Source organism: Triticum urartu, chromosome 5A (genome assembly GCF_056163025.1).
Source record: "Triticum urartu cultivar PI428250 chromosome 5A, HENAU_Tu73, whole genome shotgun sequence".
Lineage (NCBI taxonomy): Eukaryota > Viridiplantae > Streptophyta > Magnoliopsida > Poales > Poaceae > Triticum > Triticum urartu.
In genome coordinates, this window is record NC_141877.1 from 391479777 (window position 1) to 391551865 (window position 72089).

The window sequence follows — 72089 nt, forward strand, 5'->3', positions numbered from 1 at the left end:
CGTAGCTTTCGCTTTGGATAGCTTTTTGTGCGGCGACTGCCGCCATATTTGTCTGCGGTGTTGTGTACTTTGCTCCATCTGATTCTGAGTGCATCTTCCGCAGTTTTGAGCTTCCGCTTCTGCTTTTTCAGGCTAGGCGCGGTGGCGATGAGCCTTTCGTGGAGGTTCTTCTGCTCCATGAGCCTATCCGGCGTAAGGTCGTCCGGACTGTTGTTTTCGCCGGGGACGGGGTGTTCGATTTGTTTATCCGAGTTGCCCTGTTCGGACGGCTGCTCGAAGGCATGTTTGTCGTCCGCCGGCTCGTCCTGCTCTATGCCTGGGTCTGTATGGCTGCTGTCTCTATCGAGGCGGGGCTTGGAGCGGCGCTTACGTCGCCGCTTTGATTGCTTTTCGAGTGAACGATCCCTCGTTGCATCCCTGTGTTCCTCGTCGTCGCTTCCTTTGGGTGTGTCCACCATGTATACATAATGAGACGAGGTGGTTGTCCAGTGCCTTATAGGCGTTGGTTCATGTTCATCTCCTACATCGTCGTCCATACCATTGATGTCTTCGGATTCGAAGTCGAGCACGTCGTTTAAATTATTGACAGTGGCTACGAAGTGGGTGGTGGGTGGGCATCGAATTTCTTCGTCGTCCACATCCCAATCCTGCCGGTCATACTCCGGCCAGGACTCTCCTGACAAAGAGAGAGACCCGAGTGAATTCAGGATGTCGCCGAAGGGCGAGTGTTGAAAGATGTCTGCGGCGGTGAACTCCATGATCGGCGCCCAATCGGATTCGATTGGTAGGGGCGCGGAGGGCTCGGAGCCCGGAGAGGAGTCCGTCACCTTGGAGTCACGGGCTTCGCAGAGGACAAGGCTGGTGTTCAGCTTGATCTCCATAGAGATTGCAGCCCTCGAGGCGGTGTCTAACCACCCATCCTCGATTGGTGTGATCGGCTCCGAGCTAGGGGTCGGAGCGGACACAGGTGCGGCCTCCAGGGCACTGTTCGGCGGCAGAGCTAAATCATGCCCATCGTGACAGTGCGGCGCGCTCGGCTGTGGCTCGAATCCGTCGAAGATCAAGTCTCCGCGGATGTCGGCCGTGTAGTTCAAACTTCCAAATCTGACCTGATGGCCAGGGGCGTAGCTTTCGATCTGCTCCAGATGACCAAGCGAATTGGCCCGCAGTGCAAAGCCGCCGAATACGAAGATCTGTCCGGGGAGAAAAGTCTTACCCTGGATCGCATCGCTGTTGATGATCGGAGAAGCCATCGGGCCTAAAAGTGACGACACAGAGGAACTCTCAATGAAAGCACCAATGTCAGTGTCAAAACCGGCGGATCTCGGGTAGGGGGTCCCGAACTGTGCGTCTAGGCGGATGGTAACAGGAGACCGGGGACACGATGTTTTTACCCAGGTTCGGGCCCTCTCGATGGAGGTAAAACCCTACGCCCTGCTTCATTAATATTGATGATATGGGTAGTACAAGAGTAGATCTACCACGAGATCAGAGAGGCTAAACCCTAGAAGCTAGCCTATGGTATGATTGTTGTTCGTCCTACGGACTAAAACCCTCCGGTTTATATAGACACCGGAGAGGGCTAGGGTTACACAGAGTCGGTTACAATGGTAGGAGATCTACATATCCATATCGCCAAGCTTGCCTTCCACGCCAAGGAAAGTCCCTTCCGGACACGGGACGAAGTCTGCAATCTTGTATCTTCATAGTCCAGGAGTCCGGCCGAAGGTATAGTCCGGCTATCCGGACACCCCCTAATCCAGGACTCCCTCACCTATGTTCGCCTCGGCGTCTCATGGCTCACAGTTTTGAAAAGATCTGGTCAAGGTCAGGGACGTGTTCCGTCAACATGTTAAATTTGAGGTCAATAACGGTGCGTCAGCTCGCTTTTGGTTGGATTGGTGGTGTGGAGATGCCCCCCACGTGACCTCCTTTTCCGGTTTTGTTCTCGTATTGTCCTTATCCTGATATCTCAATCTCTGAGCTCTCTCGCAACAACTAGGACTTGGGTTTTCGGAGATCCCCTTCTCCTGAAGAGTTGGGGGACTGACATCGTCTTGCTGCTCTGTTCCCTGCTCTCCCGGAGGAGGCGGACTCTGTCTCCTGGCCTCACACTGCGTCTGGGAAGTTTTTGGTCAAGTCTCTGCACGCTAGGCTTATTTCTGGTAACCCCTCCTCCAAGTTTAAGCATATCTGGGCAGCTAGGATCCCTTCGAAGATCAAAATTTTCCTCTGCCAGGCCTTTAGGGGCCGGCTTCCTTCCGCCGATCAGATTCAGAAGCGAAACGGTCCTGGCTCTGCCTACTGTGCGTTGTGCTCTAACCTTGAAGACACTAATCTTATTTTCTTCCACTGTGTCTTGGCCAACCTGGTTTGGGGGTGTGTCCGTTCTTGGATGAACACCTCCTGCCCCCCCTCCCCGGTTCCTTCTCTAACGTCCGTTTGTTGACGGCCAACTTATAGGGTCAGTCCAGGAGGCTATTTTGGATTGGATTGGTTGCGCTCTGCTGGGCGCTTTGGACTACTAGAAACAAATTCACTATTGAGGGTGTTTTTTCTAATAAACCTGCTGACGTCCTATTTAAAATGTGTATTTTCCTGCAGTAGTGGAAATTATTGATTAAATCGGCGGACCATGACGGTATGGAGGGGCTGATCAACAAAGTGCAGGCGTTTGCAAACCTGATGTCTTCTCCGTCCACTGGCGCTTCGTCGTAGCTGTTGGGCCTTTTGTGTGCGTAGGTGGTGGCCTGCGTGCCCCTTTTGCTTCTGTCGGGTCTGCGTGCCGTTGAACTGATGTCCTCTTGTTCTGTTTGCCCTGTGTTGGGTGGTTCGTTGACTTTGGTTGGTCTATGTGGGCTCTTTTGGTTGTTGCTACCACTCCATATGACTTTATTTATAAAGTTGGACGCATGTTTTTTCTCTAAAAACAGATCGGAACCATTGTGCACCCAGCTTCAAAGCTGCTCAATGCTAAGTCCGTCCAACAACGGTAACACACAACATGAATTTGTTCCAAAAGACAGGGCGATGTCGCTGCCATTTCTGCCGGCAATCTGATGAAGCTGCTCGAAAATGCTCAACGTTTAAACTATTACATTTTGCTCACTGTAAAATCTACAGTATATATAAGTGCATTGGTACAGCATGGACGTATGATAGTACTTTTTTTTTGCGGTTGATAGTACATTCATACTAGTGAATGCATCACACCCACACAGAATAAAAGAAGAATGCATTACTAATAGGATTTTCATATGATGGAACAAATGAATGAATGCACCGAACCAATGTTACTAAACTTCCACACGTTTGATCGATCGTGATCGGTTAGTGGCCGCCGCCCTTGGTGCTGACGCAGCGCCTGATCTCCTCCGGGAGCTCGCCGACGCGCTCGATGCCCTCTGTTTCTGCATTATCTTATGTATTCACTGAGCGACTGCTGGTTTTGATTGGCTTCATACTATCTTCCATCCTGATCCATATTGCCTAGTTGCTATTAGCCTTTGTGCTTTCACTTCATTGAATACTTGACTATGGCTTGCCTAGTGTAGTCTACCTTCCGCTGTATGGTAATAGGTTTAATTCTATTGTTTGTCTTCGAAACTTCCATGTTTTGAAGACTTTCATAAAAATCGCCTATTCACCCCCCCCCTCTAGTCGATCACTAGCACTTTCAATAAGCCTTGCAAGTAATATGACTAATGAGTTAGTTACGTGATGATGCATTACGGAACGAGTAAAGAGACTTGCTGGTGACGAGATTGAACTAGGTATGATGACACCGACGATCGAATCTCGAGCAAGTAACATACCAATGACAAAGGGAACAATGTATGTTGTTATGCGGTTTGACCGATAAAGATCTTCGTAGAATATGTAGGAACCAATATGAGCATCCAGGTTCCGCTATTGTTTATTGACCGGAGATTAGTCTCGGTCATGTCTACATAGTTCTCGAACCCGTAGGGCCCGCACGCTTAATGTTCGATGATGATTTGTATTATGAGTTATGTGATTTGATGTACCAAAGATTGTTCGGAGTCCCGGATGAGATCACGGACATGACAAGGAGTCTCGAAATGGTCGTGAAATAAAGATTGATATGTTGGACCATGTTATTCGGATACCGGATAGTTTCGGATAAAACCGGAGTGCCGGAGGGGTTACCAGAACCCCCCGGGGAAGTAATGGGCCTTAGTGGGCCTTAGGGGGGAGAGAGGGCAGTAGCGAGGAGGTGCCCCCCTCCCCAAGGGGAGTCCGAATAGGACTAGGGAAGGGGGCGCGGCCCCTCTTTCCCTCTCCCTCTCCCTCTCATTCCTTCTTCTCCTACTTGGACTAGGAAAGGGGGGACCGATTCCTACTTGGAGTAGGATTCCCCCCCTTGGGCGCGCCCCTTGTGGCCGGCCGGCCTCCTCCTCCCCTCCTTTATATATGGGGGAGGGGGCACCCCATAGACACACAAGTTGATCTTTAGCCGTGTGCGGTGCCCCCTCTATAGTTTTACACCTCGGTCATATTGTCGTAGTGCTTAGGCGAAGCCCTGCATCAGTAACTTCATCATCACCGTCAACACGCCGTCGTGCTAACGGAACTCACCCTCGGCCTCAGCTGGATCAAGAGTACGAGGGACGTCACCGAGCTGAACGTGTGCAGATCGCGGAGGTGCCGTGCGTTCGGTACTTGATCGGTTGGATCGTGAAGACGTTCGACTACATCAACCGCGTTACTAAACGCTTCCGCTTTCGGTCTACGATGGTACGTGGACACACTCTCCCCTCTCGTTGCTATGCTTCTCCTAGATAGATCTTGTGTGATCGTAGGCAAAATTTTGAAATACTACGTTCCCCAACAGCTTTATCGTGTATGCTCGACCGGGCGGCCTTGGCTGGACACATCTCCCCTGTCATTTCCCACCTCCTTCCCCAAGGCATCACTCACCTCTAGTATGCGGATGACACGATCATTCTAGTGGAGTTGAATGACTGATGTATCGCTAATCTCAAGTTTATCCTTCTATGTTTCGAAGCCTTGTCGGGGATAAAATCAACTTCTGTAAAAGCAAGGTGATTGTTACGGGAGTTGACGAGGCCGAAGCGCTGCGGGTTTCCCACCTGCTTAACTGCTCTCTGGGAGCTTTTCCCTTCAAATACCTAGGGCTCCCTATCTCTCCTTGTCATTTATGTACCAATGAATTCAAACCTTTGGTGTCTAAGGTGGGCAACTAGTCTTATCATGGCGTGGTAGATATAACACCTTTGCTGGCAAAGTGTCTCTTATCAATTCTTGCCTTTCCTGGCTTCCTATGTTCACTATGTTTTTTTTAACTTTCTAAAGGTTCTCATGCGGTTTTTGACAAACATAGATGGGCATTTTGCTGGAACTCTGCGGATAACAAACGTAAATACCAATTTGTTTAATGGGATACCATTTGCAAACCAAAAAGCCTTGGGGGGCTTGGGATTCTGAACACCTAGGTGATGAATAGCTGCTTCACCATTAAATGGTGGTGGAGGATTATGACCGCCACTCCCAGCATGCTCTGGTTCAATATTCTCAAAGCTAGGTACTTCCCAGCTGGTAGCCCTATGTTCGCCTCGGCGTCTCGTGGCTCACAGTTTTAAAAAGATCTGGTCAAGGTCAGGGATGTGTTCCGTCAACATGTTAAATTCGAGGTCAATAACGGTGTGTCAACTCGCTTTTGGTTGGATTGGTGGTCTGGAGACGCCCCCCTCGCGACCTCCTTTTTGGTTTTGTCCTCGTATTGTCCTTATCCTAAGTTCTCAATCTCTGAGCTCTCTCGCAACAACTGGGACTTGGGTTTTTGGAGATCCCTTTCTCCTGAAGAGTTGGGGGACTGGCATCGTCTTGCTGCTTTGTTCCTTGTTCTCTCGGGAGAGGCGGACTCTGTCTCCTGGCCTCACACTGCGTCTGGGAATTTTTCAGTCAAGTCTCTGTATGCTAGGCTTATTTCTGGTAACCTCTCCTCCAAGTTTAAGCATATCTGGGCGGCTAGGATCCCCCGAAGATCAAAATTTTCCTCTGGCAGGCCTTTCGGGGCCGGCTTCCTTCCGTTGATCAGATTCAGAAGTGGAACGGTCCTGGCTCTGCCTACCACTGTGCTCTAACCTTGAAGACACTAATCATATTTTCTCCACTGTGTCTTGGCCAAGCTGGTTTAGGGGTGTGTCCGTTCTTGGTTGAACACCTCCTAGGCCCCCGGTTCCTTCTCCGACGTCCGTTTGTTGACGACCAACTTACAGGGTCGGTTCAGGAGACTATTTTGGATTGGATTGGGCGCCCTCTGCTGGGCGCTTTGGACTACTAGAAACAAATTCACCATTGAGGGTGTTTTTCCTAATAAACCCGCCGACGTCCTGTTTAAAATGTGTATTTTCCTGCAGCATTGGAAATTATTGATTAAATGGGCGGACCCTGATAGTATGGAGGGGCTCATCAACAAAGTGCGGGCGTCTGCAAACCTGATGTCTTCTCCGTCCGCTGGCGCTTCATCGTAGCTGTTGGGCCTTTTGTGTGCGTAGGTGGTGGCCTGTGTGCCCCTTTTGCTTTTGTCGGGTCTGCGTGCCGTTGAATTGATGTCTTCTTGTTCTGTTTGCCCTGTGTTCAGTGGTTCGTTGACTTTGGTTGGTCTGTGTGAGCTCCGTTGGTTGTTGCTGCCACTCCGTATGAGTTTATTTATAAAATCGGACGCATGTCTTTTCTCTAAAAAAAAGATCAAAACCCTTGTGCACCTAGCTTCAAAGCTGCTCGATGCTAAGAGCATAATTCTTTTGATGTCAATTCTGGGCATTGCCAATATTTGGCAACATCAAAAGTTGCCAAAATTTGACAATTTTTTGTGAGACTGACAAAAAAAGCTTGTAGCCAACCAATCACTAGTCAATATTTGGCATTTACCAAATATTGGCGTGTTAACTTTTGGCATCAAACCAATTATGCTCTAAGTCCGTGCAACAACGATAACACACAACATAATCTATTCCAAAAGACAGTAATGTCGCTGCCATTTCTGCCGGAAATCTGATGAAGCTGCTCGAAAATGCTCAACGTTTCGAGGAATCCGACGGGAGAGAAAAACTATTTGCATTTTGCTCACCGTAAAATCTACAGCATATATAAGTGCATTGATACAACATGTACGTATGATAGTACTTTTTTTGCGGTTGATAGTACATTCATACTAGTGAATGCATCACACCCACACAGAATAAAAGAAAAAAATAAGAAGAAGAATGCATTACTAATAGGATTTTCATATGATGGAACAAATGAATGAATGCACGGAACCAATGTAGCTGAACTTCGACACGTTTGAAAGTGATCGGTTAGTGGCCGCCGCCCTTGGTGCTGACGCAGCGCCTGATCTCCTCCGGGAGGTCGCCGACGCGCTCGATGCCCTCCTCGAAGGCGACCCCCATGCCCATGAAGAAGTGCGCCTCGATGTGGCAGTGGAAGGCCCACACGCCGGGGTTGTCGGCCCGGAACCGCAGCGCCGTCCAGCCGAAGGGGTGCACCGCCACCGTGTTCTTCATCACGGGGTCCCTCAGGTTGTAGGTGGCCGGGTGCACCGCCGGGTCGAACCGCCCCACGCCGTACCCGAGCGTCCAGAAGTCGTGGCCGTGGAGGTGCCACGGGTGGGTCTCGCTGTTGTTGGGCGCCAGCATGTTGGCGTTCTGCAGCACCACGTCCACCACCGACCCGAACGCCAGCCGGTACAGCCCGTCGCTGGTGGTGGCGTTGGGGTTGGCCTGCACGCCGTACACGTCGTACCCGGTGTGGTTGTACGTCTCCGGCGGCGGGCGCTGGTCGAAGGCGCCCAGCAGGCCGTGCTTCAGGGCCACCAGGTAGGGCGTGTGCGGCAGCGTGAAGGAGACGTTGTTGATGGCCCACTTGATCCGCCCGTCGATCTTGTTCTGCGAGTTGAGGAGGAGGATGGTCCGGTCGGCGCGCGGCGGCGGCGGGTGCGCGTGCTCCGGGTGCGCCACCGTGGCGAGGCTCTGGTTGATGCGGTAGGCGCTGTCGTTCCACGCCGGGCCGGCGGGGGGCGCCGTGGGCGGCGGCGCGCGCGGGCTGCTGCGGCCGCCGTAGTAGCTGAGCACGGCGGTGCCGGTGGGCGTGCCGGGCTTGCGGCTCACCACGTTGGAGGCGAGCCAGTAGTTGCGGTTGGGGTCCTGGTCGGCCTTGATGAGCACGGAGTAGGTCTCGCCGGAGTAGATGTTGAGGTTCTTCACCACGAACGGCTTCACGTAGTGCCCGTCCGTCTCCACCACCGTCATCTCGTGGCCCTGCATGCATGCGGTTACGTTCGTTAGCCAACAGTATATCCATTATTTTCGCAGCCTTAATTTGCATGGAGATTAATTATGGATCTGTTTAGAAATCAGTCGACTGCGAAGTCTCAATCAGGTGACGTCATATATGTTAAATTAGGCCTGTTTTATCTTGTGGGCCGCTGGCTTGTATTTTTCCTCCTGCGGGCTTATGTTCTGGGTCATAAAAGGCATGGTGGGCTTCACCCACGTGGTCACGGTCAACATCTTCCTCCTCAACTACAGCGTACAAACGAATGTCGTTCAACCAAGGCCTGTATAATATGATCGATACACACAAAGACTGCTGTATAATATAGATCGATCAGCTGCTCAATCAATTAACTCTAAATACCGCAACAAAAAAATCAGTTACCCCTAAAAAAAGCTGCTCACTCAATTGCACTGGCTTGGGGGTACAATGTCGCTCATCGTCCATTCCTCCTCTTCGTGTCATCTTTCTTCTCTTTTTATTTTTCCTTTTTATCATTTCATTCAAATAAAATTTTATACTTTAAAAGACAAAAATCAATCTTTCAAATAACAAAGAAATAGAAACAAACAAATGAAATTATTAAGTTGATATGCATGAGAGGAAACTTGATCTTCATTTGATTTGAATAGCCAAAATAAATAATAAAATAATAAAAATTTCCGTTTTTCCGAAAAAATAAATGAAGGTCTCCATGAGGAAAAAAGCTCGTAAATCTTATTTTGTTGCCACCCCTGTCTCCATAAGAAATGAAGTTATTGTACATACGCAACTATCCCCCGTCTCCCACCGCCCTCTGACAAAAACAAAGTCCAATTGCAAGCATGTTGCAAGACGTTTAGTTCTAGTCGGAGGACGACACTTGCAGTTGAATGTCTAGTGTACATATTCAACCCCCGACCCACTTCTCCCACCGCCCTCCAAAAAAACAAAGTCCAGTTGCAGGCATGTTGGAAGACATGCAGTTGCGGTCAGGGGTGACACATGCAGTTGCATGCCTAGTATACACATGCAACTGTCTCCCTCTCTCGTCGTCCTTCGACAAATAAAGTCTAGTTGCATGCGTATTGGAAGACATGCAATTGCAGTCCGGGCCGATGCTTGCAATTGCATGTGTAGTGTACGCATGCAACGGCCCCCACCTCTCGCACCCCCCTCTAACAAAGCAAGTTCAGTTGCATTCGTGTTGGGAGACATGCAACTGCAGTCGAGGGTTACACTTGCAGTTGCATGCCTAGTGTACACATGCAACTCTCCCCTCTCCCATCCCCCTTCGGCAAAACAAAGCCCAATTACACCTGTGTTGGAATACATGCAATTGCAGTCTGTGCTGATGCTTGCAATTGCATGTGTAGTGTACACATGCAAATGCCCTCCCCCGCCTCTCCCACCCCTCCAACAAAACAAAGTTCAGTTGCATTCGTTTTGGGAGATATGCAATTGTAGTCGGGGCGACACTTGTCGTTGCATGCCTAGTATACACACGCAACGCCCCCCCCCCCTCGCCTGCCGCCCTCCTACAAAACAAAGTCTAGTTGCATCCGCGTTGGAAGACATGCAATTCCAGTCTAGGTTGATGGTTGCAAATGCATGCCTAATATACACATGCAACAATTCCCCCTCCCGCCACCCCTTCGACAAAACAAAGTCAAGTTGCATCCGTGTTAGAAGACATGCAATTGCATGTGTAGTGTACACATGCAATTGCCCCCACCTCTCCCAGCCCCTCTAACAAAAACAAAGTTCAGTTGCATTCGTGTTGGGAGGCATGCAATTTTGCGAGCAGGATATGGTTGCAATTCGTGTTGGAAGACAATTGCAACCATGCAACGTGCAAAGATATGTCCAAAAAAATGCTAAAAACACAAAAATGTAACCCCCTACTTTTTTTGCGAGCAAAATTAAAGTGCTAGTTGAATAAGAACACAAAAGAACAAAAAAACACCTAGATCTAAACTACGAAGAATTTCTGCTAGTTATATCTGCTACTGGAAAACTCTATTTGATCCATACTACTGGAATTGAAAAAAATACTCCCATATCTATGGGTATCAGTGAATGAATGAAAATATACAAAAGAGAAAAAAAAGACCAAACAAAAGGGGTGAAGGAGATAACTTAATTCATCGCTCGTGGAAAAGGAGCACATGCATCTGCCGGCCCCTCTCCGTCTTCCGATCCGTGTAAACAATGTCGCAGCCCAACAAAAAAAATAACGACAAAAAATGGCAGCTAAACACCTGCCACAGCCCACCGCCCAAGCTAAGCACCCGACACCAAAAAAAGGCCCAAAATAGACAAACAAATGAAAGCAGGCCGGCCGCACGCCCTACACAGGCCAATCGAGACAAAACAAACCCCATGCGCGAATCCTGACGCAAGAAACAATCCAACGGTTAACATGTCGACTTAGACTTCCCGAAGTCTAAGTTGACTGAGATTTAGCAGCACCGATTAACTATGCTATCGAAAATACAAGCGCGCAAATAGGCAAAAACGTTGTTTACGCAAATGGGTAAAGTGTGACAAAAAGGATTAGCTAGCGAATCTCCATTCTCCATTGCAATGGCATATATATATGGGGTGAGTTTTGGACGATCTCGACGTATGGCAGCAATTTCCTTGGCGTTTCCTATGTTTGCTAGCGTATTTGCTCATGATTTCCCTGTCACACCTTGTTCCTCGAAATGTCATGACGGTGAGACACCTTTATTAGGTTAAGTATACATACATGTTGCCTTCGCCCTTGCGCTTTCACATCGTCGTCAACTTGTTAATTCCGTTTCAAAGATTGGAGAGCGGCATGGCAGGGCAGAAGATAAATGTTGGGTTTGTTGAGCAGTACTGTTCCCAACGCTGGACTGGAACATTGTGCTGTGCGCGATATAGACGTGGCCGCTAGCTAGCTTTCATCCAAATCAACCAGCTAACATTATACTAGTATAATTATCTGTGGAACCTAACATATATAATTAAATAGTTGAATGATATGTGTACTCCAACCAACCCCTCCAATCAACGATTTCTAAGTGATCGGGATCAATCGATCGATCATTTGAACCCCAGCTCTGACGTGTATGTGGAATGAGAATAGATAAACACCACAGGGCTAAGAAGCGTGCGTAGGCATGTGTACGTTACTGGGAAATGATCTTAATCCTATCTGTATCTTCCTCACGCTAACGAGTGGATTATGTTGTTAAACTGAACCTACGTGATACGCGCAACAAGATAGGCCTTCCTACGTGATATGCGTAACAAGATATAGGTCATTGACTAGCCAGGAGTCTGCATGTGTTGCTTGTCGCGGGTACATACCGTACTACTACACAAGTTGCATGTTAGCTATACTACTCAAATGTATAATTCTTCTGTCCCATATTGTAAGAGTGCTTTTTGTGTCAAAAATATTCTTGTATTATGAGACGGAGGGAGTGTAGTGGCCAACTAGAACTAGACGTTACATGCATGTGGGTGGTCAGTGGATCGATCCAGTTCATCCTACTTGGAGGTTAGCGGTGGATAGACACAGTGCTACGCGGTTACTTCTAGTCCACGTCCATATATCGATCCAGACACGCGCGCACTCATTATGTTGCATGGTGATGGGTACTGGGTACCACCTATATACAGTGTTTACGCTGGCCGCTAGCTCTATATGGGTAGATGAGAACGTCTGAAACGTCTAGGCTCGAAGTGGATGCAAGTCAATATCTGACAAGGATCCTTGGACCATTAGGTGCAATGTCTTAGTTGTTGTTTTGTTTCGAGCGACGACGTACGTACGTGTCTCAAGTCCTGGACTTCGACGTGGTTTACAAATGCTACTGGCTGGCTAGCCAGGTGGTTTCTGCGAAATGACTCAGGCCATGTTTGGTTTATAAGTCCTAAGACTTTTTTTAGTCCCAACTTATAAGTCTCAATTCCTTAAAAAGTCCCTATCTATTTGGTTTCTGGGATTTATAAGTCTCTATAAGACCATATTACAACTAAAAGTCCTTATAAGTCCCTCCTTGAGAGTCTTATTTCATAAGTTTCAAATGCCCACTTTAAGTTCCTATAAATCCTTCCTGTTTGGTTTAGATGGGACTTATAGAAACTTTTTTAAGTCCCTAAACCAATAAGTCCCTGGAAACAAACACCTTCTCAGCTTCTACCTGCCCATTTGACTCTGGCGGTACAGCCAAACAGAGAAGAAGGTCGATCAACTAAAGCATATGTTTCCGGATCTTGAGGTTTCCACTTGCATCCATTTTGGAATCAGTACTAAACTAGTCCATGGAGAGGCTTATGTATCGTAGATGGAGGTCCAAGTCGCCGGCCGGCCGTTGATCTGGATTGTAGTAACAACTAATATAAAATCTTCAAGGGCGATAACTTGCTTGGAGGGAAGCTCGCCCGAAACACGGCTTCATGTTACAGCCGGCCGGCCTTGATTGCCGGCTAAGCAAAGATACTACCCGGAGTATACTATTACCACTAATGGTAGCAGTGGCAAGCTGGCAGCAACAAGAACGTGGCGGAGGGCATCGAAAATCAGATCCTCCTCGGTGCAATGTGAATATCTGACCGTGGTCTGCCCCGATCTCTCTTGTCGGCCTGCATGCGCGCACATGCATCCACATGTCCCTGGTCGCCTTTGCCGGCTATACGTTCGTATTGTTATTTTCACTCACACGTACTACGTCTCCATGTGCACACCTCCCAAACGAAGCAGTCAGACAGAACCAAGACCAACTTACGTACGTGCAGCTACAGTACGTGCTGAAGAAAGAAACTTTGAACACCGTCAACGATTGAATTTACCTCGATCTCGAAGTTGAGGGCGGAGAGGGAGGTGACGCTGGCGATGCGGAAGCGGTACGTCCTGCCGGGCACCACGGCGAACACCTGCGGGGCGCACTCCGGGTGCGTCGCGTTGCAGGCGGCGGCGGCGTCGGACGCCATGGCCGAGCAGTTGTACCTGCCGCGGCCGTTGATGAGCAGCGACTGGGGCTCGCCGACCCACACGATGGGGACGGCGGCGAGCCCCGCGGCCTGCTCGTAGGTGCTCTTGTGCCACCAGTCGTTGAGGAGGACCTCGTGCTCGCCGCCGTCGTACGCGAACGGCTCGGCGTCGGCGCTGCCGGGCGCGGCCGCGACGACGATCATGCCGTTGAGCCCGGCCGAGCGCTGCATGCCGTAGTGCGCGTGGTACATGTAGGTGCCGGGGCGGTCCACCACGAACCTGTACTCGAAGGTGTCCCCCGGGAGGATCGGGCACTGCGTGACGCCCTCCGTGCCGTCCGCCCACGGCGTGCCCAGCTGCCGGATGCCGTGCCAGTGGATCGCCACGTTTTCCGTCATCAGCAGGTTCTTGACGGTGACCACCACGGTGTCGCCCTGCACGGCGCGGATGGTGGGGCCCGGGGTGCCGCCGTTGATGGTGACGGCCAGCTTGCGCACGCAGTCCGAGTGCGTGAACTGGTAGCTGATGTCCCATTGCTCGTGCACCGTCTTGGCCTCGGCGACGGCGGCGAGCGCCCACAGGAAGAGGAAGAGGCAGCAGAGGAGAAGCTGTTTCGCGCCTAGCAACGACGACTCCATTGCTGCGCCACCACCGCTCATGGCCTACGGCTAGCAAGCTGAGGAGAGGATGGTGTGGCCTTGGCTAGGGAATGTCCGTTGCTATGTGCCGGAATGGGCAAGGGCACGCGCTCGCTATGGTTTGCTCTGTTGTCCGGTGTATTTATAGGGACCGGGCTTGAAACCATCCATGCCATTGGCATTGCCATGCCGGTCTCTCTGATCCAACGGGCGACTGGCAGTACGTTTGGTGCTACTAATCCATCATCGGTAGCAAGTTGGCACTAACTCATTCCTGTCTTCTTCAAAACTGAAACGAGGTGGAATTAAATAGCTCTCAAATAAAATAGAAGAGGTCGGTGAAAAGTACATACCGCGCCACTGTAAATGAGGGAGCGTCGCAGCGTCGGTCAGCCCGTATATACTGCCCATATTAGCCCCGTGCTGTATACATTCTTCGAGATGATGTAGACTAATAATGCTAAACATACAAAGAGTTACACGCAATTACACGCAGCCTAGAATTTTTTTTATCTACTAACCAATCATAAACTTGCCCTCCCTGATTTTCAGGGGGTGGGCCGCCTCACCACCTATTGACCAATCAAATTAACCCTTTTTATAAAAGCTTGTACTTCCTCCATCACAGTTTAGAAGGCACAGCTAAATTTGCGTGCGTTTCCACAATAGACAAGGTTTAGGGCGCATTGCATTTATTTTTAATAGCTAATTAGTACTCCAATATACTATTTCTATATGCATGCGTAGTGTGAATGCTATTTTTTAGTCCATCCCACAACCAATAGATAACCACCTAGATCCCAGAGAATTTCTAAGCGCGCCTTCTAAACCGTGACGGAGGGAGTAACTCGTTTGTACGTGTAGCATTACTCTGCTGTAGACTGCATGCATGCAAATGGTTTTTCTCTAAAAAAAATGCATGCATATGATCAGATCAGATCAGGTTTTCAACGGTCGCCGAGCCCGCGTGCATACGTTAGTTGGACAAGTTCCTTTGAGGCAGCTGGGTGTTCCCTTTGCTCTCTTTAGTCTCTTTATTACACTTTACAGGCGTGCATATTGTCCTTCCGCGTTTGGAACATTCACCTTACAGCTCTACGTACTCCGATCTTGAGTGAGTAGTAGGGCAACAGGCTCGAACTTTGTTTGCACATTACATATATCTGAAGAAGCATTCCATGCTCGCTCTGCCATTGGTTAAGCTTGGCGCTCCTGAGGTTGCCTCCATCGGGTGCATGTTACCGTTGCAGCACCCTAACCGCATGGTTAGCTGAGGTCATCGCGTTTCTCCCCGTGTCTTTCTGTCAGTGAAAGCGCATCTTCCTACGGAGTAGTACGTGTCAACGTCTGCGTACGTGTTGTTAATTGAAAGTTTTAGTACTACTGAACGTCAACGGTTATTTTCTCAACAAGGTTTGCACCCGGGACAAGAGCGGTTTCTGACACTTCTCTTTCTACATAAAACGAACATAAGCCGCGAAATGTCCAGTACGAAATTTCGTCCGGTGTCCCCCGCTAAAAGATACGTTTGGTCCACGCGAACGAACAGTATCAATTTTTTATATTTTTTTGCGAAGCGAACAGTATCATTTTTAACAGGGAGCGCACCAACTAGGAAGTTGCGAGCATGACAAGCATGCATGCATGGCTACACTTAATTAATTGCGAGCTGGTGGTCTTATAGCTTGATTTTTTCGGACGCGCTTGCTGATTCTCTGCTGATTTTGCTCTGTAGCTTTGACTGTTGACTGGTATTTGTTTTCGCGAGCAACTCACAGATGCTTCGCGCCTTCATCCTCAAATATGACAAATATGACCCTTCAAACGTTGAGTGACCGATCACTTCTCAAATTTATAAAACTACATCCGAACACTTCATACTAAAATTTTTAAACCCATACAAAAGCATGCAAAGAAAAAACCTACATGCTATGTAGATTACCTAAAGCTACTCCTCATCGGAGATGTCGACTATCTCCGTGCCCGGCTCCGGGTACATGGGCGGCAGCTGCAGCTCCGCCGGCACCTTCGACACATGGGTTCGGGTTGCAGGAGGCGGATGGGCTAGGGTTGGGAGACGGCGGACGGCTTAAATAGCCGGATTTTTGCCTCGGGCAGCAAGCCGGAGCGTCGCCACACGACCTTCACATCGCGGCGACGGAGAAGACGTCCGTTGGACTGCCGGGTTTCTGGGCGATTCCGCGTGGGACCCCATCCTCAACCCTACGTGGGGGACGCGTCCGGGCGTCCTCATATCCGCCTCATATTTGGGTTAGATATGAGGGGTGCGGTCAGCCCTGACGTTTGAGTCCCGTTTTAGACTTTTCTTTTCACATACCGAAATGCTTGGGCTTTACACAAGAACATTTGGAGTTTTGGACATAAAAATATGCATGTTTAATTTTTTTCCATACTTTTTTCACATTTGCAAAAATGGCTTTTGCCGCGCATGGGCATATGCTCCCTAGAGCCGAATTTGGTTTCCGTGCCAAATTTTGCTACTAATTTTGTTATTACCTGTCGCACTGTAATCGTGTTTTGCAACAACCGTGAGTAGTTGAGAACTGAGATTGGCGGTGAGCAAAATCAAGGGCACGTTCAAGAATCAACTGCGATGATATGCTCATAATTTCATCACTAAGAAAACTATTATTCATGACAGCTGGTGTTATTTGACAGTATCCCCTTACCTGGTTTCCCAGAAATCGATCATTCCCATTCTCACGTGTACTACTAATTACAACTAGAAAAGATCTTTAGAAAAGCAAAGCTGTTAGCCAGCTTTATCTTCGACCTTCCAGCCTTCGCTTCCTTGACATTTTCTGTTCACCGACTGTTTGGATGCGGCTTGGTTAGAAAATAATGATGTCTTCTTTCTCTTTCTCCTTTTTGCAAAGAAATTATTGTCGCTCTTTTGAACTGGAATGTTCTGATTTATCAAAGCGATTCTCTTTCCAGAACAGAATGTAAAAGATTTCACTCGCTTTGAGTTAGCTGTCTAGCTAATTAATTATATCACCAATGCAGAATTATTTCACGTGTGGTGCACACTGTGTAGCTCATCCACAGATGATATAATTTCTTTCTCTACGGAGTAAAAAAGCTTGAACGAAGCAAAAGACTCGTTATTTTCATTAATTAACAAAAGTTGTGAGAATTGTCCGTCTTTTTTGCTTTTCTAACAGAAATTGTTGCCTTTTTTGAGTTTAGCTTACATTTCCTTTTTTCTGATTTTACTGTTTACAGGGAGCATTTGAGCTCGATCCGGATTAACCATTCTTCTGTTTTTAGTGGATTTTTTTATAGATGATTCCAATCTATTTATCAAACATCAAGATATTACAAAGAATACTAGAATTAATAGAAATTACATCCAGGTCTGTAGACCATCTACCGACGACTGCAAACACTCAAGCGAGCTAAAAGCATGCCACTGTCATCGTCCTCCCTCACCGGAGCTGGATAAACCTTGTTACTCTTCTTCCGATGTCAATTGATAAACTATTCAGTTGAACATTGTGTAGCTCATCCACAAGGGATGTTATACCGTGTTCTCTACGGTTTTTCCTTTTCCTTTTTGACACAATCCTCCATACGTACCAGACTGATTAAGCACGGGTATAATTAATTAAGGCAGTTTGCGTACGTTTAACACAGAGGCGGCTCTAATTCGTAGCTCTGCACTCAAGCTCATGTCATGAAACAGTAGCGTGTACGTATATGTCATGCATATGCAGACATGCCCTTATCTGCATCAAACCATTGCTCCTTTTATTTTTGTTGCAATGAAAATCATGACGTTGCTGTACTTAAAACAAGGCACTGAGAATCTGGAACGATTTTTCATTTTATTTTTTTATTTTTATTTTTGAAACGAGGCAAATTGCCATTTTCATTGATTAAGAAGAAGGAGAATTGCCCAGTTAATTGACGGAAAACCAGGCTAAAACCGATACAATCCAGTCCATAAAATGGGCACCACCGGCCAACCTGGCCACCGACATGAAACACAGAGCTGCGGGACAGCTGCACAAGCCACGGCGGCACATGCCAACAGATGGCCACACACACAAACAACCGACAGCTCCGACTTTGACGACGAGCATCAGGAGGAAAATATGCAGGACTTGCGCTGACCGTGCTCACCGCAAACGACCACTGAGTGCCTGTCATCGTCGCCGCCTGGACTTGCTCCACCGCAGCTCCGACTTCAAAACAACCAGGCAACCCACGGAAGAGCACTTTGGACACGCCGGGAAAATCCGACTATCAAAGCCCGAGCCGCGACCGAAGCTCCTCTCGACGCCGTCATCGTTGCCATACAGAAATCAATGCCCCCGAAACAGCCTCCTCAGCAAACCACGCGGCGAAGATGCCGCCAACCACCGCGGCGAAGATGCCGTCCACCACCGGTCTCCAGTTGTAGCCGGCTCCAAGACGATGCCCTCAAGGAGGAAGAAGACGTGAAGGCGCCTTCATCGCCTGATCCCGCGGATCAGAGGTTTTCCTCCAGAGCCAAGGCCGCGGGAAGAGGGGAGAGATAGCACACTGTAGCGACGCTTCCAAGAAAGAGAGCGAGTGAACAACGTTTTTAAAAGACGAACTATCCTTTACGCCATTAAATTGCTATTTTCTGCGCAGGCAAGAAATATGTTATTATTCGCATGTCATGACCGTAACACGGTTTTGCACGCGAGGTCATATTTTGCCTAGTAGGGATTTGACTTTTCCCTGGGCTTGTTTTTTAACACAGTACGTGCCCTGTTGATCAACGCAAGCAATGTTGTATCCAAGCACAAGCTACCTTATTCGATAGGTAGTTATGGATGAATTTCTGGAGCATTTACCTGTATAGACGAGTGAAGGGACACGGTCAAAAATCAAAACGCACGCTCTTGCCTCTTCGTTCATGGTAAGTCAAAAATCAAAACACATGCTCTTGCCTCTTCATCCATGGTAAGTCAAAAATCAAAACACACACTCTTGCCTCTTCGTCCATGTTAACTCATACATACCACTCCCTCCGTCCCATAATATAAAAATGTTGTGTTAAAAACACTTTTATATTATGAGACGGAGGGAGTAGCTCGGAAAGTGAGAGGAAATTATGCTCAGCGCTGGAAGCGGAACGTCGACAGAGACACCTGACAGACCAGCGCCCGTGCTAATCGTAAACTGGAGACAGACATTCACTCACTAGATTGCTATCACTAAACACGTTCAGGTTCAGGTAACATCCGCCAAAGGGACAGGTTAGAGAGCTACACCTACACTAGTAGTACTTCTCTACACATGAGCTACACTGCTACACTAGTTATACACAAAATCTAAGAGTTACACAAATCACGGAGGCATCGGTGCGTGAGGCTTGATCAAGATGCAGATTCATCGGGGGTCGGCGATTTCGAGTCGGACTTCAGCGAAACTGAGATTTGGTTGAGTTTTCTATATTTTTTCGACATAACAAGAGCAAAATTCAAATCGTCGACCTTCTGGTGGCAGAGCTTCTGTGGATTCTTCATCATCATTATATTGGCTTTGTCTGAGCCTTTCAGCACGACATGGGCGATGCTGAACGAATCCCCTTTCTCCAGCGCGAATTGCCATTCATTGGGTGTGATGTGGAACCAGTCCTTGTTTGAAGTCACGGTCGCCTTCACCTCCACATACTCTGCCGCGCCACCCTCGGGCGTGATGACAATGTCATAGGGAAACCCAGATTCCTTCTCTTCATTCACCCACTTGACATTGCTAGGTCCCAACTGCCCGGCAAGGTATTGGTGTACCGCAGCTTCACCAAGCCTGCCGGTTCTTGACCGCTCGTCTGGCTTGTGAACTGTGGCTTTCCCAGGCGTGCCAGCTCCTGACCCGCTTCCATCTTCTGCAACATCAGCAAGTTTCTCATCAACGTCGGTTAGCTCAGTTTCATCAATCAGACTTGGTGAGCTTCCTGCTTCCAAGTCCAAACAAGCAGGCTCATCATCAACTTCCATCGTACTCTGTATGCCTAGCATATGTTCTGTTGTTGGATTCTCTTTCACGGCATGATCCCCTTCAATCTTGATGGGAACCGAAGTATCTTCCATGGGTCCACACACGACAGGCTTGCTAAGCTCTGATGAAGATGCAATATCATTCACCTTTATCTCTTCCTGGCTTATGTAAGAGGTTTCAAGATCAGGTGCTGTTTCAGGATTATTTGGTGGGTGGCTTTCAATGATTCCTGGGTTCTTCTTACGCTTGAGGGGGCGTCTGGGTTCATCCGGAGGTTGGAGTTCAGCTGTTGGGGGACTAAATATTTCCTCGGCGACAAACGATGAAGAAAAGGACCAAGCAGGTTCCTGTTCAGGCAACGGAGGCACCTTCTGATTATTGACAATAAAAAACTCAATTTGTTCCACTGCGGAGCCAGATTTTGACATGGTTTTGACCATGTGAAGAAAATTTGCGAAGTGTAGATCAACAGATCCATCAAAGAAAAGTTTAGAAATTTCCAGAAGAATCGAATGTGAATCAGCTTCTTGAGTAGCATATAAAATGTTTCCCTGGAAATGAGTAACAAATAAAATCAATTTCAAAACCGATGATGTTACTTAGCGAAAATCTGAAAGTTTCGATGCAACGCGTCGAGCATGTCCACAGATGACAGTAAGGTCGACATCAAATGTTATTGCTAATAAATGCAACGTAAGATCATGGCAAGATAATTTATATCGTATTTTCCAGCTGTACATATATTAGGGGCTGAGAATATATCTAATTTTTCAGGAGAGTGGTTTTCTACACCCCACAGCTCGGTGTTTTCAGGTGTCCTGCGAGATCTTTAAGAAATATTATCCTACCAACATGCATAAAGATGGGATAAATGATGACGGTGAGTCGGTACTAACTATAAACACTGAAAGAAAGTCAGATACTAACCTGTAAAAGACAAGAGCATTCAAATCTTCCCTCACAAGAACTATCACGTCCTTTCAGCATATACTTGTAGGATAACTTCTCAACAACAATAACTTCAAGACTGCTAAGCTTCGTGGCCTCATTTTGCTGAAATTTATTGTAAGTATCTCCATGCATCTTGTAGATGTAACGTTGCATATATGGTAAAAGCCAATTAAGTAAACTAGCCTTTCCTCTGTTGTTCCCTGTACCAGAATGCATTGGTTCACGGTACACAACCTGTGTGAAGGTGGCAATTGTGGATGAGAATCATACAACAAATGGTTGATCTAAAAATCATACAACAAATGGACACTAGCTATCACAAATTGACTTGAATACATATTGAGCGTATGCTCCTACTTCCTTCTGATAAGCTCAACATTTGAAGGGTCATTGAAGTAAATATGCATGTGTAACTGCACAACTGGCAACACAACGAGGACCATATACCTAATATGGTAATTTTCTGTAATTTATTGGAAAAATCTGAACTCGTGAGATTAAATGATGAATGAGGCTTACGGTTTTCTATCATTACTCAAACTCATTGTATTAGTCAGTTACAAACATATTTAATAAAACTCAAACAAGATTAAGATCGCTGGGTTCAGGCAAAAGAATGAGCATATATTGTGCAAACTCACACTGAAGTCTCAGTAAGATTTTGAGAGTAAAATACTCTAAATGTAAAGGAAAATTCAGCAGGAGGGTTAGATTTTGGTCTGCAACTCCATTTACTTCCGAATTCTAAAAAGATAGAAAATAAATTTGGTTCAACTTAAGGCACACAAATTATTGATATTTTTGCTAGGATACTTAGTATTCCTTCTTCACAATTTTATACTGAAGGTTGAATTTCACAGATATCCTGATTTTGCACTCTGTATGAGAACTCAACTAACATACCAGAAAAAGGAAATATGCAATACAACATACAAGCAAGAATGCCACTTATCCGAATATCGATTCTGTCATGTGGTACGATCTAAACAGTTTGGTGATTCTAAGATTCTAGTCAATAGAATCTATGATTTACGATTGTGACAGCTATGATCATATGATTTGAGATCTTAATATCTTATGCATAGAGTTCCGATCCAATTCATAATCTACGATTTTGACAACCTTGTACAAGATTTTTATTACCTTAGAAAGTGCCGGAATACCTATAATGTTCATCAATGCAGCAACCCTCCCATCGAGTTTTTGTTTGTCGTCAAGAGAAAGTACACCAAATTGTATAAATTCGACCTCACGAGTGTTCTGAAATTGCTGCTTCAGCTCATCATCATCTGCCCAGCAAACAAGACCAAAAGATGGATGGAGGGACACCCATGTGCAACCCAGGGTTGGCAATACCGTTGTTTCCAACTTCTGAAGAGATTCTTTCAAGAACAAGATATCGTCCATCTTATAACTTCCAGAATGGAGATCATTAGCCCATCTCACAAATACACGAAACACCTACATAGAGTACCAAAGTGGATTTAATAATGTAGACGAAAACGTCTAGCAGAAAGCCCTAAGCTACCATAAATTGTATTTTTTTTTTTTGGCCCCGAGGGAGTAGAATCATATTAAGGCTGAAACTGCCAACCCTACACTATGCAGGTTTGGTATTTCGTGCATGAAAAACAACTTACATGATTGGCTACTTGTGAAGGCACTGCAACACTTGATAACCGAAGCAGTACCTCAAGGTACTCAGATGTCGTTGGTATCTTTGGAACACCACATGTCTCAGTAAAGAATTCATGGAGGCTTGGATAAGCCACAGACAACATCTTTCTCGGAAACATATTCCCCTTCATTAAAATGGATGCATATATCTTTTCACAACAGCCTGTTGGGTCATGCCAATACAAATCATTTGAAGACATAAATCTCCCGGTTACAGAATCAGTTGATGGTGAACCATGCAGTGGTGTAAATATAGAGCAGAGTGGTAGGAAATCGCGTTTAATGTTGATCTCTCCACTAGCAGCACCTTCTGACATGAAGGTGTAGAATTTGCACATCTGGTCCATTCTGAAGAAAATGCATGTAAAGAATTGCAAGATTATATGGAGCTATGGAGAAATAGAATCAAAATATATATCAGGTATGTACTCCCTCAGTCATAAAATGTAATACGTGTTTAACTTTTCAGTCTCCCATGTGCGATTTTGACTACTTTTCATTTAATATAGCTACTTGTTTTAGTAAAGGACATATATGACATAAAAGTATATTATAAGAAAAATGCAACAATATTGTTCTTACATACCATATTCATATACTTTCACAAATATTAGTGGTCAGAATTTCAAAGTGTTGACAGCGCACATTATAATGTGCATTTATATCTTGGAAAATGGAGTGCTATGTAGTGTTGTTGGATAGCTGCAAATATTTAAGAATATAATTGTCCTTATACAGTTTAATCCACATTCTAAACTTGCATAGCACATAATATTTAATGTTAACTTTTGTGACAGAATATTTATCTAATGTTACAGCTGAAAATGGAGTGCCATGCAGCGCACATTATAATGTGCATTCTAAACTTGAACATAGGCGAATAGTTTTGAAATGTCAAGATAACTAAATAAGTAATATCTGGTGTTTGACAAAATAGGCAAAATCTGATGGTCAAGCAAAAAATAAGTAATATCTGGAAATGTCACCGCATGTTCTAATTTATAGATAACATAACTTTACTTGGTGTGAGACAAGATAAAAGTTAGTACATTATTAGAAATTTAATGAAATAAATCACTCCAAAACAAACGTCATCCTACCTTACCCTTGGTGTGAGACAAGATAAAAGTTAGTACATTATTAGTAACTACTAACTAGTAGTAGCATTTTTCTGTTGTTCAAACAGTAGATGGAGACACCCCATACCTTGCACTAAAATTAGTTTGTGATGCTATCCAATGATTGAGGATCAATAAAGCGTCACTGTGGGATACTGTTGTCTTGAATCCAATATCCTTCCTAAGTAATGTGCTTGATAACTATTCCACAGGAACAAGGTAAGACATTATGATGAAAACACAATATAGTTTGGCAAGGATAAACTACTACCAAGTACTAACCAGTGGTTTAGCATATGGGGCGACGCTACCAAGAAGAGAGCGCACATTTTTAAAATCACAAAATAGATCTCTTGCGTAATGAAGGTCCTCATCCATACTCGATGCTATCCACTTGAAGTTTCACAGACACTTCATAAAGGAAGAGTCAACTTTTCTCTTTTCACCACAATCTGTTGCATTTGTGAGACTCCTAGATTTTGTACTATAACAATCATTCCAGTATTTGTCTAGAACCTTCAGAAGATATATACAATTTTCTCGCAAATTCTTTGAGGTGAGTATTGATAACATAGTCGTCAATTCTGGTGACTCCCAGTCATACACAATATAAGGTGTTTCAGGTATGCCACCTTGGAAGGGAGTACCATTTTGAAAGTCATCAGCCTCATATATATTTTTCTCAACTTCCATTACCTGAACAAAATCAGTCACGCCTAACTGCTCGAAAAATTGCCTCCAACTTTGCAAATTGAATTGCAATGAAGCGGAACTATGATGTGTCAAATAACAAGTGTCAAGTTCAATCCATGCCATATCTACATTCTGAAGGAGCTTGCCTATGTCCACAGAATTTCCATAATGTTTACTGAAGTGAATGGGTACATCAGCTGGGCACTTATAGCCATTATTCGTAAGTAAGACAGGCATCTTGCGTAATTCTGAGACAATCTCTTCTTTCTCTGGGTTGCAGCTTATACAGGGGGCCCGAAGATGTAGCATGATAAAACTCATATACTCTGTCATCATTTTCTCTTCTGGATTAGCATCTGTAGCATTAGACAATGACACCAGGATGTGATTTTTTATAATGTCATGTCCAGACAACTTCAGCACACCAACTTTCAATAAAATATCTATAAGGTCATTTGTTCTCGTCTCTTCGACAATGTAACTATTTTTGCAGGACATGGAGAGGATGTGTGGGCTCACAATGCGAAGGCTACTGTACAGAACTGGGAAGCTCTGCATGCTGATTTTGGATCCGGGCGGAGAGTCGAGAAGATCACAATTCAACCATATTGGGCCATCTGCTATACAGCTAAATGAACCATCTGAAAGTGGGATGCATTGCATTTTCCTGAGAGAACATAAAGTGTCACTTTCAAAATTTGTTCTAAAGGGAAGATCCTGAGAAGAATGAGACAGCAACGCCGAATGAAGTGTAACAAACCAAGCACATAGCCATTCCAGTCCCAGTGACTCAATGCAACCATCAGTTTGGCAAATAGATGACATAACATCAGTCAAAACTTTCGGTCCATACTCATGTATACCTAAGGCCCTTGATAATGTATCGGATACAGTAACATCTTTTGACAAATATCCAAGGTGAAGATGTTCACGGAGTATGGTATCAGGCAATATCTTTCTAGCCTGTTCATCCCAACCCCTTAGTGTGTTGCATGGGTGGACCCACTGCAAACTGGAGCCCTCCAAAACCATGCAGCAGGTCAGGCGCAACTTGGAAAGGATCAAATGAGGGAGCTGAGAAAAGAACCCATGAACTTCTCCCGGTAGAGGCACAAAACTCATCAAGGCTGTAACAGCCCACTTCTTCTCTAGAAGAAGGCAAGACAAAATCTCCTTGAAGAATGAATTTAAGACCGTAGTTCCTTAGAGGAAGGAAAGCAAACACAGGTTGTTGCTTTAAATAAGGTTCATATTCTCCATCCTCTGTCTCCTGCAAAGAAAATGCCATAGCTATCTCTGTGCTACAGACATCATGACGAACAAGCGAGCCCTGTAATTTCTTAGTAACTACCAACCAGCTCACTGTCTCATTCCCACGTGAGACTTTCACAATGCCATCGGCAAGAGATTTTCTTCTCGTTATTAGAAATTTCTCACTGAGCATATTTTTGAATTTGATGCATTTTAGCCTGTGAAGGAACAAGAGCAGAGATGGGTCAAGATCTGAAAACATGGACACGACGGAGCACATACCAGTGCCCTCCCTGAAGTTTGACCTGAAAGGGAGCAAAATACAAGTTTTCCAGGAGGAGCATGCATCGTAGCTGTCTTCAGGAGATAATATTCTACTCAAAGGATTAGTATCAAAAGGTGGAATTGCAGTCGGCAAGATAAAACCAATCTGGCCTTCTGTAATGTCGAATTTCACATGAAAACCATTTGAATGGATCTCTGGAGCATCAGTTACCTGCAAAAGAATGAATATGTGTTTGTCAAAATTAGGATAATACTATGTAACTCAAAGGAGAACACAAAGTCATAAGAGATGGAAAAGGAAAGGTACACATATAGTTAAACTGACTGATGAAACAAGAGATATATGCACTTAAGATGGTAGCCATATATAAATTCAATTGAAAAATAATTCTATTTACACCTACCCGAAATACTGACTTGAATCCAATGCCTTTATTTCCAATATACCCCATGTTTGACCCTTTCTTTGTAGAATTACCAATGTCACACAACGCTCTAATGTTATCAGCAGAAAAGCCCGTCTCGTTATTAAGAACAGCAATTCCATCATCCTGAAGAACAAACGCTAATGTTGGTTCGACATCCTTGAGATAAGTATTGTCATCAGCATTCTGTATCTGAAATATAGAAGAATAATGACACCAAATCAATATCTGCAGACACGCACCACTCCCAAGCACACAGAAGAAATAAAATAAAAGAGGAATGAATGGGACTAAAAGCATACTAGCTCAAGGATTATGTGAGAGTCCTGAGAATATAGCTCTTGTGAGAGACAATGAAGGGCTCTGCCAAGTCGAGCATGCTGCTTTTTCAGCAAGCTGCTTTTTCAGCAAGCTGCTATCAGTATAACTTAGTGTCTGATCCAAACCAAACTCCTCTTGACGTATAGTTTCAATAATAACAGCTGCTTTCTCAAGATTTATTTCTTCAATCGCTGGGGGCTTGTTAGTAGCTAGTAATTCGGCCATATCTGCCTTGCTTCCATCATGATCTAACACTTGCATATTTTCATCATCTATAGCCTCCAATCTAGGAGACGATTTACTTCTCTTATTTACTACTACCATGTTATCATCTGTGGTAGTAAGCATGTTAGTATTTTTATGTGGATGACCTCCAGAAACAGCCGATGCATGACAAGAAGATGAATTAGTTTCTCTGTTTCCATAAGCATCTTCAGTCCGACATGTTGTGGGACAATCTTCAACCCATTCAGCGATTCCAAGTGATGATCCAATGTTGCGAAGCATGCAAAGCTGCCAAGTTTCATTGCATGCATGCAAGATGGATGAATAGCAATTCTTAGTAACAGTCCGAAGTCCTGACAATAGTATATCTGCTGCCAGACTCCAGAATTCAGAAGGTAGATGGCCAAGACAGTCTAGTATAAATTTCGCGATCAACTGAAGAGTGTGGTCAATGTTTAATAAGCTTTTAGACGTAATCTTTCTTACACAAGTGTTCTCAGGATTTCCTTGAATACGACCAATATAGTGAGAAGAAAAGCTATGCTGTTCAGCAATTTGTGTATGCACTTCCTCGTACATATTTGTCCCCCCTTCAGAACCAGTGCTGGTCAAATCGATGTTGCTATTCATTATAGCATCTATTGCTCGTTGTGCATAACACTTCAGTAACGAAATTGGAGCATTGCTAGAACCATTGTAAATGTGTAGCAAGGATAGCAGCTTCACTGCCACTTGAAACGGTGATTGCTGAATGACAGCTTCTAGAAAATGCTCAACAGTGGCTGATGGATCTATTCTAACGAACCTGCCATCTCTGGTCACAATGCATGACAAATCTTGAATTGGACCTGTATTTACCAACCAATGTATTAAGGAGCCCAGTGAAGGAGCAAACAGCATATCCCAATTTGACCAAAGAAGAAGATCAGACAAGAAGGGAGCCTTGAGTAAGCACTTAATTGCTTCTTGTGAAGAAACTGAACTAGGATAAGATTGTGGAGCAATATCATTCCCCAACACATCACCATTACCTAGCAAAATCCCAGACCAGCGTTTCTGCAACAGTGCAATGGAGAACTTTATGGTGTTTGTTTGCATGCTCTTTCTTTGAGCCTCAACAGTGCCAATGAGTCCTCCTAATTTGTTTTGCACTATATCAACAGTGATTGTTGGAAACTGCCTTTTCAGAAGCATAAGGAGACTATCCACTGAAAATTCACCATTTTCCAGCCAGTTACTCTCAGCTTGACAGAGTAAAACTTCAATTTGTTCATGCATTACACAAATTTCCAGAGAGGAAGAACTAGAAAGCTCCCCATTTAAGAAACCACTCCAGTTAGGGGGGAAATGATGAACATGTCTATCCAAAAACTCAAGGAAAGACCCATGGCCAAGAGCACTAAATTGATGGGCTGAAAAATGGCTCGTTACCCATGATTCACATTCATGAAGTTTCTTCAGAGAGAAAATATTCTTCAGTTGCAAAGATCCTTCACTTACTCCAATGTTGGATTAAAAATATGCAATTGTTCTTTTGATGACATCATCAATTGGAACACCTGCACAAACCAATGCCAAATGTGAATAGGTCTTCCGCATATACTTATGGTTCTGAAAAGGCAGTTTCCAACAACACCCGCATAACAGTGTTGTCTCCGCCTCTCCGAATGACTCGGTAGGCCCAAAATAAGCGAATATCCATTTTGGTTCCTGAACTCATCTGATCTCGGTGAACAGTAAAATCAAAATAAATACTAGAAAAATTCAAAAAAATCTGTTTTTTTTTGCATGCAAGATATTTTAGTGCGCGAGGTCCGCTCCAAATTTCAGCGCATTTGGACATCTGAGCAGCTCTCAGCAAAAACAAAAAACAAAATCGGTCCCGAACAGTAAACTTTTTCATTGGCACAGTGGTAAAGCTGCTAAGGTCACGGGTTCAAGTCCTGGAAACAGCCTCTTGCAGAAATGTAGGGAAAGGCTGACTATAGACCCAAAGTGGTCAGACCCTTCCCCGGACCCTGCGCAAGCGGGAGCTGCATGCACCGGGCTGCCCTTTTTTTAGTATTTCTTTTGATTTTACTGTTCATGCACAGGAGCAGATGAGCTCGGGAGTCATTTAGCCGCTCTCCAAAATAAGCAGCTATTCACGCACACACACACATGCACACAAAAATAAGGAGGGGGGGGGGGGGGGAGAGAGAGAGAGAACTGTCTCGGGGTTTATTGCTGCCCTCATTACTGCATCCAGGTTTATGATCCGTGCCTTCAGGAACGTCAAGTTCTAATGACGGACATAAAGGAGCTCCGATTAATCTAACCTGCATGTATCCGTGTAGAAGGTGAATACAGATACCAAAATGGTAACGTTACGTCATAACAAAAAAACCTCTAGCTGGGGGAAATATAAAATGAATCATAAATATTTAGCTACATTACATAATTGGACATTAATGGACGCATCAGAGTGAACAGAATAAGTGTCAACATAGTAAGACTGACTTTGATATCGTACATATATGTGGATACAAGCTAGAAGCTACAGAAAGGAGCAAACAAAACATGAAATGGACTGTCGTACATATCATTCAGATCTCCTTGTCCCCGCAAGAAAGTATATGTTCCTCTATTTACGTCATGATATTTAAATTAGTGCAAACAACTAGGACCAGGTTTCAGATTAAGTGCAGGGGAGTGCCAAGTAATTTTTGCAAACCACATACACGAATTTATGAAGTAGAGAAATTTGCAACTAAGGGAGATCCAGTATCAACCCAACCCAATAATAAACTTAGGTTGAGTGGATTTTACGCCCAGTGGCCAGATATATCATGTGACAGCTGACTCGGAGCTAAAACGAGTAGAAGCAGCATCCTCATCATACGTACAGCATGGGGAGAAAAGGAAAAAATTCAAGGATATGTGAGCAGACATATAAAATGTATAAATTGCATATAAACAAGATAATCAACTTACAGCAGCATTGAGCAAGCCAATGGAAGGGTATTGCGTGAATATTGTTTTCACTCTGTTCATTTGTTCTGGGGTTACCGTGTCACAGTCATAGGTCTTTAGCATGGATTCCAGGATCTGCATGATGACAAGTTAAAGAAGGTTGCATCAGAAATAAAGAGGCTGGCTGAACTGAACACATCATCATCTGACCTCTGCTTTCAGTGATTTTAATGCGTTGAGATGCAAATATGGATCTATGAGTTATGATGGAACAAGTAGCATATTCATAGGGTGATGATTCCTTGAGATCCTAGTTATTATCTCAACGAAACATGGATTCACCATTACAATATGTAATAAACTTATAAAGCATACCCTGTCAACTGGATGTTGAAGGCACGGCTCCCTCCAGGTCGCTATAAACTCCTGCAGCTCATCCAAGCTCAGGGTGTATGGCTCTTCATGTTTTTGCTGCTGCTTCTTCTTCTTCTTCTTCTTCTTATTCGAGGGAAGTTTGGACCAAGAGTCCGGGCAATCCCGCTGCTTCTGAAAGCTGAAGAGAGATGTTTTTTCTTCATGTTTTTGCTTCTTGATGGGCCGCTCTACCACCCGAAACCAAGAGGCTGGCCAATCGTGGTCGGACATTTCATCATCATCTGAATCAACGCGCATACGAAAGCCCGGGACCTTCTCGACAGTAATTTGTCCGCCTTGAGATCCGCCGCCGGCCACGATACCAGAAGAAAGTGCGGCCGCCAGGTGAGCAGGGGAGCCGGCTTGCTGGCCGAACCTGGGGCCACCGCCACCGCCACGGCCACCGAATCCGCTCCCGTCACCAAACACGATCTGGCCGGCATTATCCCTGCCGCTGCCGAAGTTGCCGGCGAACGGGCCAGCGCCGGCGCCGAAACCAGCGGTTCCACCGCCTAGGCGGCCGCCGTTTCCTTGTCCAGCGCCGAAAGTCCACACCATCCCTGCATGCGGAAGGAATCCTCACAAACGACTGAGATTGGGTGGGGATTCGAGAGGGATTGGGGAGAGAGCGAGGGAGGAAAGGCGGGGCGGGATTAAGAGTCTTAATTCTTCAGCGATGGTCTCTGGGTTCAGTTACGCAGGGGTTTTTCTTGGACAAAAGATTCCCATTGACCGCACGATCCAGCGGCCACCCGCGCGAGCGTGGCGCCTCCTGCTTTCCTCTGCCTCGGCCCGCTGTACTGACAGAACTTTGGCCTGTTTGGATTGCGCCCATGCCTGCCCGACCAAAACGGGGGCAAGCTAAAATATTGGCGAAGGAATTCGTCATCAGAAAGGGCCTGTTTGGATGGTAGCCCACGGCTGCCATGCCAAATTCTTAACGTTGACTGGAGTGCTTGGCGTCCGTTTGGATTGCAGCCAAAGTTTTGGCTCACAGCCAATTATTTGGTCACCCGATGAGCTTCTGTGTACGCACGCTGACGAGTTTTCTGACGACGAATTCCTTCGCCAATATTTTGGCTTGCCCCCGTTTTGGTCGGGCAGGCATGGGCGCAATCCAAATAGGCCAGAAACTCGCCAGCGTGCGTACACAGAAGCTCATCAGGTGACCAAATAATTGGCTGTGAGCCAAAACTTTGGCTGCAATCCAAACGGACGCCAAGCACTCCAGTCAACGTTAAGAATTTGGCATGGCAGCTGTGGGCTACCATCCAAACAGGCCCTAAAGCCCCTCAGCCAGGCTCGGAGGCGCAGGTGAGGAAACGCGACGCCCAACTCATGCGACCAGGCGTGCGTCTCTGGGAAAGAATTGGTGGGGTCACCTCTTGGCCGAATCTGTCGCTCTATACGGTCATCTTCACCTCACCTCACCGTCCAAACTTCCGTCACCATTCCCTCACTTCAAGCTCTTTATCCCGCGCGGATTGACACTGACGAACAGGTAAGCGGTGCTTCTTCTCCGCCCGGCGGTACACGATGGCGGCAATTCGTGTCCTGAAATGTCCCGGTGTCCCATATAGTTTATTCGGGAATAAATTATTTTTTTGCGGCGGCATCTCTCAGCAGCTATAACAGATAATTTTTCACCACGGATTGATGGAAGTTTTTGCCGAATTTAAGGAGTTCGTAGTAGTTACCATATCATAGTGTCAAGGCTCTCCAACAACAATTGTTATGCAATCATGAAGATTTCACGGGCGACTTAAAACCGTGCCTGTAGTAAATGATTTGCATAGAAATAAGAGTCCACAATTTAAAACGGTTGATAATAAAAATGCTTACCAAAATAGCAAAATGAAGTGTTTCACTTGAAATACAATATACGCAGAAAGCTCCAAAGTATGTAAACAAAGATGATTGGTAAATTGGAAAATCACCCTGCAAACCTGGAAAATTCCAGTACTCAAATTCTCAAATAGATGTGAATCAGAATAAAATTTTGGAATATCATAGTAATCCAATTCTCAAACAGATGGGAATCACTCCCCAAATTTGGAAATACCGTAACCTAATTCCCAATAGCAACACCGTTTTTTAGATTAAAAACCCTAGCCATAGTTCGAGTCAATGGGAAGAAAGATCAAAGAAAACAGAGGCTTGGACTTGAAATAGATGAGGAAGTTACCTTGCCGTGATTTTTCTCCAGCGATCGAGGGAAAAGCGGCGTGCCACCACGCGATGGTGAGTCGCGGGTCAGCCTACAAGATAGGGCGAGGCCATGAGGACTGGGTACGGAGGAGGCAAGAAACCAGAAGGCAATACACGCAGATCCACAGAGATCGATCGATTAGATTGATCTAACTATCGTGAGGGCATGACCGCATGGGCCGTTAGATGGGCCGCGCGAGCGCTCAGTCGCTGGTGGTGTCTTCCGGTGTCCAACAACAAATTTTACCGGTGTCACATGTCTACCTGGCCTATATATATAGCGTAGTCAGAAAAATTAGCCGGTGTCCTGTGACACCGGTTGGTCTTACGTAGGTCCGCCCCTGTCCTTTCTCCCACGTGTTCCGTCCTCCTTCCGGCTACATCGATGGTTGTGAGTTCGACCACTCCTTCCTCTTTGTTCGTTCCAGCTAGATATGTGAGCATGTGATAGGAGTATATCTGTAAGCATGTTGTAGCATTGTACGCTGTCGATATATTGGAATGTGATGTTGTGGTAGCTAATGGTGATGGATTTGTAGCATGCTAGGTGTTGCTTGTAGGATTTGATGAGCTTCATGTTGTTTTCATGTCGGCAAGAATGATAATATGGTAGGTATGATACTAGTCTGTGAACCAGAGGATGCGTGGTATGCTAGTTTGAAAGTATGTAGAGGTGTGGTTGTGTGTTGAACTCCATGGTATGATATAAGATTGAAGAACGGTCACAGGGTAGTATGTTAAACTTGATGATCTATGTGTACTATGCTTATTGTCCATGTTTAGTGCTCATTCATACTATCCATGTTTAGTGTTCTCCACTCTTGATGATACTAACGCTTGTAGGACATGAACACACAAAAGTTTAGTCAGGACATTGTTGACAGTGCCCTGCACCGGGGGTGGCTCTCTCAGGAGAGCTCGGCCTCGTTGCCTACGAGGGGCCCACATGGCCCAATACAAGAGAGAAGCCCTAGGAGAGCATCGGAGGCCTTCGTGCCCTCCAAGGCTAAGGGCGGCGGCGCCCCAGATCGCATCTACTAACGTGTAAACCCTAGGCCTCCCTGTCTATATAAAGGGAGCTCAGGGAACCCTCTAGACCATCTATTCTCAGATAGGCAAACTCTCGGTAACAATATCATACACTATTGTAACTCCTCGCACGCAGCATCCCTCCACGATGAGGGATCTGACAGTATTTTGCATTGTCAATTTTCTTGTCCGAGAAGGCGAAAAGAAAGTAGGTGGAACAAACCCCCTCGTGACGCCTTCCCAGGGTGCCGTCGAGGGAGATCCCTAGCACCGCCAGCAGCAGTCCACATCACATCCCTTTCTGCCACCGCTGTCGCCGGCGTAGCCTGTGGTGGCGGTGGGCCTGGTGCCGAAGGGCCAATGTGATGGATGCGGTAGGGATCCCCATGGAGCGGCTAGGGCAGGGCCATTGGGGAGCACGCGCACATCGGCCAGGGCGTCGTCCTTGGTTGTGCAGCGGCAGTGGTCTTCCCTATGGATGGCGGGAACCCGTGGGTTCTCCGGCGACGGCGGGCGCGGCGGTGGCCGTGGATCTGGATCCCACCCACTCGTCGGTTTTGCCTATGGCCGGTCGGCGGTTGAGGGGTCGGCGAGGGTTGTTGGTTCCCTGTCGGCTATTCTTGACTATCTTCGGCACCTCTCTTGTGTACACCATAGTTCACTATTCTTGACTATGATGAAGCCCGAATAACTATTAGCACATCGTCGGCAGCTAGAGTCGAGCGATTGTCAGAACTTTGTACAAAAAGACATCATGCCACCAATGAATTGAACCAAAGCAACACTCGAGGTAAGCATAGCAAGAACATCAAAACCCTCACATCCACATGTGATCCGGATCACAACTTGCACCTACTCATATAACTGCTCATGATGCCAATGTAGGGAAACGTAGCAGAAAAGAAAAAAAATCACACCTACGCACACCCAAGATCAATATGAAGATGCATTACGGGTTGGGATCATGATCGTTCCCGTCACTGAGTTGCAGTGGAAGAAGAATGTGTCGGTGTAGATCATACTTGGAGTACCTCAAACCGTCGACGAACGATCCTGCGAACTGCCCATGAATAGTCCCTCGAACCAAAGATCAAAAGCACAACCTCTCTACTTGGTTGCAAGCGTGCAACCTTCACAATCCGGCAGCGCTTCGCCGTCCAGAGCTAATCGTCGCTAGAGAATTAGAGGGAGGAGATTAGAACCACACTGGGCTTCTAATTATGAGAATTAGAGGAACTAGACCTAGCTCTAATTAGTCAACTGGGACCGACTAGAACTAGAAGAACTAGAGGAGGCTCCAAAACTTGTGTCAAAAGGGACCAAAAACCTTTACTATATATAGGTGGAGGGGGGGAGGAGGCGTCACACATGGGGGAGGGAGTTTCCCCCTTGTGGTCAGCCAAGAGGAGGGGGAACCCCCTCCAATTCGGCCTCTCCTTTCCTTCCACAAGGAGGGATGGTGCGCCACCTCCACTTGGGCCCAGGTGGGTGATACGTTTCCAACGTATTTATAATTTTTGATTGTTCCATGCTATTATATTATCCATCTTGGATGTTTTATATGCATTATATGCTATTTTATATCGTTTTTGGGACTAACCTATTAACCTAGTGCCCAGTGCCAGTTGTTGTTTTTTCCTTGTTTTTGTCTTTTACAAAAAATCAATACCAATCGGAGTCCAAACGAAACGGAACTTTTTGAGGATTTTTCTTGGACAAGACGCCTAGGAAGCTTCGGGAGGAGGCCAGAAGGGCCAAAGATGGGCCACAAGCTCACAAGGCATGCCCTAGGAGTGTACCCCCCAAGCATGTGGGCCCATCGTGGCACCCCTAACTCTAATTCCAGCTCTATAAACACCCAAATATTCCTCATATACCAGAGGGCACACCAAAAATACCTTTCCGCCGCCGCAAGCTTCTGTTCTCGTGAGATCCCATCTTGGGGCCTTTTCCGGCACTCTGCCGGAGGGGGATTCGATCACGGAGGGCCTCTACACCAACCTTGCTACCCTTCCGATGATGTTTGAGTAGTTTACCATAGACCTATGGGTCCATAGCTAGTAGCTAGATGACTTCTTCTCTCTCTCTTTGATCTTCAATACAATGTTTTCCTCGATGTTCTTGGAGTTCTATTCGATGTAATCTTTTTTGCGGTGTGTTTGTTGAGATCCGATGGATTGTGGGATTATGATCAGATTATCTATGAATATTATCTGAGTCTTCTCTGAACTTTTTTATGCATGATTAAGATAGCTTTGTATTTCTCTCAGATCCATTGATTTGGTTTGGCCAACTAGATTGATCTTTCTTGCAATGGAGAGGTGCTTTGTGATGGATTCAATCTTGTGGTGTCCTCACCCAGTGACAAAAGGGGTAGCAAGGCACATATTTGTATTGTTGCCATTAAGGATAAAAAGATGGGGTTTTTACCATATCTTTTGGATCTATCCCTCTACATCATGTCATCTTGCTTAAGGCGTTACTCCGTTCTTGTTAACTTAATACACTAGATGCTTGTTGGATAGCGGTCGATATGTGGAGTAATAGTAGTAGATGCAGGCAGGAGTCGGTCTACTTGTCACGGACGTGATGCCTATATCCATAATCATTGCCTTGAATATCATCATAACTATGCGCTTTTCTATCAATTGCTCAACAGTAATTTTTTACCCATCGTATGTTTCTTTCAAGAGCGAAGCCTATAGTGAACCCTATGGCCCTCGGGTCTATTTATATCATATTATTTTTAGATCTATAAAATCAAAAACTCAAAAATACCTTGCTGAAATTTATCTACCTTTACTTTATTTTACATTTTTACTTATCTTTTATATCAATCTCTATCAGATCTCACCCTTGCTAGTGACCGTGAAGGGATTGACAACCCCTTTTTCGCGTTGTGTGCAAGTGTTTGTTAGTTTGTGCAGGTGCATCTATTGAGGACTTGTGTGTTCCTCCTACTGGATTGGTACCTTGGTTCTTAACTGAGGAATATACGTATCTCTACTTTATTGCATCACTCTTTTCTCTTCAAGGGAAAATCAACGCAAGCTCAAGAAGTAGCAGTGGGCCAAGTTGTTTGATGTCGGCTAGGACTACGTCGGTATTTCCCCAAAGAGGAAGGGATGATGCAGCACAACGACGGTAGGTATTTCCCTCAGTGATGAAACCAAGGTTACCGAACCAGTAAGAGAACCAAGCAACACAACGTAAACAGCCCCTGCACACAAATAACAACCACTCGCAACCGACGTGTTAAAGGGGTTGTCAATCCCTTTCAGGTAACAGCGCCAGAAATTGGTGCGCGGACGGGATGAAGTTGTAATAGATTGAATAAATAGATCGCAAATAGAATAAAGTGAAGCAAAGTATTTTTGGATTTTTGGATTAATAGATCTGAAATTAAATGGAAAATAAAAGTAGATCGCAAAGGCAAATATATGAGAAAGAGACCCGGGGGCCATAGATTTCACTAGTGGCTTCTCTCGAGAAAAATAGCAAACGATGGATAAACAAATTACTGTTGGGCAATTGATAGAAGTTCAAATAATCATGAAGATATCCAGGCAATGATCATTACATAGGCATCACGTCCAAGATTAGTAGACCAACTCCTGCCTACATCTACTACTATTACTCCACACATCGACCGCTATCCAGCATGCATTCAGTGTATTAAGTTCATGGAGAAACGGAGTAATGCAATAAGAACGATGACATGATGTAGACAAGATCTATCTATGTAGAGATAAACCCCATCGTTTTATCCTTAGTAGCAACGATACATACGTGTCGGTTCCCCTTCTGTCACTGGGATCAAGCACCATAAGATCGAACCCACTACAAAGCACCTCTTCCCATTGCAAGATAAATAGATCAAGTTGGCCAAACAAAACCCAAATATCAGATAAGAACTACGAGGCTATAAGAGATCATGCATAAAAGAGATCAAAGAAACTCAAATACTTTTATGGATATAAAAAGATAGATCTGATCATAAACTCAAAGTTCATCTAATCCCAACAAACACACCACAAAAAGAGTTACATCATATGGATCTCCAAGAGACCATTGAAGGAAATATGCCCTAGATGCAATAATAAAGTTGTTATTTATATTTTCTTATATCATGATATATGTTTATTATTCATGCTAGAATTGTATTAACCAGAAACTTATTATGTGTGGATACATAGACAAACAGAGTGTCCCTAGTATGCCTCTACTTGAGTAGCTCGTTAATCAAAGATGGTTAAGTTTCCTAGCCATGGACATGTGTTGTCATTTGATGAACGGGATCACATCATTAGAGAATGATGTGATGGACAAGACCCATCCGTTAGCTTAGCACGATGATCCTTTAGTTTGTTGCTATTGCTTTCTCCATAACTTATACATGTTCCTATGACTATGAGATCATGCAACTCCCGAATACCGGAGGAACACTTAGTGTGCTATCAAACGTCACAATGTAACTGTGTGACTATAAAGATTCTCTACAGGTGTCTCTAATGGTGTTTGTTGAGTTGGCATAGATCGAGATTAGGATTTGTCACTCCGAGTATCGGAGAGGTATCTCTGGGCCCTCTCGGTAATGCACATCACTATAAGCCTTGCAAGCAATGTGACTAATGAGTTAGTTATGGGATGATGCATTACAGAACGAGTACAGAGACTTGCCAGTAACGAGATTGAACTAGGTATTGAGATACCGACGATCAAATCTCAGGCAAGTAACATACCGATGACAAAGGGAACAACATATATCGTTATGCGGTTTGACCGATAAAGATCTTCGTAGAATATGTGGGAGCCAATACGAACATCCAATTTCCTCTATTGGTTATTGACCGGAGACGTGTCTCGGTCATGTCTACATAGTTCTCGAACCCGTAGGGTCCGCACACTTAACGTTCGGTGACGACCGGTATTATGAGTTTATGTTTTTTGATGTACTGAAGATAGTTCAGAGTCCCGGATATGATCACGGACATGACGAGGAGTCTCTAAATGGTCGAGACATAAAGATTGATATATTGGATGACTATATTCAGACACCGGATGAGTTCCGGGGGTCACCGGATAATTATCGGAGTGCCGGGGGGTTAACGGAACCACCGGGGGAACTAATGGGCCACATGGGCCTTAGTGGAGAGAGAGAGAGGGCCGACCAAGGGTCCGCACGTCCCCTCCCCTCTAGTCCGAATTGAACTAGGGAAGGGGGCAACACCCCCCTTTCCTTCTCTTCTCTCTCTGTCCTTCATCCCCCCTTCCTCCTCCTAGTAGGACTAGGAAAGGGGAGTCCTACTCCTACTAGGAGGAGGACTCCTCCTCTCCTCACGCGCCCCCAAGGGCCGACCGGCCTCCCCCCTTGCTCCTTTATATGCGGGGGCAGGGGCACCCTAGGACACACAAGTTGATCATTGATCCCTTAGCCGTGTGCAGTGCCCCCCTCCACCATAATCCACCTCAGTCATATCATCGTAGTGCTTAGGCCAAGCCCTGCGTCGGTAGCTTCATCATCACCGTCATCACGCCGTCGTGCTGACAAAGCTCTCCCTCGACACTAAGCTGGATCGAGAGTTCGTGGGACGTCACCAAGCCGAACGTGTGCAGATCACGGAGGTGCCATACTTTTGGTACTAGGATCGGTCGGATCATGAAGACGTACGACTACATCAACCGTGTTGTCATAATGCTTCCGCTTACGGTAGGGTACGTGGACAACACTCTTCCCCTCTCGTTGCTATGCATCACCATGATAGATCTTGCGTGTGCATAGGAATTTTTTTGAAATTACTGCGTTCCCCAAAAGTGGCATCTGAGCCAGGTCTATGCGTAGATGTTATATGCATGAGTAGAACACAAAGGAGTTGTGGGCGTGGGTATATACATATTGCTTGTCGTCACTAGTTGATTCTTGATTCAGCGGTATTGTTGGATGAAGCGGCCCAGACCGACATTACGCGTACGCTTACGCGAGACTGGTTCTACCGACGTGCTTCGCACACAGGTGGCTGGTGGGTGTCAGTTTCTCCAACTTTAGTTGAATTGGATTCAATGAACAAGGTTCTTTCTGAAGATCAAAAAGCAATCACTATACCGCGTTGTGGTTTTTGATGCGTAGGTAAGAACGGTTCTTGCTCAGCCCGTAGCAGCCACGTAAAACTTGCAACAACAAAGTAGAGGACGTCTAACTTGTTTTTGCAGGGCATGTTGTGATGTGATATGGTCAAGACATGATGCTAAATTTTATTGTATGAGATGATCATGTTTTGTAACACAAGTTATCGACAACTTGCAGGAGCCATATGGTTGCCGCTTTATTGTATGAAATGCAATCGCCATGTAATTGCTTTACTTTATCACTAAGCGGTAGCAATAGTCGTAGAAGCAATAGTTGGCGAGACGACAACGATGCTTTGATGGAGATCAGGGTGTCAAGCTAGTGATGATGGTGATCATGACGGTGCTTTGGACATGGAGATCAAAGGCACAAGATGATGATGGCCATATCATATCACTTATATTGATTGCATGTGATGTTTATCCTTTATGCATCTTATTTTGCTTAGTTCGGCGGTAGCATTATAAGATGATCTCTCACTAAATTTCAAGGCATAAGTATTCTACCTGAGTATGCACCGTTGCTACAGTTCATCGTGCCGAGACACCACGTGATGATCGGGTGTGATAAGCTCTACGTTCACATACAACGGGTGCAAGCCAGTTTTGCACACGCAAAATACCCGGGTTAAACTTGACGAGCCTAGCATATGTAGACATGGCCTCGGAACACTGAGACCGAAAGGTCGGGCGTGAATCATATAGTAGATATGATCAACATAGTGATGTTCACCATTGAAAACTACTCCATCTCACGTGATGATCGGACATGGTTTAGTTGATATGGATCACGTGATCACTTAGATGATTTGAGGGATGTCTATGTAAGTGGGAGTTCTTAAGTAGTTTGATTAATCGAACTTTAATTTATCATGAACTTAGTACCTGATAGTATTTTGCATGTCTATGTTGTTGTAGATAGATGGCACGTGATGTTGTTCCATTGAATTTTAATGCGTTTCTAGAGAAAGCTAAGTTGAAAGATGATGGTAGCAACTACACAGACTGGGTCCGTAACTTGAGGATTATCCTCATTGCTGCACAGAAGAATTACGTCCTGGAAGCACCGCTAGGTGACAAACCGCTGCAGGAGCAACGCCAGATGTTGTGAACACCTGGCAGAGCAAAGCTGATGACGACTCGATAGTTTAGTGTGCCATGCACCCTTGATGAGTGGTCTATTTTTACTAAATCTTGATAGTAGTGATACACATGTTCATAGTATTGAAGCCAAAAGATGCAGAGTTGATAATGATAGTGCAACTTATTTGTGGCACTACCGTTTGGGTCATATTGGTGTAAAGCGCATGAAGAAACTCCATTCTGATGGACTTCTGGAATCACTTGGTACTTGTGAACCATGCCTCATGGGCAAGATGACTAAAACTCCGTTCTCCGGAACAATGGAGCGAGCAACAGAGTTATTGGAAATTATACATACTGATGTATGTGGTCCAATGAACATTGAGGCTCACGGCGAATATCGTTATTTTCTCACCTTCACAGATGATTTGAGCAGATATGAGTATATCTACTTAATGAAACATAAGTCTGAAACATTTGAAAAGTTCAAAGAATTTCAGAGTGAAGTGGAAAATCATCGTAACAAGAAAATAAAGTTTCTACGATCTAATCGTGGAGGAGAATATTTGAGTTACGAGTTTGGTCTTCATTTGAAACAATGCGGAATAGTTTCGCAACTCACGCCACCCGGAACACCACAGCGTAATGGTGTGTTCGAACGTCGTAATCTTACTTTACTATATATGGTGCGATCTATGATGTCTCTCGCTGATTTACTGCTATCGTTTTGGGGTTATGCTTTAGAGACAACTGCATTCACGTTAAATAGGGCACCATCTAAATCCATTGAAACGACACGTTATGAACTGTGGTTTGGCAAGAAACCCAAGTTATCATTTCTTAAAGTTTGAGGCTGCGATGCTTATGTGAAAAAGCTTCAACCTGATAAGCTCGAACCCAAATCGGAGAAATGTGTCTTCATAGGATACCCAAAGGAGACTGTTGGGTACACCTTCTATCACAGATCTGAAGGCAAAATATTCATTGCTAAGAATGGATCCTTTCTAGAGAAGGAGTTTCCATCGAAAGAAGTGAGTGGGAGGAAAGTAGAACTTGATGAGGTAACTGTACCTGCTCCCTTATTGGAAAGTAGTTCATCGCTGAAATCAGTTCCAGTGATTCCTATACCAGTAAGTGAGGAAACTAATGATGATGATCATGAAACTTCTGATCAAGTTACTACCGAACCTCATAGGTCAACTAGAGTAAGATCTGCACCAGAGTGGTACGGTAATCCTTTTCTGGAGGTCATGTTACTTGACCATGACGAACCTACAAACTATGAGGAAGCGATGATGAGCCCAGATTCCGCAAAATGGCTTGAGGCCATGAAATCTGAGATGGGATCCATGTATGAGAACAAAGTGGGGACTTTGGTTGACTTGCTCGATGATCGGCAGGCAATAGAGAATAAATGGATCTTCAAGAAGAAGACTGACGCTGACGGTAATGTTCCTGTCTACAAAGCTCGACTTGTTGCAAAAGGTTTTCGACAAGTTCAAGGAGTTGACTACGATGAGACCTTCTCACCCGTAGCGATGCTTAAGTCCGTCCGAATCATGTTAGCTATTGCCGCATTTTATGATTATGAAATTTGGAAAATGGATATCAAAACTGCATTCCTTAATGGATATCTTAAAGAAGAGTTGTATATGATGCAATCAGAAGGTTTTGTCGATCCAAAAGGTGCTAACAAAGTGTGCAAGCTCCAGCGATCCATTTATGGACTGGTGCAAGCCTCTCGGAGTTGGAATATACGCTTTGATAGTGTGATCAAAGCATATGGTTTTATACAGACTTTTGGAGAAGCCTGTAGTTACAAGAAAGTGAGTGGGAGCTCTGTAGCATTTCTGATATTATATGTAGATGACATATTGTTGATCGGAAATGATACTGAATTTCTAAATAGCATAAAAGGATACTTGAATAAGAATTTTTCAATGGAAGACCTCGGTGAAGCTGCTTATATATTGGGCATCAAGATCTATAGAGATAGATCAAGATGCTTAATTGGACTTTCACAAAGCACATACCTTGATAAAGTTTTGAAGAAGTTCAAAATGGATCAGGCAAAGAAAGGGTTCTTGCCTGTGTTACAAGGTGTGAAGTTGAGTCAGACTCAATGCCCGACCACTTCAGAAGATAGAGAGAAAATGAAAGTCATTCCCTATGCTTCAGCCATAGGTTCTATCGTGTATGCAATGCTGTGTACCAGACCTGATGTGTGCCTTGCTATTAGTTTAGCAGGGAGGTACAATAGTGATCCAGGAGTGGATCACTGGACAACGGTCAAAAATATCCTTATTGGAATAAGGAAATATTTCTCGTTTATGGAGGTGACAAAGAGTTCGTCGTAAAGAGTTACGTCGATGCAAGCTTTGACACCGATCTGGATGACTCTAAGTCTCAATCTAGATACATATTGAAAGTGGGAGCAATTAGCTAGAGTAGCTCCGTGCAAAGCATTGTAGACATAGAAAATTTGCAAAATACATAACAGCTCTGAATGTGGCAGACCCGTTGACTAAATTTCTCTCACAAGCAAAACATGATCACTCTTTGGGTGTTAATCACATACCAATGTGAACTAGATTATTGACTCTAGTAAACCCTTTGGGTGTTAGTCACATGGAGATGTGAACTATTGGTGTTAAATCACATGACGATGTGGACAAGATTATTGAGTCTAGCGCAAGTGGGAGACTGAAGGAAATATGCCCTAGAGGCAATAATAAAGTTGTTATTTATATTTCCTTATATCATGATATATGTTTATTATTCATGCTAGAATTGTATTAACCGGAAACTTAGTACATGTGTGAATACATAGACAAATAGAGTGTCCCTAGTATGCCTCTACTTGACTAGCTCATTAATCAAAGATGGTTAAGTTTCCTAGCCATGGACAAGTGTTGTCATTTGATGAACGGGATCACATCATTAGAAAATTATGTGACGGACAAGACCCATCTGTTAGCTTAGCACAATGATCGTTTAGTTTGTTGCTATTGCTTTCTCCATAACTTATACAAGTTCCTATGACTATGAGATCATGCAACTCCCGAATACCGGAGGAACACTTAGTGTGCTACCAAACGTCACAATGTAACTGGGTGACTATAAAGATTCTCTATAGGTGTCTCCGATGGTGTTTGTTGAGTTGGCATAGATCGAGATTAAGATTTGTCACTCTGAGTATCGGAGAGGTATCTCTGGGCCCTCTCGGTAATGCACATCACTATGAGCCTTGCAAGCAATGTGACTAATGAGTTAGTTACGGGATGATGCATTACGGAACGAGTAAAGAGACTTGTCGGTAACGAGATTGAACTAGGTATTGAGATACCGACGATCGAATCTCGGGCAAGTAACATACCGATGACAAAGGGAACAACGCATATCGTTATGCGGTTTAACCGATAAAGATCTTCGTAGAATATGTGGGAGCCAATATGAACATCCAGGTTCCGCTATTGGTTATTGACCGGAGACGTGTCTCGGTCATGTCTACATAGTTCTCGAACCCGTAGGGTTGGCACACTTAACGTTCGGTGACGATCGATATTATGAGTTTATGTGTTTTGATGTATCGAAGATAGTTCGGAGTCTCGGATATGATCATGGACATGACGAGGAGTCTCAAAATGGCTGAGACATAAAGATTGATATATTGGATGACTACATTAGGACACCGGATGAGTTTCGGGGGTCACCGGATAATTATAGGAGTGTCGGGGGGGTTATCGGAACCCCCGGGGGAACTAATGGGCCACATAGGCCTTAGTGGATAGAGAGGGCCGGCCAAGGCAAGGCCGCGTGCCCCCTCCCCTCTAGTCCGAATTGAACTAGGGAAGGGGGGGGGCGACGCCCCCCTTTCCTTCTCTTCTCTCCCTCTCCTTCCTCCCCCCTTCTTCCTCCTAGTAGGACTAGGAAAGGGGAGTCCTACACCTACTAGGAGGAGGACTCCTCCTCTCCTGGCGCGCCCCCAAGGGCCGGCCAGCCTCCCCCCTTGCTCCTTTATATACGGGGGCAGGGGGGCACCTTAGGACACACAAGTTGATCATTGATCCCTTAGCCGTGTACGGTGCCCCCCTCCACCATAATCCACCTCGGTCATATCGTCGTAGTGCTTAGGCGAAGCCCTGCGCCGATAGCTTCATCATCACATCGTCGTGCTGACAAAGCTCTCCCTCGAGACTCAGCTGGATCGAGAGTTCGTGGGACGTCACCGAGCCGAACATGTGCAGATCACGGAGGTGCCGTACTTTCGGTACTAGGATCGGTCGGATCGTGAAGACGTATGACTACATCAACCGCATTGTCATAACGCTTCCTCTTACGGTCTACAAGGGTACATGGACAACACTCTTCCCCTCTCGTTGCTATGCATCACCATGATAGATCTTGCGTGTGCGTAGGAATTTTTTTGAAATTACTGCGTTCCCCAACAACCATTGTATTGAGCATTCAGCGAGAGAGCGGAAGGTGTCTAGCTACTAACTACGGACCCGAAGGTCTACAAAGAACTACTCACACATCATAGGAGAGGCACCAATGAAGGTGGTGAACCCCATACAAGATGGTGTATAGATTGGATTTGGTGGTTCTGGACTCTGCGGCGGCTGGATCAATATTTCGTCGACTCCCCTAGGGTTTTGGGAATATTTGAGTATTTATAGAGCAAAGAGGCGGTCCGGGGGCACCCGAGGTGGGCACAACCCACCAGGCGCGCCTGGGCCTCCTGGCGTGCCCTGGTGGGTTGTGCTCTCCTCGAAGCACCCTCAGGCACAGCCAGGGCCCGTTAGGTGTCTTCTGGTCTATAAAAAATCTCCGTAAAGTTTCGTGGTATTTTGACTCTATTTGTTATTGATTTTCTGCGATGTAAAAAATATGGAAAAAACAGCAACTGGCACTCGGCACTATGTCAATACGTTAGTACCAAAAAATGATATAAAATGATTATAAAACATCCAAGATTGATAATATAACAGCATGGAACAATAAAAAATAATAAATACGTTGGAGACGTATCAGCATCCCCAAGCTTAACTCCTACTCGTCCTTGAGTAGGTAAGTGATAAAAATAGAATTTTTGATGTGGAATGCTGCCTAACATGGCATGTCATATTCTTTCTTTATAGCATGGACATTTGTACTTTTATAATGTTCAAAGTAATAGTCTAGTTTTGACATGATAATTTAAATACTCAAGCATATCAACAAGCAACCATGTCTTTCAAAATATCAATGCTAGAAGAAAGAGGGGATGCCACTCGGGGGCATCCCCAAGCTTAGTTGATTGCTCTCTTTTGGATAATAGCGGGGGATGCCGGGGCATCCCCAAGCTTAGGCTCTTCTTACTCCTTATTCCTTCATCCATCGTGAGATAACCCAAAACTTGAAAACTCTAATCACACAAGACTCAACAAAACCTTCGTGAGATCCGTTAGTATAAGAAAAATAAATCACTACCATAAGTGATGTATCAAACCAATTCATATTTTGTTCTTGCATTATATCTACTGTATTCCAACTTTTCTATGGAAAAAACTCATCAAAGAAAACCATAGAGCCATCAAAACAAGCACACAACGCAAAGAAAACAGAATCTGTCAAAACAGAACAATATGTAGCAATATGACTATTTTGAATATTTTTGTGACTCCAAAAATTCTGAAAAATTAGGACGACCTGAGAAATTTGTATATTGATATACTACAAAAGGATGTGTATTTTATGGCTCTCTGGTTAAAAATGAGAATTATTTTCTTCAGCGCAAAAGTTTCTGTTATTTCAGCAAGATCCTTTTGATGTCGGCTAGGACTACGTCGGTATTTTCCCAAAGAGGAAGGGATGATGCAGCACAAGGACGATAGGTATTTCCCTCGGCGAAGAAACCAAGGTTATCAAACCAATAGGAGAACCAAGCAACACAACATAAACAGCCCCTGCACACAAATAACAACCACTCGCGACCCGACGTGTTAAAGGGGTTGTCAATCCCTTCCGGGTAACAGCGCCAGAAATTGGTGCGCGGACGGGATAAAGTTGTAATAGATTGAATAAATAGATCGCAAATAGAATAAAGTGCAGCAAAGTATTTTTGTATTTTTGGATTAATAGATCTGAAAATAAATGGGAAATAAAAGTAGATCACAAAGGCAAATATATGAGAAAGAGACTCGGGGGCCGTAGATTTCACTAGTGGCTTCTCTCGAGAAAAATAGCAAACGATGGGTAAAAAATTACTGTTGGGCAATTGATAGAACTTAAAATAATCATGACGATATCCAAGCAATGATCATTACATAGGCATCACGTCCAATATTAGTAGACCGACTCCTGCCTGCATCTACTACTATTACTCCACACATCGACCGCTATCCTGCATGCATCTAGTGTATCAAGTTCATGGAGAAACGGAGTAATGCAATAAGAACGATGACATGATGTAGACAAGATCTATCTATGTAGATATAGACCCCATTGTTTTATCCTTAGTAGCAACGGTACATACGTGTCGGTTCCCCTTCTGTCACTGGGATCAAGCACCATAAGATCGAAACCACTACAAAGCACCTCTTCCCATTGCAAGATAAATAGATCAAGCTGGCCAAACAAAACCCAAATATCGAAGAAGAAATATGAGGCTATAAGGGATCATGCATAAAAGAGATTAAAGAAACTCAAACACTTTCATGGATATAAAAAAGATAGATATGATCATAAACTCAAAGTTCATCCGATCCCAACAAACACACTCCAAAAAGAGTTACATCATACGGATCTCCAAGAGACCATTGTATTGAGAATTCAGCGAGAGAGAGGAAGCCATCTATCTACTAACTACGGACCCAAAGGTCTACAAAGAACTACTCACGCATCATCGGAGAGGCACCAATGGAGGTGGTGAACCCCATCTGAGATGGTGTCTAGATTGGATCTGGTGGTTCTGGACTCTGCGGCGACTGGATCAATATTTCGTCGCTTCCCCTAGGTTTTTGGGAATATTGGGGTATTTATAGAGCAAAGAGGCCATCTGGGGGGCACCTGAGGTGGGCACAACCCACCAGGGTGCGCCTGGGCCTCCTGGGGCGCCTTGGTGGGTTGTGCTCTCCTCGGAGCACCCCCTAGGCGCAGCCATGGCCCATTAGGTATCTTTTGGTCCATAAAAATCTCCATAAAGTTTTGTCGCATTTGGACTCCGCTTGGTATTGATTTTCTGCGATGTAAAAACATGGAAAAATAGCAACTGGCACTTGGCACTATGTCAATAGGTTAGTACCAAAAAAGTGATATAAAATGATTACAAAACATCCAAGATTGATAATATAACAGCATGGAACAATCAAAAATTATATATACGTTGGAGACGTATCATTGTTTTTTCCGGTTTGGCCTTTTAAGGCTAGTTAGTATTAAGTTTAATATAAAAGTATTTTAGTAAATATTAGACCCTTTTATATATAATTTAACAGTCCCGAAAACATTTCCCACCTATATATTATTTATCGGTAATAGCTGGTATAACCCGATGCTCTCCGAAACCCTTCTGGTCACCCCTAAACGCTTCCGGATCCTCTCAAAAGTATTCTGAATATTAATGAAACAATTTCACAAATATGTTCTCATCACTCCCGTCCTACTAACACCTAGCATATCGTGATTGTCTTAAACTTGTGATCACATAGGTTCGGTAACTCATGGACATGAACGAAACCGTCCGTTCAATGACCGATACCAGAACCGTGGTCGTCCATATCGACCGCTATGAGCACACGAATGAAATTCGAATTACCTTTGGTTATCATGTGATGTTCCCTTTGCTTCGCAATACTTCACAAAACCTGGGATGCATCGGTATCCTCCTGAGTCATCACATGCTCATTATACCATTATCCCCGTTACCGGTTTTGCTCTTCTTTCTCGTTGTTGTGTTCCTGCATCCCTGTGATGTAGTCACCTGTGTCTAGCTAGATGATGATGGATGTCGTCACACTGAGAGGGCCCTAACAATATCTCTCCATCGTCTGAGGAGAAAATCCCACTCTTGAGCTATCTAGTCCCTTGTCTAACTTTCCGATGAACCTGTAAGTCGTCGTTATGATCACTGTGTTACAGGTGATGTTTGAGCAACCCAGTCTACCGTACGGTAAGAAGTGACTACAATACTCTCATGGTATAAGGAGCAAAATCACATGTTAACACTTCGTGTTATTACATTTGATTACAAACGATATTATCTCAATTTATAGCAAACAAGTTTGGGTCGATTCAATATGATCGTTCTTTCAACGTCATAATCTCAATATTGTTTTAGGACTATCATTACAGTTAACGATATCCTAAGATCTGGAAAACGTGATCACCAACAACACTTGATCTAGTCTTAGAGGCGAGACTAGGAACCTTTATTTTATCCTTTCATCATTTCACACATGCATACGAGTTTTCCACTGAATCACATATTCCAGGATCATAGCAGCTATAACATGAAATCTAAACACTTAATAATGAATATGGAAATATAATAATACAATATTATTGCCTCTAGGGTATATTTCCAACAGTCCATTGATGCGGTTAGGACACATCTTTATACTTGTAGGTATAGTGACTTTGTTCACCTCAAAGGTGGCTTCAGGTGGGTCTTTGTATTTATGTTGTCAGACTTTGTTGAATAACTTAATAAAGATGGTTGCATGCATCATTTCGATGCTGAGCCGGGGTCATCCTCCTTTTTGAAAAAAAATTGACTTGTCTGAGAGCCAGTTCCCATTGTCCTATGTCGAGGACTGATGTCGCTTGAAGCTACATCGGTATTTCCCCAAAGAGGAAGGGATGATGTAGCACAACAGCAGTAGGTATTTCCCTCAGATATGAAACCAAGGTTATCGAACCAGTAAGAGAACCAAGCAACACAACATAAACAACCCCTGCACACAAATAACAACCACTCGCAACCGACATGTTAAAGGGGTTGTCAATCCCTTTCGGGTAATGGTGCCAGAAATTGGTGCGTGACGGGAGAAAGTTGTAATAGATTCAATAAATAGATCGCAAATAAAATAAAGTGCAACAAAGTATTTTGGGTTTTTGGATTAATAGATCTGAAAATAAAAGCAAATAAAAGTAGATCGCAAAGGCAAATAATATGAGATAGAGACCCGGGGGCCGTAGGTTTCACTAGTGGCTTCTCTCGAGAAAAATAGCAAATGGTGGGTGAACACATTACTGTTGGGACATTGATAGAACTTCAAATACTCATGAAGATATCCAGGCAATGATCATTAGATAGGCATCACGTCCAAGATTAGTAGACCGACTCCTGCCTGCATCTACTACTATTACTCCACACATCGCCCGCTATCCAGCATGCATCTAGTGTATTAAGTTCATGGAGAAACGGAGTAATGCAATAAGAATGATGACATGATGTAGACAAGATCTATCTATGTAGAGATAGACCCCATCGTTTTATCCTTAGTAGCAACGATACATACGTGTCGGTTCCCCTTCTATCACCGGGATCAAGCACCGTAAGATCGAACCCACTACAAAGCACCTCTTACCATTGCAAGATAAATAGATCAAGTTGGCCAAACAAAACCCAAATATCGGAGAAGAAATACGAGGCTATAAGCAATCATGCATAAAAGAGATCAAAGAAACTCAAATACTTTTATGGATATAAAAAGATAGATCTGATCATAAACTCAAAGTTCATCGATCCCAACAAACACACCCCAAAAGAGTTACATCATATGGATCTCCAAGAGACCATTGTATTGAGAATCAAGTGAGAGAGAGAGAGAGAGGAAGCCATCTAGCTACTAACTACGGACCCGAAGGTCTACAAAGAACTACTCACGCATCATCGGAGAGGCACCAATGGAGGTCGTGAACCCCATCCGAGATGCTCTCTAGATTGGATCTGGTGATTCTGGACTCTGCGGCGGCTGGATGAATATTTTGTTGACTCCCCTAGGGTTTTGGGAATATTTGGGTATTTATAGAGCAAAGAGGCAGTCCGGGGGCACCCGAGGTGGGCACAACCCACCAGGGCGTGCATGGGCCTCTTGGCGCGCCCTCGGGGCACCCCCTATGCGCAGCCAGGGCCCATTGTGTTCCTTCTGGCCCTTCAAAATTCTCCGTAAAGTTTCGTCGCATTTGGCCTCCGTTTGATATTGATTTTCTGCGATGTAAAAAACATGGAAAAAACAGCAACTGGCACTTGGCACTATGTCAATAGGTTAGTACAAAAAATGATATAAAATGATTATAATGTTGGGGAACGTAGTAATTTCAAAAACATTCCTACGCACACGCAAGATCATGGTGATGCATAGCAACGAGAGGGGAAGAGTGTTGTCCATGTACCCTCGTAGACCATAACCGGAAGCGTTATGACAGCGCGGTTGATGTAGTCGTACGTCTTCACGATCGACCGACCCTAGTACCGAAAGTACGACACCTCCGCGATATGCACACGTTCGGCTCGGTGGCATCCCACAAACTCACGATCCAGTAGACTGTCGAGGGAGAGCTTCGTCAGCACTATGGCGTGATGACAATGATGATGATGCTACCGGAACAGGGCTTCGCCTAAGCACCGCTACGATATGACCGAGGTGGATTATGGTGGAGGGGGGCACCGCACACGGCTAAGAGATCGATGATAAACTTGTGTGTCTATGGGGTGCCCCCCTCCTCCGTATATAAAGGAGTGGAGGAGGGGGAGGTCCGGCCCTCTACTATGGCACGCCCTGGTGAGTCCTACTCCCATCGGGAGTAGGATCCCCCCTTCCATGTAGTAGGAGTAGGAGAGATGGAAAGGGAAGAGAGAAGAGAAGGAAGGAGGGGGTGCCGCCCTCCCCCTTAGTCCAATTCAGACTAGGCCTTGGGGGGTGCACGACCTGCCCTAGGCAGCCCCTCCCTCTCTCCCTAAAGCCCATTAGGGCCCATATACTCCCCGGGGGGTTTCGGTAACCCCCGGTACTCCGGTTAATGCCCGAACTTACCCGGAACCATTCCGATGTCCAAATATAGTCATCCAATATATCGATCTTTATGTCTTGACCATTTCGAGACTCCTCATCATGTCCGTGATCATATCCGGGACTTTGAACAACCTTCGATACATCAAAACATATAAACTCATAATACCGATCATCACCAAACGTTAAGCGTGCGGACTGAAGGAGTCCTGGACTAAGGGGTCCTCAGGCGTCCGACCTATTAGACATGGGCCAGACTAATGGGCTGAGAAGATACAAGATTGAAGACTCTACCCGTGTCCCGATGGGACTCTCCTTGGCGTGGAAGGCAAGCTTGGCGATCAAATATGAAGATTCCTTTATTTGTAACCGACCTTATGTAACCCTAGATCCCTCCCGTGTCTATATAAACTGGAGGGCTAGGTCCGTAGACACACCCTCATAATCATAGTCATACAGGCTAGACTTTTAGGGTTTAGCCATTACGATCTCATGGTAGATCAACTCTTGTAACACTCATATTCATCAAGATCAATCAAGCAGGAAGTAGGGTATTACCTCCATAGAGAGGGCCCGAACCTGGGAAAACATTGTGTCCCCTGTCTCCTGTTACCATCGACCTTATACGCACAGTTCGGGACCCCCTACCCGAGATCCGCCGGTTTTGACACCGACATTGGTGCTTTCATTGAGAGTTCCACTATGCCATCATCAAAAGGTTCGATGGCTCCTTCAATCATCTACAACGACGCTGTCCAAGGGGAAGTCTTCCTCCCCGGACAGATCTTCGTGTTCGGTGGCTTGGCACTGCGGGCCAACTCGCTTGGCCATTTGGAGCAGTTTGAAAGCTACGCCCCTAGCCACCAGGTCAGATTTGGAAGCTTGAACTATGTCGCAGATATCCGTGGATACTTGATCTTTGACGGATTCGAGACCATGGCAGCCGCTCCCTGCCACCACGATGAACATGACGCCAATCTGTCATCGGTCCATATGCATGAGATAGCACCTATAGCTGCTCGGGCCCTAGATCCGGAGCAGCCTGCACCATCCAAAGACGGGAAGCTCAACCCCGTTGCGGAGGCCGCAGACTCAGCGGCGTCGGAGCCGCACACAGACTTAACCTCAAGTGACATCTATGTCACCGGAACCACGGACTCATCTCCGGCTATAGGTTCCGAACCTTGCGCGTCCGCATACGTCAAGCTTGATCGGTCATCAATCGTTGAATTCAGTTCCACGGATTTCTTTCGACACTTGCCTTTGGGCGACGTGCTAAGCTCGTTAAGAGAACTATCTTTAGCGGGGGGCTCACAGCCGAATTGTATCCAGCTCGAACCGGTGGCTGATGACGGAGAATTTCGCTTCCCACCCACCGCCCACTTCATAGCCACTGTCGAAGACTTAACTGACATGCTCGATTACGGCTCCGACGACATCGACGGTATGGACGACGATGCTGGAGAAGAAGAGGCCCGGAACCCGTCGTTTACTGGACGCTGGACGGCCACTTCCTCGTATTATGTATACATGATGCATGCACCAAAAGAGAATAGCAGCGATGAGAAAGAAGATCCAGTCGAGGATAAATATACGTCTCCGTCGTATCTACTTTTCCAAACACTTTTGCCCTTGTTTTGGACTCTAACTTGTATGATTTGAATGGAACTAACCCGGACTGACGCTGTTTTCAGCAGAATTACCATGATGTTGTTTTATGTGCAGAAAACAAATATTCTCAGAATGACCTGAAACTCCACGGGAGGTCTTAGAAAAAACAATAAAAATCCTCGCCAAATATGAAGACCAGGGGGCCCACACCCTTTCCACGATGGTGGGCCCCCCTAGGGCGCGCCCCCTACCTTGTGGGCCCCCTGTTGACCCTCTGACGCCAGCTCCAACTCTATATATTTGCTTTCGGAGAGAGAAAAATCAGAGAGAAGAAATCATCGCTTTTTACGATACGGAGCCTCTGCCAAGCCCTAAAACCTCTTGGGAGGGCTGATCTGGAGTCCGTTCGGGGCTCCGGAGAGGGGGATTCGTCGCCGTCGTCATCATCAACCATCCTCCATCACCAATTTCATGATGCTCACCGCCGTGCGAGAGTAATTGCATCGTAGGCTTGCTGGACGGTGATGGGTTGGATGAGATTTATCATGTAATCGAGTTAGTTTTGTTAGGGTTTGATCCCTAGTATCCATTATGTTCTGAGATTGATGTTGCTATGACTTTGCTATGCTTAATGCTTGTCACTAGGGCCCGAGTGCCATGATTTAAGATCTGAACTATTATGTTTTCATCAATATATGAGAGTTCTAGATCCTATCTTGCAAGTCTATAGTCACCTACTATGTGTTATGATCCGGCAACCCCGAAGTGACCATAATCGGGACCACTCCCGGTGATGACCATAGTTTGAGGAGTTCATGTATTCACTATGTGCTAATGCTTTGTTTCGGTTCTCTATTAAAAGGAGGCCTTAGTATCCCTTAGTTTCCAATAGGACCCCGCTGCCACGGGAGGGTAGGACAAAAGATGTCATGCAAGTTCTTTTCCATAAGCACGTATGACTATATACGGAATACATGCCTACATTACATTGACGAACTGAAGCTAGTTCTGTGTCACCCTATGTTATGACTGTTACATGATGAACGACATCCGACATAATTATCCATCACTGATCTAGTGCCTACGAGTTTTCCATATACTGGTTTACGCTTATTTACTTTTCCGTTGCTACTGTTACAATCACTACAAAATACCAAAAACATTACTTTTGCTGTCCTTACTTTTGTTGCCGCTACCACCACTATCATATTACTTTGCTACTAAACACTTTGCTGCAGATACTAAGTTTCCAGGTGTGGTTGAATTGACAACTCAGCTGCTAATACTTGAGAATATTCTTTGGCTCCCCTTGTGTCGAATCAATAAATTTGGGTTGAATACTCTACCCTCGAAAGCTGTTGTGATCCCCTATACTTGTGGGTTATCAATAAACCTCCTGGGACACAGCCCAAGTGCCAACGTTAGCGGCGCCGCTCTAAGTCATGTCGTGCAAAAGATAGCAATACCGACACAGGAGAAGATAACACTCCGGACGGTTCTGAAGATAATGAAGACCCCATTGAAGCAACTTCCAAACAAGAAGAACGGGAAGATGGGCAAGTTAGCCCCGATGAACAGGCCATAAACGAAGACTCGAAGGACAGCAATTATCTTCCGCTCTCCAAGGATGAGGTGAGCCTCGGCAACGAGGATTTCATCGTGCCCGAGGAACCTCTTGAGCAGGAGCGCTTTAAGCGTCAGCTAATAGCCACTGCAAGGAGCCTGAAAAAGAAGCAACAGCAGCTTCAAGCTGATCAAGATATGCTAAATGATAGATGGACTGATGTCCTGGCAGCCGAAGAATACGGCCTTAAGCGCCCAGCCAAAAGTTACCCGAAGCGCAAATTGCTACCTCAGTTTGATGATGAGGCGCTGGAGCCCATACCATCATCACACAATGGGGCTGACCGACAACCACGTGGTCGGGATAAAGCGGCAACTCAAGCCGAATACCAGCCCACCCCGCCTCATTATGAAGGCAAAGATCAAATAGCTCGTGGTCACACATATGACCTTCGGCAGGACCTAAACAATAGAGCAGGACATACCAGATCGATCTACGGATCGCGAGGACGTGCCTCGACACGTGTCGACGGCTATCTATTCGGATGTGACAAACCTAGTCATGCATAGGCCGAACGCCGCAGACGGACTCCATCGGAGCTACCTCGCGATGCGGCCCGATGTAGAGGCGCCGCACACCCTCTTTGCTTCACTAACGAAGTAATGGATCACAAATTCCCAGAAGGGTTTAAACTTTAAACCCGTAAACATTGAATCATACGATGGAACAATTGACCCCGTGGTGTGGATCGAGGACTTTATTCTCCACATTCACATGGCTTGTGGAGATGACCTCCATGCCATCAAATACCTCCCATTAAAACTGAAAGGGCTAGCTCGGCACTGGTTAAACAGTCTGCCTGCAAATTCTATTAGCAGCTGGGAGGACTTGGAAGAAGCCTTCCTCGACAACTTCCAAGGTACATATGTCCGGCCACCAGATGCTGATGACTTAAGTCACATAGTTCAATAGCCTGGGGAGTCAGCCAGGAAATTCTGTACTAGGTTCCTAACTAAAAAGAACCAGATCGTCGACTGTCCGGATGCCGAAGCCCTAGCGGCCTTTAAACATAGCATCCGTGACGAATGGCTCGCCCGCCACCTCGGTCAGGAAAAGCCGAAGTCCATGGCAGCCCTCACGACACTCATGACCCACTTTTGTGCGGGTGAGGATAGTTGGCTGGCCCGTAGCACAAATACAGCAAATGAAACGGGCACTTCCGAGGCCAAAAATAGCAGCGGCAAGCTCCAACGCAGTAGGCACAAACGCTGAAGCAATGGTGATAACACTGATGACACCACAATCAACGCCGGATTCAGTGGCTCTATGTCCGATCAGTGGAATAAGCCGTTCAAAAAGAACAATTCGGGCTCATCTAGCTTGGACTGCATACTTGATCGTCTGTGCCAAATTCACGGCACCCTAGACAAACCACCCAATCATACAAACATAGATTGTTGGGTTTTTAAACAGTCTGGCAAGTTAACTGCTGAAAGCAAGGAGAAGGGATCGCAAAGCAAAGACGACGACGAGGAGTCCCGGCCACCGAACACAGGGGGACAGAAGAAGTCCCCCCAGGTCAAAACGATGAACATGATATATGCACCCACATCCCCAAGAAGGAGCGCAAGCGCGCGCTCAGGGACGTCTACGCGATAGAGCCAGTCGCCCCAAAATTTAATCCATGGTTGTCATGCCCGATCACTTTCGATCGCCGGGATCATCCGACCAGTATCCGTCATGGCGGTTCAGCCGCACTGGTCTTGGACCCAATAATTGATGGGTTCCACCTGACGCGAGTCCTGATGGACGGTGGCAGCAGCCTCAACTTACTCTATCAGGATACAGTGCGCAAAATGGGCATCAGTCCATCACGAATCAAGCCCACAAAGACTACCTTTAAAGGAGTCATACCAGGTGTAGAGGCCCGCTATATGGGCTCAATCACACTTGAGGTTGTCTTCGGATCTCCGGACAACTTCTGAAGCGAGGAGTTAATCTTCGATATCGCCCCCTTTCACAGTGGCTACCATGCACTGCTCGGACGAACCGCATTTGCTCGATTCAATGCGGTGCCACACTACGCTTATCTTAAGCTCAAGATGCCTGGACCACGAGGCATCATAACAGTTAATGGAAACACGGAACGCTCTCTCCGCACCGAGGAGCACACCGCTGCCTTAGCGGCAGAGGTATAGAGCGGCCTTTTTAAGCAGAACCTTAATTCGACGGCCGATCCCCCAGACACTGTCAAGAGAGTCCGGACGATTCTGCAGCAGGACAGCTCGGCTCGTCAAGAGCTCGACTAGCAATTCAGCCTCCGTCCCAGTCCCAGCCAAGTGGCGGCAATTGTACCTCGCGTACATAGCTACGCACTAAAAATACCATGGGCACGGGTGGAGGCATAACCAGCTTGTGATCCACAATACGGCTCGACCGCCCTGGACACACATACTTTCACTGTTTCCTTTTTTCCGCTTTTTTTCAGGTTTCTTTTTCACAGGCCTTTCCTGACGGATCAACCATCGATTCTTTTCGAAGGATAAAAACACCAAGACGACAAGAAGCATGGACGTACCGGGGAACTTTTAGGTGGTTTTGTAACGACCCCTTTACCTATTTTCTGGACCCACACACAGCTCTTCCTTGGTTAAGGCGTAAAAAATAGCCTTCTGCTTCTTGCACTACTTGTATAAATGCGCTTCAATGCACCAGTGAAATTATAATGGAAACAGTTCGTGGCCCAAATTTTACGACTCTAGCTTACAACCATTTCTTCTTTTTCTCTTTTGATAACTTTATCAAATAGCACCCGTACACTCTGGTACGTTTCAATTTGCCAGGGGCTTCATAGCACCCCACAACATGGCAACAAAACTCAGAACACTTCTACAGTATAGTTCGGCACCCCGAATTTAGCACTATATGCATTGGCTCTGAATCATGTCTTTGGTCAATAGTTGGGTTGCCCGGCCCCTGTGCTTACTACCTTACGTTCTGCTGTATCGGCTAGGGTAGTAAAGGGAGAACTACTGCGATTGTGCCCTGGTTTACCCGGATGAGCACCTCAGTAGAGAAAGCCGGAAACTGTCTGTCATGATGCGGCCAGAGCCGGTCAGCTCTTCGAAGGTCTCAAATCCTTAGAGATTTTTCCACATTACGCGAAGGATTGGTACTTACCCGATCAATTGTTCACAGCACCCTAGTTCAGATACTAGGGGCTGCGCCTATATTCCTATTGTCAAACTCCTATGGCTAAGTGAGCATGCTAAAGCCGCATAGTCCAATTGCCTGGTTCGTTGCGCTAAACACCTCCTTCAAGGACCAAGCAATTGGATCGAGAGTGTTTCGATTACATCCCGAACACCCCTGTATTTCCTACGTGGGGGCAGAAGCCGATGACTGGCCAACTCTCAGATTTCACATAACACAGCCGCACAGGAGGAGAAATTCTTTAAATAACAAAACATTATATTACATAACGATTTTGTTTCATCATACAAGGCAAAGTCAACATGAACGTATTCATTCAAAAATAATGTCTTGCGCACATTGCGTCGCCACAATGCGAGACCCCTCTAGGACATCTGCAAAATACTGCTCGGGCGTGCGGTGCTCCTTGTCCTTTGGCGGCCCCTCGGTCGTCAGCTTGACGACGTCCATCTTCTCCCACCACACCTTGACGCGAGCAAAGGCCATGCACGCACCTTCAATGCAGGTCGATCACTTGACGACGTCCAGCCGAGGACAGGCGTTCACCAGCCGCTTCACGAGCCCGAAGTAGCTGCCGGGCATAGGTTCGGCAGGCCACAGACGGATTATCAAATCCTTCATGGCCAGTTCGGCCACCCTATGCAGCTCGACCAGTTGTTTTAGCTGATCGATGAAGGGCACTGGATGCTCTGGCGCAAGGTATTGCGACCAGAATAGCTTCTCCGTTGAGCTCCCTTCTTCAGCTTGGAAGAACTCTGCAGTGTCGGACACACTGCGCGGCAGATCTGCAAACGCCCCTGGAGAACTCCGAATCCGGGTTAGTAAGAAATACTTCTTCTTCACATACTTGCTTTGCATACTATACGCCTTACCCGCTGCGATCTTCTTGGCCTCCTGGATCTCCTGGAGGGCACCCTGGGCTTCAACCCGGGCCGCTTCCGCGCTTTGACGAGCCTTTGCGAGTTCGGTCTCTCGAGCCGAAACATCGCCCTCCAAGGTCTCATACTTCTTCACAGTGTCCTGGAGCTCTTGCTGGACCTCGTTCAGCCTGGCCTTAAGCTTCTTACGAGCGGCCTGCTCCTTGACAGCTCTCCCCTCGGCCACGGCCAGGGCCTTTTTAAGGGCCTCGACCTCGGTCATCACTCCTACACATATTATGACACTACGGTCAATATACATCATTTATTCTTTCTGAATATATAGCGAGTCATTACATACCTTGCTGGTCTTCCAGCTGCTTCCTCGCTTGGCCGAGCTCCTCCTCGGCCCGCTCCAGCCTCTGCTTTAGTCTAGAGACTTCGGCAGTGTGTGAGGTCACGGCCAGCAACGATGCCTGCTTATTCACATCAGACACCTTTTAGTTAGTTTCTTGCGAAATTTAATTGATCCTCAGTCCGACTTTTCTTTCCGAACACCGGACAGTGCCTCAGGGGCTACTGTCTATATGGGATTTCCCCTGTTATGCCGCTTACCTCAAGACCTGTCAGCAGACTGCTACAGGCTTCAGTCAGTCCGCTCTTGATGGTCTGAACCTTTTCAATCACCGTACCCATAAGGATACAGTGTTCTTCCACAATGGAAGCGCCTCGTGTTGGGGAACGCAGTAATTTCAAAAAAATTCCTACGCACAGGCAATATCATGGTGATGCATAGCAACGAGAGGGGAGAGAGTCGTCCATGTACCCTCGTAGACGTAAGCAGAAGCGTCATGAGAACACGATTGATGTAGTCATACGTCTTCACGATCCGATCGATCCAAGTACCGAACGTACAACACCTCCGAGTTCAGCACACGTTCATCTCGGTGACGTCCCACGAACTCCGATCCAACAGAGCTTTGAAGGAGAGTTCCGTCAGCACGACTACATGATGATGGTGATGATGATGCTACCAACGCAGGGCTTCGCCTAAGCACCGCTACGATATGACCGAGGTGGATTATGGTGGAGGGGGGCACCGCACACGGCTAAAAGATCAACTGATCAACTTGTGTGTCTATGGGGTGCCCCCTCCCCCATATATAAAGGAGTGGAGGAGGGGGAGAGGCCGGCCCTCCTAGGCGCGCCCAAGGGGAGTCCTACTCCCATCGGGAGTAGGACTCCAACCCTTCCAAGAGTAGGAGTAGGAGAGAGGGAACAAGGAGAGAGGGAACGAGGAGAGAGGGGGAAGGAAAGGGGGGCGCCGCCCCCTCCTTGTCCAATTCTGACTGGAGGGAGAGGGGGCGTGCGGCCTGCCCTGGCCACCCCTCCTCTTCTCAACTAAGGCCCAATAGGCGCATTATACTCCCGAGGGGGTTCCAGTAACCCCCCGGTACTCCGGTATTTGTCAGAACTTGCCCGAAACCCTTCCGAAGTCCAAACATAGCCATCCAATATATCGATCTTTATGTCTCGACCATTTCGAGACTTCTCTTCATGTCCGTGATCATATCCAGGACTCCAAACTACCTCGGTACATCAAAACACATAAACTCATAATACCGATCGTCACGGAACGTTAAGCGTGCGGACCCTACGAGTTCGAGAACTATGTAGACATAACCGCGACTCGTCTCCGGTTAATAATCAATAGCGGAACCTGGATGCTCATATTGGCTCCTACATATTCTACGAAGATCTTTATCGGTCAAACCGCATAACAACATACGTTGTTCCCTTTGTCAGCGGTATGTTACTTGTCCGAGATTCGATCGTTGGTATCCTCATACCTAGTTCAATCTCGTTATCGGCAAGTCCCTTTACTCGTTCCATAATGCATCATCCCGCAACTAACTCATTAGTCACAATGCTTGCAAGGCTTATAGTGATGTGCATTACCGAGAGGGCCCAAAGATACCTCTCCGACAATCGGAGTGATAATCCTAATCTCGATCTATGCCAACTCAACAAGCACCATCGGAGACACCTGTAGAGCACCTTTATAATCACCCAGTTACATTGTGACATTTGGTAGAACACAAAGTGTTCCTTCGGTACTCGGGAGTTGCATAATCTCATAGTCATAGGAACATGTATAAGTCATGAAGAAAGCAATAGCAACAAACTAAATGATCATCGTGCTAAGCTAACGGATGTGTCAAGTCAATCACATCATTCTCTAATGATGTGATCCCGTTAATCAAATGACAACTCATGTCTATGGTTAGGAAACATAACCATCATTGATTCAACGAGCTAGTCAAGTAGAGGCAAACTAGTGACACTCTGTTTGTCTATGTATTCACACATGTACTAAGTTTCCGGTTAGTACAATTATAGCATGAATAATAAACATTTATCATGATATAAGGAAATATAAATAACAACTTTATTATTGCCTCTAGGGCATATTTCCTTCAGTCTCCCACTTGCACTAGAGTCAATAATCCAGATTACACAGTAATGATTCTAACACTCATGGAGTCTTGGTGCTGATCATGTTTTGCTCGTGAGAGAGGCTTAGTAAACGGGTCTACAACATCGAGATCCGTATGTATCTTGAAAATCTCTATGTCTCCCTCCTTGACTTGATCGTGGATGGCATTGAAGCATATCTTGATGTGCTTGGTTTTTTTGTGAAATTTGGATTCCTTTGCCAAGGCAATTACACCAATATTGTCACAAAAGATTTTCATTGGACCCGATGCACTAGGTATAACACCTAGATCGGATATGAACTCCTTCATCCAGACTCCTTCATTTGCTGCTTCTGAAGCAGCTATGTACTCCGCTTCACACGTAGATCCCGCCACAACGCTTTGCTTAGAACTACACCAACTGACAGCTCCACCATTAATAAAAACACGTATCCGGTTTGTGACTTAGAGTCATCCGGATCAATGTCAAAGCTTGCATCGAAGTAACCATTTACAACGAGCTCTTTGTCACCTCCATAAACGAGAAACATATTCTTAGTCCTTTTCAGCTATTTCAGGATGTTCTTGACCGCTGTCCAGTGATCCACTCCTGGATTACTTTGGTACCTCCCTGCTAAACTAATATCAAGGCACACATCAGGTCTGGTACACAACATTGCATACATGACAGAGCCTATGGCTGAAGCATAGGGAACATCTTTCATTTTCTCTCTATCTTCTGTAGTGGTCGGGCATTGAGCCTGACTCAATTTCTCATCTTGTAACACAGGCAAGAACCCTTTCTTTGCTTGATCCATTTTGAACTTCTTCAAAACTTTACCAAGGTATGTGCTTTGTGAAAGCCCAATTAAGCGTCTTGATCTATCTCTATAGATCTTGATGCCCAATATATAAGCAGCTTCACCGAGGTCTTTCTTTGAAAAACTCTTATTCAAGTATCCTTTTATGCTATCTAGAAATTCTATATCATTTCCAATCAGCAATATGTCATCCACATATAATATTAGAAATGCTAGAGAGCTCCCACTCACTTTCTTGTAAATACAATCTTCTCCAAAAGTCTGTATAAAACCATATGCTTTGATCACACTATCAAAATGTTTATTCCAACTCCGAGATGCTTGCACCAGTCCATAGATGGATCGCTGGAGTTTGCACACTTTGTTAGCACCCTTTGGATCGATAAAACCTTCAGGTTGCATCATATACAACTCTTCTTCTAGAAATCCATTTAGGAATGCAGTCTTTACATCCATTTGCCAAATTTCATAATCATAAAATGCGGTAATTGCTAACATGATTCGGACAGACTTAAGCATCGCTACGCATGAGAAGGTTTCATCGTAGTCAACTCCTTGAACTTGTCGAAAACCTTTCGCAACAAGTCGAGCTTTGTAGACAGTAACATTACCGTCAGCATCAGTCTTCTTCTTGAAGATCCATTTATTCTCGATGGCTTGCCGATCATCGGGCAAGTCAACCAAAGTCCACACTTTGTTCTCATACATGGATCCGATCTCAGATTTCATGGCCTGAAGCCATTTTGCGGAATCTGGGCTCATCATCGCTTCCTCCTAGTTCGTAGGTTCGTCATGGTCAAGTAACATGACCTCCAGAACAGGATTACCGTACCAGTCGGGTGCGGGTCTTACTCTGGTTGACCTACGAGGTTCGGTAGTAACTTGATCTGAAGTTACATGATCTTCATCATTAGCTTCCTCACTAATTTGGTGTAGGAGTCACAGGAACAAATTTCTGTGATGAACTGCTTTCCAATAAGGGAGCAGGTACAGTTACCTCATCAAGTTCTACTTTCCTCCCACTCACTTCTTTCGAGAGAAACTCCTTCTCTAGAAAGGATCCATTCTTACTAACGAATGTCTTGCCTTCGTATCTGTGATAGAAGGTGTACCCAACAGTCTCCTTTAGGTATCCTATGAAGACACATTTCTCCGATTTGGGTTCGAGCTTATCAGGTTGAAGCTTTTTCACATAAGCATCGCAGCCCCAAACTTTAAGAAACGACAAGTTTGGTTTCTTGCCAAACCACAGTTCATAATGCGTCGTGTCAACAGATTTAGATGGTGCCCTATTTAATGTGAATACAGCCGTCTCTAAAGCATAACCCCAAAACTATAGCGGTAAATCAGTAAGAGACACCATAGATCATACCATATCTAGTAAAGTATGATTACGACGTTCGGACACACCATTACGTTGTGGTGTTCTGGGTGGCGTGAGTTGCGAAACTATTCTGCATTGTTTCAAACGAGACCAAACTCGTAACTCAAATATTCTCCTCCACGATCAGATCGTAGAAACTTTATTTTCTTGTTAAGATTATTTTCCACTTCACTCTGAAATTCTTTGGACTTTTCAAATGTTTCAGACTTATGTTTCATCAAGTAGATATACCCATATCTGCTCAAATCATCTGTGAAGGTGAGAAAATAATGATACCCGCCGCGAGCCTCAACATTCATCGGACCACATACATCAGTATGTATGATTTCCAACAAATCTGTTGCTCGCTCCATAGTTCCGGAGAACGACGTTTTAGTCATCTTTCCCATGAGGCATGGTTCGCAAGTACCAAGTGATTCATAATCAAGTGATTCCAAAAGTCCATCAGAATGGAGTTTCTTCATGCGCTTTACACCAATATGACCTAAACGGCAGTGCCACAAATAAGTTGCACTATCATTATCAACTCTGCATCTTTTAGCTTCAATATTATGAATATGTGTATCACTACTATCGATATTCATGAAAAATAGACCACTCTTCAAGGGTGCATGACCATAAAAGATATTACTCATATAAATAGAACAACCATTATTCTCAAATTTAAATGAATAACCGTCTCGCATCAAACAAGATCCAGATATAATGTTCATGCTCAACGCTGGCACCAAATAACAATTATTCAGGTCTAAAATTAATCCCGAAGTAGATGTAGAGGTAGCGTGCCGACCGCGATCACATCGACTTTGGAACCATTTCCCACGTGCATCATCACCTCGTCCTTAGCCAATCTTCGCTTAATCCGTAGCCCCTATTTTGAGTTGCAAATATTAGCTACAGAACCAGTATCAAATACCCAGGTGCTACTATGAGCATTAGTAAGGTACACATCAATAACATGTATATCACATGTACCTTTGTTCACCTTGCCATCCTTCTTATCCGCCAAATAATTGGGGCAGTTCCGCTTCCAGTGAGCAGTCCCTTTGCAGTAGAAGCACTCAGTCCCAGGCTTAGGTCCAGACTTGGGCTTCTTCACTTGAGCAGCAACTTGCTTGCCGTTCTTCTTAAAGTTCCCCTTCTTCCCTCTACCCTTTTTTTTCTTGAAACTGGTGGTCTTGTTGACCATCAACACTTGATGCTCCTTCTTGATTTCTACCTCCGCAGCCTTTAGCATCGCGAAGAGCTCGGGAATTGTCTTATACATCCCTTGCATATTATAGTTCATCACAAAGCTCTTGTAGCTTGGTGGCAGTGATTGAAGAATTCTGTCAATGACAGTATCAAAGATTAACTCCCAGTTGAATCAAGTGATTGTTATACCCAGACATTTTGAGTATATGCTCACTGACAGAACTATTCTCCTCCATCTTGCTGCTATAGAACTTATTGGAGACTTCATATCTCTCAATCCAGGCATTTTCTTGAAATATTAACTTCAACTCCTGGAACATCTCATATGCTCCATGACGTTCAAAACATCGTTGAAGTCCCGGTTCTAAGCCGTAAAGCATGGCACACTGAACTATCGAGTAGTCATCAGCTTTGCTCTGCCAGACGTTTATAACATCTGGCGTTGCTCCTGCAGCAGGTTTGGCACCTAGCGGTGCTTCCAGGACGTAATTCTCCTGTGCAACAATGAGGATAATCCTCAAGTTACGGACCCAGTCCGTGTAATTGCTACCATCATGTTTCAACTTTGCTTTCTCAAGGAACGCATTAAAATTCAATGGAACAACAACACGGGCCATCTATCTACAACAACATAGACATGCAAAATACTATCAAGTACTAAGTTCATGATAAATTAAAGTTCAATTAATCATATTAATTAAGAACTCCCACTTAGACAGACATCCCTCTAATCATCTAAGTGATCACGTGATCCATATCAACTAAACCATGTCCGATCATCACGTGAGATGGAGTAGTTTTCAATGGTGAACATCACTATGTTGATCATATCTACTATCTGATTCACGCTCGACCTTTCGGTCTCAGTGTTCCGAGGCCATATCTGCATATGCTAGGCTCGTCAAGTTTAACCCGAGTATTCTGCATGTGCAAAACTGGCTTGCACCCGTTGTATGTGAACGTAGAGCTTCTCACACCCGATCATCACGTGGTGTCTCGGCACAACAAACTTTCGCAACGGTGCATACTTAGGGAGAACACTTATAACTTGAAATTTAATGAGAGATCATCTTATAATGTTACCGTCGATCTAAGAAAAATAAGATGCATAAAAGATAAACATCACATGTAATAAATATAAGTGATATGATGTAGCGACCCAACCTCAAACGGTCAAATCTCTGTGCTTAAGTGTCATCCCTGGATCGGTATGCTGACACACACAGTACTCGAGGATTTATAACAGAGGTAAATCACATGTATGAATAACGTAAATACTATTACCTCAATCCATATAGCGGAAGTAATAATAAGATTGTGGATTCCCATCAACACCAACGGCAAAGTTGAGTGTAGAAATCATAACGCTAATGTATCACTTACTCGTCGTAAGATTGCTGCAACATGAGACATTGCAGCCATGTAGGTCAGTACATTGAATGTACTGGCAAATTCACACCATAGGATAATGATGAATAATAGCTATCACTATATGCATATTTGGCTGGTGGAAAGCTCTAAGTTTACTTTTGCATGAAGCCAAATTTTCCCTACAGCAAAGGAATATATTTTATTTAACTACAAAGTTTGTTGAAAACATTGAGAAGGTTCCTCCAACTCAATCCCGATTAGAATAATCATCAACCCGACCAATTTATTTAAGTAAAGTGTTGAGATCAACATGATTATTCAATAACCAGATACTCAAGATGTCCATAACCGGGGACACGAGTAATCATGATTAGTTTGTACACACTGGAGATGTTTGCGCACTTTTCCCCACAAGACTCGATCTCCTCCGTTGGATTTCTCGCACTAAAAGGTGTTTGAGAAACGGATGACCGAGACACAGTCTTTCAGAAGCATTAACTCTAACCCTGGGTAGACAGTACCAACCTACATCCCCTACATCTACTAGCCTACCACTGGAAGAGGTCATGTAACATACTCAACTATGCCAGAGCCCATAATAGCTTGTGGCTGCTCACGGAAGTTTCTAGCATGAATAATCTTATGATCCCTTTGAGCCTGGGTGGCATTCCATAGGGTGATCACACGGGTCCTCCGGGATCCCCTTGGGCAAGCACTGGATTCTCCAGGTGCCCAGCCAAACCACTGGGTGCTCCAGGGTGCCCCTACCATTCCACACAGCTGTGTATTAAAGTAGCCACCTTAAGTTAACCGTTAATTAGAAATCTCACAACTGTCATGGATCTCTCAAACCAACCCACGTCTACGAGCATAGCATAGCAATATAAGCATAACGTAGAAGTAACTCCCAGGGTTTGATAATAAACAGGGCAATAGGTGAGGGAGTCCAGGATTAGGGGGTCCTCGGACTGCCGGACTATATCCTTTGGCCGGACTGTTGGACTATGAAGATACAAGATTGAAGACTTCGTCCCGTGTCCGGGTGGGACTCTCCTTTGCGTGGAAGGCAAGCTTGGTAATTCGGATATGTAGATCTCCTCCCTTGTAACCGACTCTGTGTAACCCTAGCCCCCTCCGGTGTCTATATAAACCGGAGGGTTTAGTCCGTAGGACAAAAACAACAATCAGAATCATAGGCTAGCTTCTAGGGTTTAGCCTCTATGATCTCGTGGTAGACCAACTCTTATAATACTCATATCATCAAGATCAATCAAGCAGGAAGTAGGGTATTACGTCCATCGAGAGGGCCCGAACCTGGGTAAACATTGTGTCCCCCGCCTCCTGTTACCATCCGCCTTAGACGCACAGTTCGGGACCCCCTACCCAAGATCCGCCGGTTTTGACACCGACATTGGTGCTTTCATTGAGAGTTCCACTGTGTCGTCACCATAAGGCTTGATGGCTTCTTCGACCATCAGCAACGATGCGATCCAGGGTGAGGTTTTTCTCCCCGGACAGGTCTTCGTATTCGGCGGCTTCGCACTGCGGGCCGACTTGCTTGGCCATCTGGAGCAGATCGAGAGCTACGCCCCTGGCCATCAGGTCAGGTTTGGAGGTTCGAACTATACTGCCGACATCCGCGGAGACTCGATCTTCGACGGATTCGAGCCCATGTCAGGTGTGCCGCACAGTCACGACGAGCATGACTCTGCCACCGGACGGTGTTCGGGAGATCATACCTGTGGCTACTCCGGCCCTTGATCCGGAGCAGATCGTGTCGTCCAAGGATGGGTGGATGGACCCCGCCACGGAGGTCGCACACTCAGCGGCGATAGAGCCGAATACTGACTTCACCCCCTATGAGACCTATGTTGCCGGACCCTTGGATTCACCCCCGGCGACAGGCTCTGAACCGCCTGCGTCCGTGCCTATCTAATCTGATTGGGCACCAATCATGGAGTTTACCTCTGCGGATATCTTTCAACACTCGCCCTTGGGCGAAGTGCTAAATTCATTGAGGTCTCTCTCCTTGTCAGGAGACCCTTGGCCGAACTATGTCCGGCTTGAGTGGGAAGCGGACAACGAAGAAATTCGTTCTCCACCCACCACCCACTTAATAGCCACTATCGACGATTTAACCGACATGCTCGATTTCGACTCCGAAGACATCGACGGTATGGACGACGATGTAGGAGAATAACAGGAACCACCGCCCACAGGGCGCTGGACAACCACCTCATCATATGATATATACATGGTGGACACCCCCAAAGAAAGCAATGGCAATAAGGCAATGGAGGATAATCCCCCCGAGAAGCAATTTAAGCACCAGCGTCATCGACGCCGCTCTAAGCCCTGCCATAGCAAAAGCACCGATACCGGCACAAGAGACAATAACGCTATCGATAGTGCCGAAGACGAAGACAATCCCCTCCAGCCAGGTTTCGAGTGGGAGGATGGGCAAGCTAGCCCTAAGGAACAGGTGAAAAATGAAGAATTAGAGGATGACAATTACATGCCCCTCTCCGATGACGAGGTCAGCCTCGGCGACAAAGAATTTATCGTGCCTGAGGATCCCGTCGAGCAGGAGCGCTTCAAGCGCCGGCTTATAGCCACAGCAAAAAGCCTGAATAAAAAGCAGCAGCAACTTCAAGCTGACCAAGATCTGCTAGTGGATAGATGGACTGAGATCCTGGCAGCCGAGGAATACAAACTCGAGCGCCCAACCAAAAGTTACCCAAAACGCAGGTTGCTACCCCAACTCGAGGAGGAAGCATTAGAGCCTACACTCCCAGCGTATGATGCGGCTGACCGACCACCTCGTGGCCGAGACAAAGCGGCATATCAGGCCGAAGTCCAGCCCGCACCCCGTCTCCAGGTAAACAAAAATACCAAGGACCGGGGTAACACGCAGGACCTGCAAGAAGTATTGGAAAACAAATCAGGAAATAAAAGATTGGTCTATGGATCACGGGGGCGCGCACCAACGCGTGACGACAACCGTCACGCTGGATACACTAAAAGCAAATCTGGCCGGGCCGAAAACAGCAGGCAAGACTCGTATGAACTGCGTCGTGATATAGCCTGACACAGAGGCGCCGCACACCCCCTATGCTTCACTGATGAAGTAATGGATCATGAATTCCCAGAAGGGTTTAAACCCATGAACATTGAATCATATGACGGCACTACAGACCCCACGGTATGGATAGAGGATTTCTTCCTCCACATTCACATGGCCCGCGGGGATGATCTACACGCCATCAAGTATCTCCCGCTAAAACTCAAGGGGCCGGCTCGGCATTGGCTGAATAGCTTGCCGGCAAACTCCATCGAAAGTTGGGAGAACCTGGCAGATGCATTCCTGGACAACTTCCAGGGCACTTATGTGCGACCACCGGATGCTGACGATTCAAGCCACATAGCACAACAGCCCGGAGAGTCAGCCAGGAAATTCGAGACTCGGTTCCTAACTAAGAAGAACCAAATTGTCGACTGTCCGGATGTCGACGCCCTAGCGGCCTTTAAACATAACATCCGTGATGAGTGGCTCGCCTGACATCTTGGCCAAGAAAAGCCAAAATCCATGGCAGCCCTCACAACACTCATGACCCGCTTTTGCGTGGGTGAAGATAGCTGGTTGGCCCGTAGCAACAACACAACAAGCAACCCTGGCACATCAGAAGCCAGAGATAGCAACGGCAAACCCCGACGCAACAAACACAAGCGCCGCAAAAATGGTGAAAACGCTGAAGATACGACAGTCAATGCTAGATTTAGGGGCTCTAAGCCCAGTCAACGGAATGGGCCACTCAAAAATGACAATTCAGGTTTGTCCAGTCTGGATAGCATACTCGATCGCCCATGCCAAATTCATGACACCACAGGAACACCAGCCAATCATACCAACAGAGAATGCTGGGTCTTCAAACAAGCCGGTAGGCCAGGTGCCAAAAACAAAGATAAGGGGTCTCAAAGCGACAATGGCGACGAGGAGCCCAGATCACCAAGTACTGGAGGGCAAAAGAAATTTCACCCGCAAATCCAAACAGTGAACGTGGTAAACGGCACCTACACTCCCAACCCGGATAGCGCACACCCCCTTAGGGATGTCGACTTAACGGAACCAGTTGTCCCACAATATAAACTAGGGCCGATCACCTTCAACCGCACGGATCGTCCGGTTAACACCAATCAGGGCAGTCCAGCCGCACTAGTCCTCGACCCAATAATTGATGGGTTCCACCTCACACAAGTCCTTATGGACGGAGGTAGCAGCCTAAACCTGCTTTACCAGGACATAGTGCGCAAGATGGGCATCGATCGTTCGGTGATCAAGCCCACTAAAACCACCTTCATAGGTATTATACCAGGTGTGGAGGCCAGCTGTACAGGCTCCATCGCCCTTGAGGTAGTCTTCGGCTCACCAGACAACTACCGTGCCGAAGAGTTAATCTTCGACATCGTCCCCTTTCGCAGTGATTATCAGGCACTGCTCGGACGAACCGCGTTCGCTCGATTCAACACGGTACCACATTATGCCTACCGTAAGCTCAAGATGCCCGGTCCGCGCGGCGTCATCACGGTTAATGGCAAGGCCAAACTTTCCCTCGGCACCAAGGAGTATACCGCTGCTTTAACAGCAGAAGCTACAAGTGGCACCTTCCAACCGAATCTCGAGTCGACGGCCCGACTCCCGGACACAGCAAAGGACTTCAAGCTACTTCGCGACAGGATAGCCCGACTCGTCGAGAGCTCAATTAAACACTCTAGCGAAGGCCAGGACAGGCCACATACCGCGGGTCAACCGCTCTGCGGCACACAAGCATTTCTTACATTTTGTTTACAGGTTCAACTTTCCATAGACCAGGACTGGCGATATAGAAGCAGCTCGAACGCACAAGGGAATCCTTAGATATTCCCCGCGATGACCATCCGACTATACCCCGAATCTGCACACAGCTTCTCCCCTCCTGGTCCCAGCAGGTTCCATAGTCATATTTCCTTTTTATCACATTACATATACTCACACACATCGACATACTACTTAAATACAACACGTGGATTTATATAACACTTATCTACTATTATTTATTGTTGAAATTCTTTTGTCAAGCGGCATCCGTACACCGCGATATCCCTTAAATATGCCAGGGGCTTCGTTTTACCCATAATACGGCAATCAAGTCCGAACACCTTCATGGAAGTTCGGCACCCCAAACTTATAGCATTATATGCATCAGCTCCGAATCATGTCTTGGGTCAATAGTTGGGTTTGCCCAGCTCCCATGTTTTGGTACCTTACGTTCCGCTATATCGGCTAAGGTAGCACTGGGAGAACTACTGCGATTGTGTCCCGGTTCTTCCGGACGAGCACCTCAGTAGAGAAAGCTAAAAACTGACTGTCATGATACGGCGAGAGCTGGTCAGCTGTTCGAGAGGTTGCAAAATCTTTCAGGATTTCTCCCGCATAATGCCATAACCAATGTAGCGTGCGATGAACCGGCTTTTCTTCCGATCAGGTGCTTATATAGCCCCTTGTGCGGTCTTCCGAACACCAGGGGCTGCGCCTACCTTCCTTTTATAAAGCTCCTATGGCTAAGTGAGAGTGATAAAGCCCTATAGTCTGATTGCCTGGTTCGTTGTGCTGAACACCTCCTTCGAAGGACCCAGAACTGGGATAAAGAGTGATCAGGTTTATTCCGAACACCCCCGTACTTCCTACATGGGGGCAGAAGCCGACGACTAGCCAACTCTGAGGATTAATATATAAAACGGTCACGCAGGAGGATAAACTTTTATATAACAAGCAATAAATAATAGAAATGACCTTGTTCAACATTACAAAGGACAACATGATTGTATTCATGGAAATATAATGTCCTTGGTGCATTGCTCCGCCGCAAGGCAGGATGCTTTCAGGACACTTTCATAATAGAA

General features: G+C 45.6%; 2 protein-coding genes across 4 annotated transcripts; both read right to left on the minus strand.

Moving 5' to 3' along the window:
* Positions 1–7070: 7070 nt before the first annotated feature.
* LOC125509197 (Cupredoxin superfamily protein) lies at positions 7071–14061 on the minus strand. The gene is made up of 2 exons (XM_048674110.2): positions 13129–14061; positions 7071–8306 (listed from the first exon to the last, which is right to left on the minus strand). The coding sequence occupies exons 1-2, from the start codon at positions 13927–13929 to the stop codon at positions 7347–7349; spliced, it is 1761 nt and encodes a 586-aa protein (XP_048530067.1). The 5' UTR covers positions 13930–14061; the 3' UTR covers positions 7071–7346.
* Positions 14062–19026: 4965 nt separating this feature from the next.
* LOC125509196 (protein NO VEIN-like) lies at positions 19027–31030 on the minus strand. Of its 3 annotated transcripts, none has more exons than XM_048674109.2 (11): positions 30176–31030; positions 29822–29935; positions 29058–29166; positions 26605–28407; positions 26282–26494; positions 23931–26088; positions 23737–23849; positions 22494–22878; positions 21997–22314; positions 20830–21087; positions 19027–20453 (listed from the first exon to the last, which is right to left on the minus strand). In XM_048674109.2, exons 6-11 carry the CDS (start codon positions 24024–24026, stop codon positions 19281–19283), a joined length of 2343 nt encoding a protein of 780 aa, XP_048530066.2. In that variant the 5' UTR covers positions 24027–26088; positions 26282–26494; positions 26605–28407; positions 29058–29166; positions 29822–29935; positions 30176–31030; the 3' UTR covers positions 19027–19280. The 3 variants fall into 3 exon arrangements, with proteins under 3 accessions (XP_048530066.2, XP_087382295.1, XP_087382294.1); XM_087526169.1 differs by having other exon boundaries at positions 23931–25810; positions 25898–26088; positions 26605–29166; XM_087526168.1 differs by having other exon boundaries at positions 26605–29166.
* Between the last annotated feature and the right edge of the window lie 41059 nt (positions 31031–72089).

Bases quoted from the DNA above. Each gene is read 5' to 3' on its own strand.
- LOC125509197 (XM_048674110.2), bottom strand. From the start codon at position 13,929: ATGAGCGGTGGTGGCGCAGCAATGGAGTCGTCGTTGCTAGGCGCGAAA. The intron at 8,307-13,128 runs GTAAATTCAATC...GCATGCATGCAG, and splicing joins CCCTCAACTTCGAGATCGAG to GGCCACGAGATGACGGTGGT.
- LOC125509196 (XM_048674109.2), bottom strand. From the start codon at position 24,026: ATGGATGAGGACCTTCATTACGCAAGAGATCTATTTTGTGATTTTAAA. The intron at 22,879-23,736 runs GTATGGGGTGTC...CATTTTCTTCAG, and splicing joins CAAACTAATTTTAGTGCAAG to AATGGACCAGATGTGCAAAT. The intron at 20,454-20,829 runs GTTAGTATCTGA...ACTCATTTCCAG, and splicing joins AATGCTCTTGTCTTTTACAG to GGAAACATTTTATATGCTAC.